The 69810-nt window shown below is 47.2% G+C and overlaps 4 protein-coding genes across 4 annotated transcripts in view; all 4 read left to right on the forward strand.

The window, feature by feature from the left end:
* Positions 1-3136: 3136 nt before the first annotated feature.
* Positions 3137-16111, forward strand: KRT77 (keratin 77). The gene is made up of 9 exons (XM_065932065.1): positions 3137-3703; positions 9452-9666; positions 10863-10923; positions 11424-11519; positions 12497-12661; positions 14139-14264; positions 14383-14603; positions 15308-15342; positions 15789-16111. Exons 1-9 carry the CDS (start codon positions 3137-3139, stop codon positions 16109-16111), a joined length of 1809 nt encoding a protein of 602 aa, XP_065788137.1.
* A 10007-nt stretch (positions 16112-26118) lies between these two features.
* Positions 26119-31386, forward strand: KRT1 (keratin 1). The gene is made up of 9 exons (XM_065932067.1): positions 26119-26697; positions 27767-27981; positions 28283-28343; positions 28720-28815; positions 28978-29142; positions 29274-29399; positions 29949-30169; positions 30897-30931; positions 31040-31386. The coding sequence occupies exons 1-9, from the start codon at positions 26119-26121 to the stop codon at positions 31384-31386; spliced, it is 1845 nt and encodes a 614-aa protein (XP_065788139.1).
* A 23211-nt stretch (positions 31387-54597) lies between these two features.
* On the forward strand, positions 54598-62170 carry KRT2 (keratin 2). Its single transcript, XM_065932068.1, has 9 exons — positions 54598-55230; positions 56517-56731; positions 57097-57157; positions 57959-58054; positions 58689-58853; positions 59135-59260; positions 60333-60553; positions 61680-61714; positions 61818-62170. Exons 1-9 carry the CDS (start codon positions 54598-54600, stop codon positions 62168-62170), a joined length of 1905 nt encoding a protein of 634 aa, XP_065788140.1.
* A 5351-nt stretch (positions 62171-67521) lies between these two features.
* The window catches only part of LOC136166045 (keratin, type II cytoskeletal 73), a 9788-nt gene continuing 7499 nt past the window's right edge, over positions 67522-69810 (forward strand). The window contains exons 1-2 of the mRNA XM_065932069.1: positions 67522-67968; positions 69217-69431. Of these exons, the coding sequence (XP_065788141.1) occupies positions 67522-67968; positions 69217-69431 (662 nt within the window). The remainder of the gene's footprint in view (positions 67969-69216; positions 69432-69810) is intronic.

Below are 69810 nucleotides of genomic sequence, written 5' to 3' on the forward strand. Positions count from 1 at the left end.
TCCCCTTGCTCCAGCCCTTCAAGGGAGTGATAGCAGCTCACCAGGGGTCAGCCAGCTGTCAGGAGTTAGACAGGGGTGTTGGCACTGGATGCTGGCAGCTAGTCACAGCTAGGGACCAAAGGGGTTTTCTAAATTCTGCTTTCTGGGGGTTCCTCTTCTATTTCATCACAATTGACTAAGTACACATGTTCAGTATGGGAGTAAATGTAAACCTGAGCTTCCTGTTTAGTTGGTGGTAGAGACACACACGAAAGGTTTAATTATGGGCATTCTTCATAGTAAGGGTTGAAAGTGAGTGATGCAAAAAGTGTCGTAGCAGGTGACAAGTTGGCTCACGTGGTCTAGAGTCTTCAGGAAAGGCTATGTGAAGGTGAGGGGACAGGGGTGCCTGAACCCACTTGTATGACTCTCTGGAGTTTCCATATTTGATCTCAGTTATTCACTAGAGTCACCCTGTGAAGATAGGGTGATTATCTTTTTTTTGCAGACTAGGAAACTGAGGCTCAAGGAGCTAAGTGTCCAAGTCATGGGACCAGGAGCGGGCAGAAGTCCAGGTTTTGAGATGCCCAACTCAAGGATTTTCCCCACACCATTGCTGCTTCCTACCTGGGTCCCATCATCTTTTCTCCACTTATCCTGCTTTCTCTGCCTCGACCTGACTCAGAATCCTTGCCTTCAGGCCACTCTCTCACTCTGACCCATCCCAATCCCTGGGTCCCCTTTTCTTCCTCTGCCTACTGGTTTTCTCCTGTGTCTTGGACCCAGGGGCTGAGGCTTGGCTTATCTTTCTTACCAGAGTTCCCTGAGGGGGTTAGGATCAGGACTAGGGCTGTGCAGACCTGAGTTGGCCAGACTAATGTGGCAAGCATCCTGACTTGACTGGGACTGTCCTCGTTTAAGCACTGAAAGTCCAGGTAAAGAGGGGCTATTGGTCAACCTGCCAGGATCCGAGAATGGCTCTATGTATGTTTGTTTAGTATGTTATAGTTCTTTGTGCTTTTTTACTTGCCTTATGGGATTGACTTTGTGAGGAATAGATTCTCTGATTTCTTTAAGTTTCTGAGGTTCTACAGGAGGTGACTTGCCTAAGATCACAGGTCCGTGAAAGCAGAGCTGGGTGCTGCAACCAGCTCTGTGACTGTAAATTTTAAGCTCACTTTCTCTTTTACATAGAGTCTACTGGAGACTGTCCACTAAACAATGGCCCAGCAGTTAGGAAGGCATGGAGGCTGCCCACAGAGCCCCTCCCAGCCCTGGGATGCCGCTCACTGTTGCTCCCCAGCACTTATCTTGCTCTAGCTGTTGGCAGCTGGGACTTCAGTCTCAGCTTTTGCAAAAGTATTTACTTATTGCACAAAAACAAAGAAAGACATAGGAAAAAAATCCACCTACAATCCTTAATAAACCAATTCACTTCCTATGCTACTTTTTAAATTTGCCTTCTTGGCATTCTTAATTTTTATGGGTTCATAGCAGAGATACCATTGTGTATTTCCTCATTTAACATTGTATCATTCTGTAATGATAATTTTAGATAATTGTATCAAAGTGGCAAGCCATCATTTAGTCATTTTTCTGAGTCTGGACGTTTAGGGCTTTTCCCCCTCAATAATATTTGTCATTGTTATAAGTTTTGGATGAAAGTCACCATCCATTTAGTTCTAAAGGGCAAACACACATTTTTTTTATAGGCTGACACTGATGCATGTTGAATGAGCTTTGCCTACACTTGCTGTCTGGGGTAGTGCTTTCCAAAATATGGTCCACAGGTACTTTATTACTGGTTTGAGAGGAGATACATACAAAATATGAGAATAATCATTTAGAAACAAATTGAAAATATTTTTCCTTTTAGCAATGGAACAGGTTTGGGGCTTTGTTACTGGTTCGAGAGGAGATACATAAAAATATGAGAATAATCATTTAGAAACAAATTGAAAATATTTTTCCTTTTAGCAATGGAACAGTTTTGGGTCTGTTTAACCTAAAAATTAAAAAAAATGAGGCTTGTATTTCATATACCTTAAAGAAAATCTCCTTTTGGTTTTCTCAGGTGGTTAAGTGGTAAAGAATCCACCTGCCAATGCAGAAGATGCAAGTCAATGTGGGTTTGATCCATGTGTCAGGAAGATCCCCTGGCTAAGGAAATGACAACCCATCCAGTATTCTTGTCTGGAAAGCTCCATGGACAGAGGACCCTGGTAAGCTACTGTCCATGGGGTCGCAAACAGTCAGACATGACTGAGCATGCATGCACACAAAAGAAATCTCCCTTTAAGGGTAATTCATTTTTATCCAAAAGCATTGGTCTACAAGAGGTTGGGATGGGAAAAGAAAAAGAAAAAAGAGAGATCTGAGGATAGTTTGTTTCTTGGTCTAGAAGACCATGTTAAGTCCTGCGAGATGCTCAATGAATCTACCACCACAGACCTTTGGTGCCATAGGACCTCATCTGTCTTGCACTTGAGGAGCCCGAGTGTATGGAGTGACACATGATGCACCCAGAAAGTGTGGGCAGCCTTGGGCAGAGTCCCCTGCTTTCACTCGCACTCAATGACCACAATACTGTGATCAAGATTTGGGTGATGATAACGGTGGGGAGAAGAACCAGGGTGTAGGAAGATTATTACTATTGCCCTACCAGGATAATGCTGGTGAAGTCTCCACCCTGGTCCTAGCTGTGGTTGCAAGGAGACTGGACACCCCCTAGATTTGCCCCAGATCTCCTGGACACACCCCAAAACCAACAACTCAGGGTGGAGTTTCTTAAGAAGATATCAAGATTTGGGGGGAAAACTGTATAGAAGTTTCCAGCTACTTGACCTGCAGAGACTGTTGCATTCTGATCTCTAAATGGCAAGAGATGAATGATAAATAATCGAGTTGGGGAAGTTTGTCTGTAGCATGGTTTCTGCAACTCATAGGTGTGAGATTTTAAACAGATGTTGCTGGCAAGGCAAACTAAACACAGATACTCCCCTCCCAGGCTTCAGAAGGTGCCCAGCCCAGCAAATGCATGTATATATAGGGACTGAGCCAGACCTCCCGCCAAAGGAGTCATAGCTCCTTCCCTCGCTGCTCTCTGCCTCCTTTTATTCCCTTTCTCTCGTCTGCATCTCTGGATGCTCCAGGAGCCATGAGCCACCAGTTTAGCTCCCAGTCAGCGTTCAGCTCCAGGAGCAGGCGGATTTACAGCTTTGGTTCCTCTGCGGGCTCTGGTGGTGGGAGCTGGGCTGTGAGGTCCATGTGTCAGGCCCGAGGGAGGTGTGGCAGTGGTGGTGGTGGGTATGGGAGCCATGCAAGGGGGTTTACCTCCAGGAGCCTATACAATCTGGGTGGCAGTAAAAGCATCTCCATCAGCCTAGTGGGGAGAAGTGCCAGTGGTTTCTGCCATGGTGGGGGAGCAGGAGGGGGGTTTGGAGGAGGCAGGAGCTTTGGAGGTGGTGGTTTTGGGGGTCGTGGCTTTGGAGGTGGTGGCTATGGAGGAGGTGGTCTTGGGGGTGCTGGGTTTAGGGGTGGCAATTTGGGGCTTGGGGGCTTTGGTCCTTCTTGTCCCCCAGGGGGTATCCAAGAAGTGACCATTAACCAGAGCCTCTTACAACCACTTCACCTGGAGGTGGACCCTGAAATTCAGAGGGTTAAGATGCAGGAGCGGGAGCAGATCATGGTTCTGAACAACAAGTTTGCCTCCTTCATTGACAAGGTGAGTGCCCCAGGGGCAGGCAGTCTCTGGGCTCTGACCAAATGACCTTGTACCCTGCCGCCTCTCACCACATTGTCTCTGGTGGTGACAGTCACTTCCAGTGTGTGTGTCCTGGGACCTTAAGAAAGCATGAACTTCATTTAGACCTCAATTTGACTTCTTGAGGGGTTCATCTTTACCTTTTCATTTTGGCAGGAAAGCAGATCCAAGGAATGAAAATACCCATCAGACAAAATACATGATGTAATCTTACTCATCATTTTCACTTTCCATCCATCCATCCATCCATCCATTCATCCACCTACCCATCTATCCATTTACTCATTCATCCATATACCTCTTCACCCATCTACCCATTCACCCACCCATCCACCTACCCACCTACATAATCATCCAACCCACACACATTTACTAAGCTTCTGTTACATGCCAGACACTCCAGGTGTTGCAGGGTGACAAGGACACAGGTCCTGCCCTCAAGGAGCCCCAGATCTAAAGGGAGGAGGATTGTGACAGTGTGTGGGAGGTGTATTGATAGAGACAATGCTCTCTGGGCCATAGCACAAAGGAGGGTGTGATGCGCTCTGGGCTGATAAAGGTCTTGAAGGTGGAGAAAGAGTCAAACAGGTTCTCAGGGCAGAGGGGGTTTCCAGGCAGAAGAACCAGGAGGTTGGAGGGTTTGACGCTTTTAGGAAATTTCAAATGGTTACAAATTCTGGAGAACATGGCACAAGAGAGGAAGGAGGAGGGGAGTGGAGACGGAGACACAGAGCAGGGGGAGAGAAGCAAAGTGGGTACACAGCAGCAGAACCAAGCTGATGACTCTGGTGGGATCGCTGGGGGTGAACGCCAGTACCCTGCTGCATAGGATTCTGTCTGAGATCCTCATTTTAGCTCATCCAGGGCCAAGAATGGGCCAGACGGAGCCAAAATGAACCCCTTCTCCCTAGTTTAAACCTTAGGTTGGATTGGGTCAGGTCCAAACCACCAAGCAGGGGCTAGTAGAAGAGATATGGAAAAGACCTTCCACCAGCATTTCCTTTTATCCAAAGGTGATGGAGGCATGGAAGCCACTGGAGGCTCCCCAGAAATTTCTTTACCTTTGGGGACGTAGTGGGAAGCACCCTGAGATCCAGAGACCCCTGCAGGCTCAGTGACATTCCCTCAGGCCTCATAGAAGTTCAGTGTTGAGGCCAAAGCTTGACCTATCTCTGACTGCAGGGTAGCCATTGCCAAAGTCCACTGTTGGTCTGTGTACTGGCCTCTGGTAGCTGGGTGAAAGCTGGGGCCAGGACACAGTGGGTGAGTTGGGGGTGAAGGGATAAGAATGTTGAGGTCCAGAGGCAGCCAAAGAGGAATTAACAGAGCAAAGTGCTTCTGACTGCTTCTGATCACCTTGGATGAGGCATTTGGCTGAATATCATCACACCTCAGGTATAGGCAGGGACTAAGAGGGCTTGATGGGAACAAGGAGATGACAGATGAAGGGGACGCCACTGAAAGCTCAAGCCAGATCAAAGGCAGGAAGAAGACAGCATTGGGGATTGTTGAAAGGGCCACGGGCAACTGATCTCCTGAGACTCTGATTTGACTGTGGTTCCTGCCATTAACCAGAGAAGGCAATGGCACCCCACTCTAGTACTCTTGCCTGGAAAATCTCATGGACAAATGAGCCTGGTTGGCTGCAGTCCATGGGATCGCTAAGAGCCGGACACGACTGAGCGACTTCCCTTTCACTTTCATGCACTGGAGAAGGAAATGGTAACCCACTCCAGTGTTCTTGCCTGGAGAATCCCAGGGATAGGGGAACCTGGTGGGCTGCTGTCTATGGGGTCGCACAGAGTTGGACAAGACTGAAGCGACTTAGCAGCAGCAGCCTGCCATTAACAGGACATCTGTTCAGGTTTGTGGCATAGGGCTGAGGGCAAGGTTGAAGTGACTGTGGCTTCCTGCCCTTCCCTAAGGGCCTGGACTGTGATGACCACGAGGAGAGTACTTATCCAGGAGGGCTCTGGCCTGGCTGGAAGAGAGAAGGCTTCTATCACAGTGGCTTCTGACCCTGCCTTCTGACCTGATCTTCTTGCTTTTGTCTTTAATCTTGAATAGCCTATTCTCAGCACCACACCAGTGCCATCCTTTAAAAACATACATCACTCCTCCATTTGAACCCTCTGTTGGCTTCTTGTCTCATCAGAAATAATAGCCATGATCTTATATATAAGGTCCTATATGATCTGGCCCTCTAACCCATAGTTGCTGCTATTTCCTGGCTTGCATTTGTGAGACTGAGGTCACATTGCTGCTACTGGGCAGAACCACTCTCAGGCTGTAAGGTTTAGTGAGCAGAGTGAAGGCAGGAACTTAGCTCACCAAGGTACAACTCAGCACAGTGACCTTGGACACCTTCTCTGACTCTACCCCTGTTTTCCTTTTGCTCACTGGCACACTATTGCATCCCTCATCCTCCTGTACCCCACCATGGTCCTGCCTCAGGGCCTTTGCACTTGCCATTCCCTCTGCTTGGAACTCCTCCCTCCGAGGAGTGGTCCAGCCAAAGCCCTCATATCCTTCAGGTCTTTGCTTACACACCACTGTCTCAGTGAGGCCTCCCTGATCTCCCTATTTAAAGGAGTACCCCGTATCAGCATCCCTACCCCCCATCAGTGTGTTACTTTTCTCCATGGTCCCTACAGCCATTCAACACACTGTATAGTTCACGTTTGTTTCCTTATAGTCATCTCTTCAAATAGATTGTCAACTCTTGGAATGCAGGGATTTTGTCTGTTTTACTTATTTATTATTTATTTACTTATTCTGGGTGTCTCCAGCACCCAAAATACTGCCTGGCATCTGATAGCTGCTCAATAAATTTGTGTTCAATGAAAAATTGGGTAAACCCTTCAGGTGTCAAACTTGGGCTCTCAGAGAGTGGGAATGGAGACAAAGGCTATTAAAAAAAATTTTTTTTAAAGTCAGTGGCAAAGGAAAGGGATCCCAGGAGAATAGGATGAGGGACCCAGTTCTTCCCACAGAGACAGTGCCCCGGCTTTGTTCAGCTGAGCTTGAATCCTCTGTTCAGGGCAATGAGCAGGGTGGATGGTCTACACTAGCAGCAATGCCAGTGTCCTAGCATTTCATTAGTCCATGGTGTTTATGAACTGTCTTCTCTGAGCTGGGAGCTATGTATCTACGGGTCTCAGCACCTGGTGTCCACTGGAGAACAAAGCCTGCCTTCTTGGGGCTCACATCCCATTGTGGGGAGAAATGTGCTAAAAACAAAAGACTGAAATCATGATAGATGGCACGGGGAAAAGAAGAGGGGTTATGAAGGGGAGACCCCAGGAGGTGCCACCCTAGTTGAGATCTAAAGGGAGACTAGGATTTCGCCAGGCAAAGGGTTGGGGAGACCTAGGCTGTTGGAGGCACCAGGAGGTGATTGGAGTGTCATTTGCAGGGGGAGAGGGCCACAGGAGGTTGAGTGGCGTGTGCTTTACCCAGGAAGAAGCTTAACTCCATGTGATGCTAAGTTTGATCTGGGTTACCTGGGCTTCTCCTGAGTACTGCTGCTGGGACACAGCCCAGCAGTGTTTGGGGGCCTCTGGGGAAAGATCATGATGGTTTTCAGTGATTTTTATAGCGGTTAAATCTCATGAAAATTGCCTGGCACCCCCTGAAGTCATCTTCTGACTCTGCAGTTTGGGTGACCAATGAAAGCCATAGTTTCTTCGCCTGGGGTGGGGGCTCAGCCTAAACCCCTAGCACTCAGAATTGTCCCACTGCCCCCTCATTGTTTGACATGGAGCTTCCCCGTGGGACCATAAGATCCTTACCTCTGGTCCTCACAACACAGAGCAAAGGGCTGTGAACGAGCGCCCAGTCTCTCCCCTCCCTGGGATCGCCACCAGAGCAACAACTGGCCAGGTGGTAGGGATTTCTCACGGGGATGTCACAGACTGGGTGGACAAGCTGTGAGGGTGGCTGCTTTATCTCTTGCTTTGGTAAAGCTAACAAAAACGAGCCATGGGAAAGAGTGTTCTCTGGGACAGTCTCAAGGCTGGGAATTCTGTCCCCCCTCAACTCCTTAAGCATTGTGGAGAACTATCTTCATGGTTCTGTTCTGACAACACAAAAGAGCATGTTAGCCTCCTCCCCCACCACTCCCCACATCTCCTGGGCAGCTCCTGGAGGGCATGTGTGTGTGTGTTTGTGGGTATGTGTGGGTGGGTATGTGTATGTGTGTATGTGTGTGTACACACACCTGAGCAAAACATGGAGAAATACACAGTCCTCACTTAAGGCATGGAAGGGGAGGCTCCCCCTGCAGGCGGCCGGTGGAGGTAGGACGAAAATTGATCATCACCATGGGAAGAACAGTCCAGGACTGGATCTGCACAGCCAGCCAGCTTTCTGGAGCCTGTACTTGACCTTCGCCTGCACAACTTTGGGGGAAGAAGCAGTGAGAACACAGGGTGAGGTCTACTCTCCATCCTCTGTGCTAATGAAGGAAACTGAAACATGGGGATTTCCCAAATACTAGTTTGATCCCTGGGTTTGGAAATAAAAAAGCGTTTATTGGACTATAATGAGATTAGTTATGGCTCAGATGGTAAAGAATTTGCCTGCAATGCAGGAGACCTGGGTTCGATCCCTGGGTTGGGAAGATCCCTTGGAGGAGAAAATGACAACCTGCTCTAGGATTCTCACCTGGAAAATTCCACGGAGAGAGGAGCCTGGCAAGCTACAGTCCATGGGGTCGCAAACAGTTGGACACAACTGAGTGTGCACATACAACTCACACACAGGCATCATCAAAGTCCTACTTTGGGGCATTAGAACTAGTCACATAACTTAAAAAACATACTTACTTTAAAAATTCTGTCCAAAATTCTTTTCGCTCTTAGGTTATTACAGAGTATTGAGCAGAGTGCCCTGTACTATGCAGTAAGTCCTTGTTGGTGCCTATTTTAAATATAGTAGCGTGTAGATGTCAACCCCAAACTCCTAATTCAAGAATTTGAAAAAGAATAGATACATGTATATGTATAACTGAATCACTTTGCTATACACTTGAAACTAACACAACATTGCTAATCAACTACACTTCAATATAAAAACATGGCTAAAATTTCACTTTTTTAAAAAAAATTCTGTCGGGGTTATGAGAACATTTAAACGAGGTGACCTTCCTGAAAAACACACTCGGCAGCAGTTGAGGTGGTGGGTTGCAGGATGGGGGCACCTGGGCTAGTGTGTTCAGGAATCGGTTTAATATTTGAAGCCAAAATTATTCCTCCCCTTCTTTTACTTTCTCTTCTCCTCAATCACATAAAGTGTCTCAGCCACAGAGAGACATGAGCCCTGGGTGTGCCAGAGTTTCAGATGCTCTGGGTCACCATTTCCTGAGGTTGGCATGGGGAACTGAGGGCAGGGATGGACAACACTACCATGCAAGCTGATAGAACCAAAGGAAACAGGGTACCACTCAGATGGAGGGGACTTGCCTTCAACAGCAGAGTTCAATTAGTGTAATTTTTCGGCAGGTTGACCTTGCAGTCATTGGTCAACCATCAGAAGTCATACTGTATTCATGCAAACTGGTCCTAGAAAAAGAGAGCCCTCTGACCCCCGGAGGGGTGTCCTGATTCTCTGAGGTCTGGATATGCTATGGGGCTGCACCTGCTTCTACCTGTGGGAGTGCTTCTTGGACCCAGGGCTTGGGGGGTGAACTTGGAGGTTTTCTGTTCTTAGGTGCGATTTCTGGAGCAGCAGAATCAGGTGCTCCAGACAAAATGGGAGCTACTGCAGCAAGTAAACACGTCGACTCAGACCAACAACCTGGAGCCCATCTTTGAAAGCTACATCAGCAAGCTGCAGAAGCAGGTGGATTTTCTCAGAGCGGAGCAGATGCGCCAGAGCTCGGAGATCAGGAGCATGCAGGATGTTGTGGATGACTACAAGAACAAGTGAGGCTCCAGGAGGAGCAAAGGGGTGGGGAGGAACAAGACGGGAATGGTTTACGGGGCAAGGCTTACTGTGAATGGGTGAGGGGTGGCAGGGCCCTGGACATCAGGCGTAGCCAGGCAGGCTCTGCACCACTGCACATCTGCATGGGCACCATTTTGCACACGGTAGCCCCGGAGTGATGGTATTGCCAGTCAGCTCTCAGTTGTATTGGATGGGGAGGGGAAGCAGAGGATGTTCATGGATGTTGGAGTCACACAAGCCTGGGTTCCAGTGTGGGCTTCATCACTTTCTGACTGCCTGCAAGGGCATCTTTCTAAGCCTTTGGTTTCACATTAGTAAAGTAGGGATAGTGAGTACCCTCCTTGCTGAACTATTGTGAGAGGGAGATCTGTGGCTCTCAAATTTGAGCGTGCACCAGCTTGTTGAAATCAGATTGGTCTGGGATGGGCCCAGAGGGCTTTTATTTCTAATATGCTTCCAAGTGATGCTGATGTTGGTGGTCTGGGAGCCACATATGGGGAATCACTGGTTTAGATAAAATATTCTTAATAGTTCTTAGGCTGTTTTTGCACATATGAAGCACTCAACACGCAGTAGCTATTATTAGTAATAATGGTAGGAGTGACATGACTTGCTTAATTCTAGGTCAGCTGCTCCTGTCCCATACAGGCAACTGAGCAGCCTCCCCCCTGCCCCCGTCCCCCTTGCTGGGGGGTGTAGGGTGCTTCTCTTAACATCACCTTGACGTGCTTACTGCATTGGGCAGTCACATGTGTGTGTCAACAAGGGGGAAATGAAATGCACACTGAAGGTGATGGGGTAGAATGGCAGGTGAAATTTTTCTCTCTTTTAAAAAATTTAGTAAAAGTGGTTGTTATTTAGGTTCTCATTTAAAAAAATGATCGGACTGGACAGATATACAAAGGTAAGATATTAAAATAAAAAGGACATTTTGGGGACGTTCTATGTGGCTCTAGATTTTCCACATTGGGGGGTTGTGCCCTCTGTTGACCTGGAGAGCCAGGAGATGACTCCAGCTGCTTGTCAGTGAGAGAGGCAGGCCCTGGCAGGGGACAGCCAGAGTCCAGGACCATAAAAGTTTGGGTGATTCCGAGCTTCCCACTGCAAGGAAAAATCTCAAGGAGCCGAGGTCAGCCCTTGCAGCCTGTCTATGTTTCTGACCTCCCTGCAACAGGTATGAGGAAGAAATCAACCGGAGGACCAGCAGCGAGAATGAATTTGTTGTCCTGAAGAAGGTGAGGGATGGGGGTGTCCAGAGGGGGACTGTGGGTTCAGGAGGCTGAGAAGAGGCAGGGACTCCTTTGGGATGCAGTAGAACGGAGGGGTGGACAGGTGAGTTTGGGGGCCAGCTTGTTGGCGGTGGTCCCCAAATGCTGGGGCCCTGACCCTGAAGCAGTAAGTCTCAAAAGTGTGTTGCTAATGTGAATCTTGAAAAGTTTTTGAGTTTTTAATCTCTCCAGAGTCCTGAAAGTGGAATTAAATTAATGGGCAGCATGTGAGTGTGTTGTGTGGGGGCCTTAGGACCTGGGGTGTTTTGCATGACTGACCAGGATGAGGAGCTGATGAAAACTTCCTTCTGGCTGGGAAAGCCCAGGTTTGCTGGCCCCTTATTTGACTGAGGGGAGGAAATTTGCAGGCTAGGAAATAAACCCAGAGAGGCTTTGCCACTTGCCCAAGGCTGCCAGATAGTTGGTGGCAGGGCAACCGAGTCAGACTGTCTTCACTTACTGTTCAGGATGTGGATTCTGCATATCTGAGCAAAGTGGACCTACAGTCCAAGGCAGACACTCTGCTTGAGGAGGTCGATTTCCTGAAGTATTTATTTCAATCGGTGAGTCAATATCTCAAATATTTCTATGAGATGATGAGCTCAGTTCTCATAAGAAGCCCTTCTCTTTTCTACATCTGTCAGGGGGTATGGGATGTAAGAGGGGGAGGTCTGACACCCAACATTACCCCCTGGGGATGCCTCTCCCCAGTCACCTCAAGTCTGCGGGCCTGGAGTCAGAATCGTTTCAACCCCCAAAGCTCAGGATTCCATATGTGGGGACTTGGAGATGGGAGGTGGGAGATGGTGAAACAGTCTCTGCTTCCGTCTGGAAATGAAGGTTAATGCCCAGGACATATGGGGTAAAACCAACCAGACAGCTTCATCAGCACTGGGGAGTAGATAGGCCCATCAGGGAATTCTGCAGAAGAGGGTAGTGTGGGTCTTAAAGGGAATGCAGATGAAGACTGGAGAGGTGGGGATAACACACTCCTCCCAACCCTGGTCCAGCTTGGAGGCACCTTCTCTGGACTGCATGCTGTGCTGGGAGCTTTACTGGGTCTTGGGTATCTCCAGTCTATAGATGAGAGAACAGGGGCACTGAGAGACTGAGTTCCTTGCTCAGTCACCCGGCTGGTTAGCGGTGGAGCTCAGATGCTAAAGCGAGTCTGAGCGTCTACACACATGGAATCCTTTCTGCTGCCTCTGGGAGCTTATGTGATCTTAAGGAACAAGTCTCTCTGGCTGGAGGTCCTGCTCAAGATAGTGGCCAAGCCCGAGTAAGGAGGGATGGAGGGTCCTGGAAAGGCATGATGGGCGGCTCTGAGTTCAGCCTCTCTTCTCCTCTGAGCCTAGATCCAGATGCCTGTACGTTTAGTGAAGGTCCCTCTGGGAACACAACAGTGATTCTAAGAGGTTTTCCCAGAGAACTTTTCTCTCTCAAGGCTTCCTCAGAGAGCCTTGGTGGGGGGGGCAGTAGAGGGAAACTGAGGTCCTGGGAGGGGACTGGAAGAAATCAGCCTGTGTTCCATGCCTTGCAGGAGCTGTCTCAGATGCAGACCAACATCACCGACACCAGCGTCATCCTGTCCATGGACAATAACCGCTCCCTGGATTTGGACAGCATTATCGATGCTGTGAGGATTCAGTACGAGGAGATTGCACAAAGGAGCAAGGATGAGGCTGAGGCCCTGTACCAGACCAAGGTGAGCATCTCTATCCCCAGCCCAGGCCTGGTACCCTGAACCGAGCATACCTCCCAGAACTTGTATTGTCTTTTTCTTATTTCTAAAGTAAAACATGTTTGCTATAGAAAATTTCAAGATTACAGCTAAAGATTACTCATATTCCACTACCAATATGAATATGTCAGCATATTTTCCACTCGTTCTTTGTAGCTAACCTTTACTGAAAACTCACACATATCAGGCACTGCACTAAGTCCTGTTATACACAGAATTTCATTTACTCCTTACAACAACGCTATGAGGTAAAGATTCTTTTATTGTTTTACCAATAACAGAGTATGAGGTTACCAATTTCCCTTGGCTTTTATGGTTTGGAAGTAGCAGAGGCAGAACTTAATTAAATTCAGGTGTACCATCTACACATCCATGCTCTCAGCCACCATGATGTTTTCTTATTTTTTCATAATGATATCTTTAAAAATATCTTTTTATATTTTTCTCTTTCGTTTATTACTTGCGAATACCTTTCTCTGACATTAACTATTTGACATCATTTTTAAGAGCAGTGTGGTATTTCATGGTAAGAATATGTCTCCAGTTTTCAGATAAACATCTTCGTAGCTAAATTTTGGGGCACATCCTCGGTGACTTGTTTAACATAAATGGACTCGGAACTTTCTGGAGGGCGAACACTGGAGTTAAGAGTCAAAGGCCAGTCACTAAATTCTGAACACCCGGCGCTGGTAATTTGTGGATTACCTGTGACCAACTCCAGTTGTGGCTGGCCTCTATCCCACTGTCCTGCAGGCAGGTGTTTTGAGTGCCAGATGGGGGAGACAGACGGTCAACAGTGAAGACTTCAGAATGCAGAGATGCACTTGAGCCCACGCTCTCCCTTGTTTTCTTCAGAGGCACCCACCCCACTCTGCTTCCTCTGTAACAGTCATTGAGCCCCAGTTTTGTCGATGGCCTGCAGGTGGAGGTCCTCATGATGGGGCCCATAGACACAGGAATGGAGATAGAGAGGAAAATGTGAATAAAGAGGGAACATGCTGAGGGCCTCTGAAGAAGTAAGGTCCTGAGTGTTAGAGAAATCATTCCGGAAAAGGGGAGGAAGGGATATGGTGGGATGGGAAAAGTGAGAGGGGCCCAGTATGGGCAAAGTTTAGATGTGGGAAAAGGGAGGTAAAAGGGTGTATCAAGAAGTAGGTTTGTCTTGTTTGGTTCTGATTCTGAAACTCTGTCTCGAGATATAGGCGCCTGTGTGTGTGTGTGTGTGTGTGTGTGTGTGTGTGTGGTGTCACAGTTCAAATGAGGGAGGTTTGGTACAAGTGTAAGTGTGTGTATGGGGGATCACAGCTCTAGGGAGGCTTACTCTGGGACCTTCCCTAGGGGAGAGCAGCCTTGGGCAGGGTCTGGGAAGGCAGACTCACTCTTTCCTGGAGAAGTGTGTGATGAGCAGAAGGCTGACCATGATGCTGCCCTTGACCCTCAGTACCAGGAGCTCCAGATCACAGCGGGAAGACATGGAGACGAGCTGCAGACCAGCAGGACGGAGATCTCCGAACTCAACCTCACCATCCAGAGGCTGCAGGCAGAGATTGGCAATGTCAAGAAGCAGGTGAGATGGATGCTCAGGGTGGCTGATCAGAGCTTCTACCTCCCATAACCCTCTGCCTCATGAAGCTCTGGAAACTCATGCCCCACATGGTTCTTCTCCTTGACTGTCTCCCGAGTAGATCGAGCAGATGCACACCATCATTTCTGATGCAGAGGAGAGGGGACACCAGGCCCTCCAGGATGCACAGCAGAAGCTGCAGGACCTGGAGGCCGCCCTGCAGCAGTCCAAGGAGGAGCTGGCCCGCCTGCTGCGTGACTACCAGGCACTGATGGGAGCTAAGCTGTCCCTGGACGTGGAGATTGCCACCTACCGCAAGCTGCTGGAGGGCGAGGAGAGCAGGTGGGCTGTGTCTCTGGGCCAGAGCGCAGGCAGGCTGCAGCCCTGGAGCAGTGGGATTTTTTAGAGAGTCCCTATTTATACAATCCCAGCTTTCCTGGGAATTGGAGAAGGCAATGGCACCCCACTCCAGTACTCTTGCCTGGAAAATCCCATGGATGGAGGAGCCTGGTAGGCTGCAGTCCATGGGGTCGCTAAGAGTCAGACATGACTGAGCAACTTCACTTTCACTTTTCACTTTCCTGCATTGGAGAAGGAAATGGCAACCCACTCCAGTGTTCTTGCCTGGAGAATCCCAGGAACGGGTGAGCCTGGTGGGCTGCCATCTATGGGGTCGCACAGAGTCGAACACGACTGAAGTGACTTAGAAGCAGCAGCAGCAGCTTTCGTGGGAAGATGGGTAGCTCAGGGTGAGCAGGAACGTTCAAGTCAGAAGCAGAGGACGTGTGAGTGGGCAGCATCATTGTCATCATTGTCCTGTTCCCAGTGCAACGTCCCTAATACCACAACTTAACCACTGCAGCCAGGTGGTGACCCCCAATGCTAAAAGGCTTCATGAAAATGCTTCAAATTCCCTCTGCCTGCACTGGTTCCCTGACCTCCCTGCTCCCAACACACCTCCCCTGCTCCTGATGTCTCCTGGCTGATGATTGCTTTCCTTCAGGCTTTGCAGATAATGCTGACTGTGTGCCCCTTGGTTTTTACAGGATGTCAGGGGAGCTGCAGAGCCAAGTGAGCATCTGTAAGTAGCAGAGCCCAAGAGTGGGGCTGGTTGGGGCTGGGGGAGGGAGGGCCCATGAGAAGACTGGTCAGCAGAAATCTGGCAGCAGGCATTTTGTGTTCAGTCCTACACAACGAAAAGCAAAGTAAGAAGGACAACTGCACAGCCCAGAGAAATAGGTTGAAATAATATACGACCTTACTTCTCCTTTATTTTGATTTTTATGATGCTTAATAATCAGCAGTGGCTTAGAATTCTTCAGGGTGTAGCAATAACGAAAATGCGCCCTGACATCCCTTTGTATTAGGAGGAATACTTCTGAAATGTGGGAGACTTTCATCCATCCTTTTGGCAAGTCAGAAGCTGCCAGTGATGAAGGATGTAGAGGGCTGCTCCGAGGGTAGGTGCAGGCAGGTCCGCCCTGCCCAATCCTCTGACCCCCGTGTGGGCGGTCCTTGCCCCCACAGCTGTGCAGAGCAGCCAGCTCACCATCGGCGGAGGTGCCCGGGGCTCTGGAGGTTACGGCGGAGGCGGAGGTTACGCCGGCGGCGGGGGTTACGCCGGCGGCAGCAGCAGTGGAGGCTACGGCGGCGGCGGCTTCCGCGGAGGCTCGGGCGGCTACGGAGGGGGCTCTCGAGGGGGCAGTGGAGGCGGTTATGAGAGCGGCGGTGGGAGCCACGGAGGGAGCAGCATAAGCAGCAGCAAGTACTGGGTCAGAAAAGGCGGCACCTCCGGAATGCAGATAATCCAAACGTCTACCAGCACCTCCCACAGGCGAATCCTGGAGTAGAGCGCCAGGCTTCCGGGACGCCAGGCTTCTGCAACGCCTCGCAGGCACCACCTCCTGCGCCCACCCGCCACGCCCTTCCTGACCCCCATCCCCTTACCTTTTCCCGATGGGTCTCAGCAGTTTTGCCAATACATTCCACTCTCGACAGGGAATCAGGTGGATAATCCCAAACGGAGATCTCTATTTGGAGAGCACTGACCGGTAGTCCAAACACAGCCGGGCACATTCTCACGTCGGATGCCTCAGCGGGCCCTGCTTCTGTCCCTGGGGACACTTGCCGATTATGGAGAGTTGACGTCGAGTATACCACGTTTCTCACTCCAGGCTCCCTTTCTCACTCCAGGCTCCCCTTCTTGCACCTGGGCTTCTCTGTGAATAATCCATTCCTTAGGGCTGGGGTTCCCAACCTCCAGGATCTAATATTAGCCTGATGACCTGAAGTAGAGCTGATATAATAATAGTAGACATAAGATACACAATAAATGTAATGCAGTTGAATCATCCAGAAACCATCTCCCCCCACCCTCTGGTTCAGGGACAAATTGTCTTCCACGAAACTAATCCCTGGTGTCAAAAAGGTTGGGGAACGCTGCCTTAGGGGACTTGAAAATGAGGTCTTTGGGTGAGTAGCTGAGGACAAGGCAGGCCAGCTTGGTAAGGAGAACTTCTGTGCCAGGGGTCAATTCCTGCCTCTTGGTCTGTAGCCCCATCCATTGCTGTTGCTGGAGAGTGTGGATTTACCCATCTGACACCTGGGAGTCCTGTCTAGTCCTGATTCTGAATCTCTGTGTCAGGAAACATTATCCCTTGGGTTAACAGCCCAAGACGGGGTATCCAGAGAGCAGAAATGCCTGTCCACGGGGAGGACTGTAACTAGCAGTGAGTGAAGGAGTCGATGGACTGCAGTCTGGTTCTATTCTGTCCTGACTTCCTTTGGAAGCTCCATTCTTTGGAAGTGTGGCCCTCCTGAACTCTGCTTCAAAATGACCCTCTGGAGAATTGCCCAGCAGGCTGGGCACATTCAGCCCAGCACTGATCTGTCCAGGTGCCCAAGCCCTGAGGAGTTTGAGAATCACACTTGGGTTTTGGGACGGTTCAACCCTGAACTAGTCTGCAAGCTGCCCGTTGTTAGCACGGTATAGCTTCATGCTCTTCCCAGATTGCAAAGTCCCTCCTGACTTCTGTTGTCTGTGATTCTCTCTTTGTGAGACTCTGACTGTAAGATACTTGAGATATGCTGGAGAGGACAGGATGGGGAAAATATGACCAACTAAGGGGGCCTTGTGGACCTTGAGAGAGGGCTGGCATTGCTGCTTAGATCTGGATTTACCTCTGCTTGTTCGCTGAGTCCTAATACGATATCCATGTCAATGACACTCTTGAGGCATCTGCTGGACTCAGTGTGGGTTCCCTAGGAAGTACTGTGACCTCATCAGTTCCTGGTTGAAGGTTTTACCTTGAAGGGCTTGACATTTCTGGTGTCTCTACAATAAATTTTCGGTGCTCTCCAAACTGTTGTTTGATCACATGAGTTTACTCTTTTTTCTTTTTTACTTTCTGCAGGCTTCTGGAATTATTCATAATTGAAAAGTAAAGTTTACAGCTTTTATTAGTTTTTTATTGCATGAGTAATAGTTGATCCTCAAAAACCTTGCACACACAATCATACTAATATAAACCTTAAAGTGGCTGATCTTTGAAAAGTCAGTTACACATTTGTTCAGGAGGAATTTGTTTTGCTCCCATTGTGTGGCAGGCAGTGGCCTATGCACTGGGAATGTGATGTTGAATGAACACATTTCGGAATCTGAAGGCACTCACAACACAAACGGGGAGGGTTCAGTGGGAGAGGAAATTGGAGTGTGGGCCCCCATGGACCCCCTGGCCTGAGGGTGGAAACAAGGCCATATTGAGGACAGGGGCAGACCCACTGCACAGGAGCAGTGGGGACCACAGGCGGTGCACACGCTGGGGAAGGGAAGTTTGGACTTGAAGGGCTAGAAAGTAGAACAAGTGGGGGAACAGAGTCAGAGCAGCTATGGACATGGAGTCAGGGAGGGGCTGACTGCTGACATGGAGTCAGACGGGGGGATGGTCTGCTCAGAGTCTTGAAGATCAGAAAGTGTGAAAGTGTGTGTGACAGGGGACAGCCAGGTAGGAGAGACTGAACTGGGGAGAGAAGAAGCTGAGGCCATTAACTCAGCAGAGTTTATGGTTGGGGTGTCTTTAACTGATGTCCCCGAGGGAGGCAGAGATGCAGAAATTCAAGGGTGGAGCAGGTTAAGCCATCACCTTCTCCTCTGTGATATTTCTGAGTCCATGTAAAGGAGTCACATAAAAGATGTGACATGCTTTCTCATTCTCTGAAGGAATACAGATGGCATTTGGATATGGGAGTCATTCAAATAGACCTGCAACTCATTCTGATGAGACATCGTGTTCTCATGTGTACCCCCACATTCTCTTGGAGAAGTTTCTCCCCATCTCACCTGTCTTGGAAGTAGGCCTGCGGGGCAAGAACTGGGAAAGGGAAATGTGGGCAGAGGGGCTGCCCAAGGGGAGGGATAAAGGGAGCAGACAAATACAATTTCTACACATCAAAGTCAAAGAGCACAGAGACCAGGATGGGAAGACATGGATAAACAGCAGTGAGTAGAAACATGATTGAAAGTATTCAGCTGACGGTGACAGCACATGAGAGAGTAGTGCCCTGGCTTCGAGGACAGGCATGGGGACCAGGAAGAGTGTAATGTGCAGAGCCTCCTTTTTCTCATCTGTAGAAACAGCCTAGAAGAGATGACCAAGATGGACAGGTGGGAATGCAGCAGATTTGGCTCAATATTAGAAGCTTCCTTTAATTGATCCTGATGTGAGAGAGGCCACATGGACTTAGCACATTGTAAGCAGAGGTTGGCTAACCATTTGGCAGGAGGTTGAGGGAGGGAGTGAAGGATGGGTGGGGTTGTGTATATGGCAGCATTTCACGTCTTTGTTGCCCTAAGAGTTTGTGCAATGAAGCCTAAGAAAAAAGGAATTCTACTCTCTATTTTATATTTGGGAAAATTGAGGTTAGATGCCAAGGAAGGATCACGTCATGGAGAGGCCAAGAGCTCTCTAACCAGGACTGTTTTCTGGCATCACCAGACCTATTTCAGGGTGTGGATTTGATTATCCCTGGGATCATGCACGTGTGTAGGATGTGTATGATGTTCTTAGGGAATCCAAATTGGCTCTGGAAAAAAATACAAGGGCAAGGCCAACCAGAGGCCATCTTTCCCATACTTCTCCTTCTGGGCAGGAGTTGGGATTGACTCAGAAAGCATGGCCCTGCCTTTTCTTTTCAGAAGCCCTGACCATCCCCATCATGGAAGACTGGGGGGCAGATGGAGGGAACTATGTGCCTGAATCCAAGGATTCTTGAAACAGAGATTCTACAAAGCAGTGAGTTGTGAAGGTCAAGGAGAAGGAAGGACCTTGTACTCTAAGGAGAAGTTTCACATGATATTCTGGGGCTGAACAATGGGGCTGGGCTCCCAGACCAGAGGAGGTTTCCTGGTACAAACATTGTTTCTGTTAGAGACAAGGAGAGATCCCATCAGGAGCAAATGCCTCTCATCTTTAGCTCATCCTGGTGAAAAACATGAATGGGTCTGCAGTCCTTTACTATGTACAAAATGCTTTCACATGCCTTCTCTCAGATGATCCTCACTGGCATTGGGAAAGTGCTGTGGAGATCACATGTGGTCCCTTCCACGGGCCATAAGGTGCGCCATCCCTGCCTCTGGTCCACGCTTTTCCTGCAAGGCAGATACTCAGAGGGAGAGCCAAGTAGACCCATCCACCCACCAGCAGAGGGGCAGACAGGCGGGAGCATGGCACCCAGGGCGGCAAGACTCCCAGGGAGAGTGTGCCAGCTGACCCTCCCTCTGAGAGGCTGGTGCAGGGCGGGGAGCTCTGGGAATCTAAATGTAATCCCACCAGCTTCTCATCTACATAGATTTCGATCTTGAGACACAGTGAAGAGGAGGAGCAACCACGGCTCAATAAAATTCTCACTCCGTCTGACAAGGCGTACGTCTCTGGGCTGGGAAAGTCTTTGGTCTAAGGAAGTCTGTAAAGAATGTCGCCTCACCCTCAGTGACCGGCCCTTTGGCCCAGGAGGTGTCTTCAAATTATAAGTCAGGGGCTCTGATGGTTCCTCTTCAAGCTCAGTGTAACTCCCATTCTTTTGTTAGAACCACTGCCCTGGTTTTTATCAGCTTTCTGATCAGTCCTGGAAATTGTATGTCTTCAGATTGATCAATGCTATGTTGCAAGGCTGAGTTGGGAACTTGGGATGCTGGGAGCTTCTCCAGCTTGGAGGATCTGTTCTGAACATCCCAGTGCTATGCCTGAAGGGCTTTTAGGGGTGTTCCGGTGATGTGGCCCGGCTTCCACACCTGTCGTAGTGTGCCTGGCCCCAGGGATCGTCCCCGCCCAACAAAGCAGGCATCCCATAGGGAGGGTTATCACCAGCCTGGTCTAACTCCCTTCAGCTCAGGCGCACTCAGCGTTCCTTTCTGTAGTGGTGGGCCCCTAGCTTCCTATTACAGATTTATGGACCCCATGATTCCCTTAGGTTTCTTCTCACAAGATGCCCTCATTTCAAGAACTTGAATTTCCTTTCCAGGTCTTTTCACTGCTTTCAGTGAACCATGGGGCTTGTTCCAAAGCTTTTCCTGATTATCATGTCTTCTTCTAGGTCCTTCCAAATGCGAAGGCGAGAGAGAGAATCCCTGCTCCCTCTCTCTATCATCTACTACACTTCAGTTTCCCTGTAAGTTAGATATAGTCTCTATTTTATAGATGAGGAAAGCAAGATCAGAGAGGGTAAGTGACCTGCCTAGGGTCACACAGCTAGAAGTTTGCAGTCAGGAGGTAGACTCTATGCCTCAAAGTAAGACAATCCCTACCTCTCTTCTTCCACATACTCATCTTGAACTTCCTCTTTTCTGGCCTCTGCTCTGCTCCAGCATTGCCAGTGGGTGACTGCTGGGGGCCTCCTTTGCTATCCGTCTTGGAACAGGCTGCCCCTAGCTCTTCACCTGTCTCCGCTCTGTAAGGAGCCCTTGCTCTGCTGACTGCCTGCTTTCAACATCTCACCCCGCCTCCCCATTGTCTGTGATTCTCCTTTAGGCCTTCCAGGCTTTCGCTTTCCCCACTGCCCTGAAATTTTCTTCTCCCACGTCCCTGGTGGAGTCCCGCAGGGCTGGGTGGCTTGTCATTGCATGTTTCTCTTTGACGCTTTTCTCAGTCCCATCCCTCGAAAAGCTCTCAAAATAACACCACACTGCCCCTCCCTCTCCCCTCAGCCTGCCTGTGACAGCCTCATCTCAGTGATCAGTTCTGGGGAGTGTGTGTGAAGATCCTGGGGATTGGAGGTGCTCCAGCACTCTGTCTGGCACTGTTAGGGACAGGAAATCCTGTGGGAAGCTGGGGAAAGAACAGGGCTAAGAAGGCACCCAAAGACACAGAGGACTTAGTCTTGCTTTCAGAAGGCTGACAAAGCAACTGAGAGACAGCAAACACATATGCACCTGAGTGAAAATGAGCCAACCTATACATCAATATGCATTTGAATCTGGCAGCAACTGAGCTTTGGAAAAGAAACCAGTGGAGCAACTGAGTGGTGTTAATCAAGGAACACTCCCTGGAGGAGTGGACCTGTCCACTGCTCAGTGGAACAGACGAGATATAGGCATCTGTCTTCAAGGCCTACTAGACCAAAACCAGATATTCAGGCCCAGAAGTTGAAGAATTGAGATCTTGACTATGGGCAGGAGTTTGAAGACAGTTGCCAAGGCAACCTGAAGGTCTTTTAGAGAAGAGTAGAAGTAGGCTTGGAAGATGGAGTGACACAGAGTAAAAAGGAAGAAGAGAATTTGGCCTGGGCGATGTGTGAGCCCTGGTAAGAGGGTGATAAAGCTGAAAGTGATGCAGGTGGTGGAGGCAGGCCAATGGCAAGAAGAGACCCATGGGATGGATGAAGGAAGGCATGTACTTGAGTCTAATGAGCTGGCCTTGTCAGTTACCACCTGGGCACATATTTATGAACATAAAATGTCTTTTTTTTAAAAAATTGGAAGATAACAATTTTACAATGTTATGTTAATTTTTACTGTACAACAAAGTGAGTCTGCTGTATGTACACACGGATCTCCTCCCTCTTGAGCCTCTGTCCTCCTACCTCATCCCACCCCTCTAGGTCATCACAGAGCACCAAGCTGAGCTCCCTGTACTATACAACAGGTTTCTATGATGTCCTTTCTTTAAAATGGAGCTAATAACTCCTGCCACAGGGACTTTTTGTGATTTTTAAATGAATTGTAGCTCCTACACACAACTGGTGCCTGTCAGTGTTAGTATTTCTTTCTGGTTGCATTTTGCCTTTACTTTTATAAGTGCAAGGAACACAAATAAGCCAGAAATGAGGGCTTCTGGTTATCGTCTTTCTCCCATCTTTGCTTTTTAATATCACCACACACTCATCACCATCCTGGGGACTCGGTAGGACACGAACTTGGTGAGCAGGCAGCATTTCAGTTTCCAGTCGTTTGAGGTGACCTCAAAAGTAAGCAGTGAAAAGATAATGGAAGTTTGATTCAGGAATTGGAGGAATCCCAGGAATTGACCATATGACTTGGGAAAATTTTTTGACATCTCTGGGTCTGCCTTCTCACTTTTTTGATAGGCAGGTTAGATGGTGGCATCTTGGAGGGATTCTCTTCCCACTCATTTACAGGAACCAATTCCCCCAGCCCATCCTTGAGGTCTTCTCCAGTTTCAGAGGAATAACACTTGAATCAGAACCAGAAAACTCAACTTCTAGTCCCAGATGTGTCTTTTCCGAGCTGGAGTATTTAAGATGCTGAATCTCTCTGAGTCTCAGTTTTATGTTTCATAAAATGGCTTGAAAACAGCATGACTGCTTAGTTCTCAGGACTCTTGTGGGAATCATGTCTGCGTCTGTTCTTGGTGAGGTGTAGGGTGCAGATATAAGCTGATGGTTATTTTATGCCTTCTTGTTGCTTCTAGTAGCAGCTAGAGTAGGTTTTGCAGTTCTGTAAATTGTCTACGGACTGTTTGACTATCCACCTCTTTGATTCTTCTCTATGTCAGTTTCTTAGTTTGAGGTTGGAAGCATGGATCACTGCAAAGATTAGTTGTGGGCTGGCAGAGGTAGGAATGAACACACACACACTCACACACACGTACACATATGCACACCCCTCCAAACTGCTAGAAGGAATCGGTTGTGTAGTGATATGTCTCATGAGGGAGTGTGCTGAACTAAAAGGATTTTGATTGCCTGTTAAAAGATGATTAGGCAACAGGCATCACCCTGCCAAGACCATCCCAAGTCCCATTGTTCCCAGTGAGGGACAAGATCCGATTACTCATTCCCTTAAGAGATGGTTGGTGTAGCAGCTCAAGAATGGTAGCTTTGGGACAGAGTCTGAGACAACAGTGCCATGGAGATGAGGGGAGGGGGAGCACTGGGGAGGTGAGGGGTACTTTCTGGAGGAGAGTGTAGGGCAAAAACTGTGGAAAAGGAGGATGGAAAAGGCACAGTGGTGGGGAGCACACTGGAGAGGGTGTCCTGCTTCGTAACCATAGGGTGATGGGACCAGATGGTCTTTAGTGACAACCTCCCTCCTGCGTAGTTTGTATTCCCCAGTGGAGCCCTCACACTTAAGTCTATGACTGATCAGTACCACTCAGGGTAGCTTAAAGCCAGCTGAAGTCAGAATCCACTGCTTACAGAGTCTTCAATTCTGTATTTACATGCCAGGGTGAGAAGCATGACTGGCTTCTAAGAAGTGTCAGAATGAAAGTCTGTGTAGGGTCCAGGTCTTCCCAGATCCCAGTGCCACTACTGCCCATTAAGACTAACCCAAGTGCTGCTCTCCAGGAAGGCCCCTGGGGTTTGTTTCCTGACCCACTGTAATGCATGCTGGGTCCTTTTGCATCTGAATGGCAGCAAAATCCAGATCACCAACTCGATGGACAGGAGTTTGAGCAAACTCCGAGAGGTGGTGATGGACAGGGAATTCTGGCCTGCTGCAGTCCATGGGGTGACAAAGAGTCAGACACAAATGAGCGGCAGAACTGAACTGGCAGCAAAATCCCTACTGAATTCTGAATCTCCCCTTCTCAGAGTAAACTGGAAAAACATTTTCCAAGCACGTGCACATGTATGGAGCCATGGACTCAAAGGGATAACACAGGCCTTCTGCCCTTGGAGCTCTCTGCAAGGGAATGGCTTCCCATGCTATCTGATTTTACACACAGTGGGCAGCATACCCCGAACTCAGCTTCTGTGCTGTCATATGACACGTGGGTTAGGGTCTTGTGCACTGCAGCTTGGCATCCCCTGTTCAAATACCAGCCATGCTGTCTGCCATCTATGTAAACTTGGCAGGCTGTCCAATCTCTGTGTCTCAGTTTCCTCATTTTAAAAATGGGTAGTATAGTAGCATCTATCTCAAAGCATTTATTGAAAGTTAATATATATAAAGCTCTTCCCTGGTGACTCAGTGGTAAAGAATCCACCTGCCAATGCAGGAGACGTGGGTTTTATCCCTGGGTCAGGAAAAGCCCCTGGAGAAGGAAATAGAAACCTACTCCAGTCTTCTTGCCTGGGAAATCTTATGGACAGAGGAGCCTGGTGGGCTACATGGAGGTGCAAAAGAGTTGTACACAATTTTGCAACTAAAGAACAACATGTAGACTAGTTCTGGTACCTGGTCAGTTATTGATACATTATTATTAATTAGCTATTCTTATTCTAGCTTGCCATTTTAATTACTATCATTATTTTTTTTGATGTTATTACTATTGATATTATTGTTGTCCAGAAGCAACTTTAACCCCTCAGGCCAACTTTCCTGACTTCCATCATTGTTCTCTCTTCTGAATCTACATCCATCTCCTCATACAGTCTAGTGTGAGTCCTGAACCACTCGTCAAGTCTCACTGCCACTCCTTTGTTTTACAGAATGTATGAAATAGCATCTATTTGTTTATCTCATTCTCCATATGCTTTTGTGTGTGTGTGTGTGTTTGGCCATACCTCGTGGCTTGTGGGATATTAGTTTCTGATCAGGGATTAAACCTGTGCTTTCAGCACTGGACCACCAGGGAATTCGAGCCATATAGTTTTTCGACTGGTATTTGCATGCCATCCATTTGCACCTGTTTTCTCTTGCTGATTCTGCCCTTGTTCTGTTCCTGCTCTGGTCAACCTCTGAGGAGAAGGAAAAACCAGAAAACTAGAAAAGAACAAGCATCTCCCTTCTGGGCCTTTCAGAGCACAAACCCACCCACCCATTCTGTTCCATGATAGTTCCTACTTCTCTGACATTAACGCAGCCCACATATAAAGTTTACATTTAATAAGAGAGCTTCTTTTAATTTTTCACTTATTAAAGACAGCACTTGCTGAACTTTGATGTTTGGGGGGCAGATCTCCAAAGGAGAAGGAGCTGAAGAGCTCCTTCTGAGACTCGAGTGTGGGGAGCTGCACCTGCCAGGCTCCAGGAGAATGTGCTAAGTAGCTTCCATGGGCAAGGCAGGAATGCGAACTTCCCTATCTCTGTGACAGGAGGTTATGAAATCCTACCAAGAAGCAGCAGGTGGCAGATGCGGGGTCCCATTTTCCTAAGTCACAAACTCTCAAAGAGAGATTTTGCCTGATAACAAGATTACCACACGAGTGATCTTGCGTGTGCAGCAACTTTGAGAGCCATCCTGGGAGCTAGGTGTGTAGTGTTTATGATACTGTTGAGGCTCGTAAATATCTTGTATGGCTGCAGGCGAGCCAATCCTTGGAAAGGCGCTGCATCTCGCTGACTCTAGGGCCAAGCCCAGCTGGCTGCCTGTATATAAGGGGAAGTCTCTGTGCTCCCTGTAGAGGAGTGTTAGCTTCTTTCCTTTCCCGACGTGGCTCCTTCTCTCTCCACGTCAACATGAGTCGACGCTTTAGCTCCAAGTCTGCGTACCGTTGCGGCGGTGGAGGAGGGGGCTTCAGCTCTGGCTCTGCGGGGGTGGTCAGCTACCAGCGCAGGTCCACCAGCAGTTCTGTGCGCCGCAGCGGGGGAGGCGGTGGGAGGTTTTCTGGTGGAGTGTGTGGCGGTGGTGCTGGTGGTGGTTTTGGAAGTCGGAGTCTCGTTAACCTTGGTGGCAGCAAAAGCATCTCCATTAGTGTGGCCGGAGGAGGTGGACGTGGCGGTTTCGGCGGTGGTTATGGCGGCGGTTACGGCGGGGGTGGCTTTGGGGGTGGCGGATTTGGTGGTGGCGGCTTTGGGGGCGGCGGTTTTGGAGGTGGTGGCATTGGGGGTGGCTTTGGGGGTGGTGGTTTTGGCGGAGGTGGTTTTGGTGGGGGCGGTTTTCCTGTTTGCCCTGGTGGCATCCAGGAAGTCACCATCAACCAGAGCCTCCTGCAACCCCTCAATGTGGAAATTGACCCTGAGATCCAAAAAATAAAGACCCGAGAAAGGGAGCAGATCAAGACCCTCAACAACCAATTTGCTTCCTTCATCGACAAGGTGAGTCTGTCCTCTCAGTGCACCGGAAGGGCTGCTCCTGTTCCACATGGGATGGCCCTGCCCAGGCGTGCTTGAGTTTGAGCCTCAGGTTTCTGTGGTTGGATGGTTAAAAGGGTAGTTTGTGGAATTGTCTTCAGGAGATACATTAGAAGTATGTTTGCAGTGATACTGATGACTAACTTCTCTCTTGGGCAAAAACGTCTGTGGTCCACTTAAAGGAAGGTCAATTTGATCTTACCATGAAGAGCTTTTTTTTTTTTTAAATTCAACTCCTGAGCTGACTTTGGCCTCAGAGATGTTGAATAAAGATGACAGAAATGAGGTTAATTCAACCTCCTAGGCTGCAAACCAGAACTCTGGAAAGGCCTTCCTAACCATAAAAAGGGACTTTACTTGAGTACATGGTGATATTGTAGCTAAAAGTATGCAGTGAGTCAGGGCCAAGCATCTCTTCCTGTCAGAAGAGGAGAACTGCACCCTGAGAATTTTCCATTGATACTGGACCAGGGTGGAGAATGTTTTGTGCTTGTGTTTCCAAGTATCTGCTCTAGAAAAGAATGTAAACTATTTTTCACTGGATCATCAATAACGTCAACACAATAGATTTGGAATTCACTTTTTGTATTTTCCCAACATACTTTTGAACTATATGTTTGCTCAGGGAAGGCAAAACAATTTTTATGGTACTCTACCTAAAACAAAAGGAAAAAGGAAGGTAAATCTCTTAAGCACCAAGTATCTGTTTCAAAGTATGATTGCAGTAATTTTATATGTGCTTTGCTATTTGGGTAGTTACCCCCTTACAAAGTTCCAATGGAAACTTTTTAAGTACCATTTCCAATCTTATGGAAGTTGAGGCTTCTCTGAGTTCACAGTGAGTTGGGTTTTATTATGAAAATGATTTTAACTTGATCATTTTCTTCCTACTTTTTCCCTCTTCCATGGCCAGGAAAATAGGCATTGAAGTTCTTTCCCAAGTGGCCGGGCCTGGCTATGTGGTAGGCCTTGGTACTCAGTGGCCATAAGACTCATTTCTGTACCAGTGGGTAACGGGGTCTTGTGTTCTTAGGTGAGATTCCTGGAGCAGCAGAACCAGGTGCTGCAAACAAAATGGGAACTGCTGCAGCAGATAAACACCTCCACTAGAAGCTACAGCTTAGAGCCCCTCTTTGAGGCATACATCAGCAACCTGAGAAGGACTGTGGACCAACTGAAGAGCGACCAATCTCGGCTGGATTCAGAATTGAAGAACATGCAAGATCTGGTGGAAGATTACAGGAGCAAGTAAGGCTTACTGGCTGGGCTACTCTTGGTTTTTGTTCTAAAATATTTCCAGAAAGTAGCAAGCTAAGACTACGAACAGCATGTAATACCTTTTCATAGGTTAGAGGAAAGTCATTTTCAGAAATCTTTGTTTTCTCAGACACTGGTAATAGTTCAGTGGTTTTATTGCTTAGAAAGTAAAATGTCTTAGGCTGGTTATGACAGGCAAGGACAATGACAGGCAATGTCACTTTTAGTCTAGAAAGCTAAACGTTGGGTCTCGCCTCCCCGAATCTCCTCCTCACTTCTGATTTCCTTGCAGGTATGAGGATGAGATCAACAAGCGGACAAATGCAGAGAATGAGTTTGTGGGTATCAAGAAGGTGAGACAATTCTGTAGGATGCCTATCACATTTGAAATAAGTAAGAGTGGAGGATGTCCAATACCTAAGCAGAAAGAGGTCATAACGTGGAGAATCAGGTAGTGGGCCTGAGGAACAGCTGAGGTAGAGATCCCCCTACCCGATATTATCACAGACCTGGACTTGTCCAGACACTCTGCTTCTCCAGATCCCTCAGGACTTCCTGGAGTGAGGAGGCAGTTCTCAGCAAGTCAGACAAGATCACTTGTGATACTAAGGGGTGGGGCAGTCTAGGGATGAAGAAGTGAAGAAGACCTCTTGGAAAATCCCCTCCTAGCAGGGGAGAGGTACTTGCCCTGAAAAGACTCTGACTTCATGATGTTCATGGTTCTTCTAGGATGTGGATGCTGCTTACATCATCAAGGTGGACCTTCAAGCCAAACTTGACAACTTGCTTCAGGAAATTGATTTCTTCAAAACACTCTACCAAGCAGTAAGTTCTCTAGTTTCAACCAGGTTTACCGAAATGGAGAACCTTTAAGCCCAAACCCACTCCTATTCAGAGGTATATCTTTCTTCTCCTGAAACCCTCTCCCTGTCCCAAGTTGTTCTTTAGTTTTAACATGGTAAGTCACTGAACTGTTATGCCTCGCAGGAGCTCTCTCAGATGCAGACTCATATCAGCGATACCAATGTTATCCTTTCCATGGACAACAACCGCAATCTGGACCTGAACAGCATCATTGATGAAGTAAAACACCAATATGAAGAGATTGCCCAGAGGAGCAAGGCTGAGGCTGAGGCCCTGTACCAGACCAAGGTGAATGGGCTGATGCCTGTCCAGTTTTCCTAAAATGTCTTTTCTTGCTATCCTGATTTTTCTCTTACATTTGTGTGCATGAGTCATGGTGCATTCTGCCACCTCTGAATGATCTGATCTACCACATTTAGTATGAAGAGCTCCAGATCACTGCTGGGCAACATGGAGACAGCTTGAAAAATACAAAGATGGAGATTTCTGAGTTGAATCGGGTGATCCAAAGACTTAGATCTGAGATCGACAGTGTCAAGAAGCAGGTACTTGCTTCCTTCTTCAACTGCTCAGTTATACGGAATGGGATGGAGTGTCCAGGTTATTGGAGGATGTGTTCCTAATTTTGAAGCTTACAATCCATATGAAGGTTGTATTGTTATCCCTAGTTCTTTGGTGACTATGGTTTCTAGAGTTTGGCCATGATGCTAGGTTCTCCTAGGGGAAATTTATGAAAATGACCTAGTAAAGAAATAGATATAGTGGTCATGAGAGGTCTAGCCCATGGCCCAAAGTGACTTAAAAGGTGGTGAGTGAGAGGAAAGGCAACCAGGAGAATAGACATCTGGAAGAATGTCAAGTCTGTAGGCAGTGAGAGTCTCACCTTAGGGCCCAGTGAGGCAGCTGCATCACCTTTATTTAAGGAAGTTGACACAGTGATGTATTATCTTAAGACAGGTGAATGCAGGTCCTGTAACTCTCTGGGAGTCAGAGTACTGGCCACACAGGGGTGGAGAGATCAATCTGAGACAGAAAGGCCAAGATGGAATTAGGTAATCAGAGAGCGTATAATGTGCTGGATTCTCCTTTTCCAGATCTCTTCGCTGCAGCAGGCCATTAGTGATGCCGAGCAACGTGGTGAGAACGCCATTAAGGATGCCCAGAGCAAGCTGAATGAGCTGGAGGATGCCCTGCAGAAGGCCAAGGAGGACATGGCCCGCCTGCTGCGCGACTACCAGGAACTGATGAACACCAAGCTGGCCCTGGATGTGGAGATCGCCACTTACAGGACCCTCCTGGAAGGAGAGGAAAGCAGGTGAGGAAGGGACCCTGGGCAACTGGCCACTTCCTATGTGGTTCCTCCCTTGGACACTGGTTGCTGTTGAAGATGCAACCACATGACTGCAACTTGTCCTGGGTATGGGGAAAGGAAAAGCTCACAGCACAGGAGGAAAGGCTTGGTTTCAGTTTGGGAGCCAGAGTCCCAAGCTTTTTTTTTTTTTTTGAAGGCTGTTGCATCTGTCTGAACTCTCTGAGATAAAGCAATTTATTCTTCACCTGAGTGTGCATTTGTTAGTCACTCAGTCGTGTCCAACTCTTTGCAACCCCATGGATTGGGGCCCGCCAGGCTCCTCGGTCCATGGGATTTTCTAGGCAAGAGTATTGAAGTGGGTTACCATTTCCTTCTCCAGGGGATCTTCCTGACCCAGGGATCAAACCTGGGTCTCCCACATTACAGGCAGACTCTTTACTGTCTGAGCCACACCTGGGCTGGCTCAAATGTCATCTGACCCAAAACCAATGCCTTTGGATATGGTGGGCATGTTTACTTTGTCTAATTTACATGGAGATTTTGCCCTGTTAGTACTGATGCTGAGAAAAATGACCAAGTTCGGGAGGCCAGAGGGAACGGGATTAGGTTTCAGATGAAGCAGACTGGGGGACTCCCAGGTGGGGAGACTCTTTAGTGATGTCTGAGAGGGCCCAGGGAGGCAGTCTTTGAAGCTGGCATCATGAGTATTATGCTTTTCTTTCTCCTTCAGGATGTCTGGAGAGTGTGTCCCGAACGTGAGTGTGTGTAAGTACAAGCTGATTTCTCAGGGCTTCTTCTCGGGTGCAGGTCTTGCTGGTCTTGCTGGGTTGGAAAGGGAGTTGGGGTTGATGATAACGAAGTGTTCTCTTGCAGCTGTGAGCACCAGTCACACCAGCATCAGCGGTGGCGGCGGCCGAGGAGGCGGTGGTTTTAGCTCCGGTGGCGGCGGCTACAGCTCTGGAGGTGGTGGCGGCTACGGCTCTGGAGGCGGCGGCGGCTACGGCTCTGGAGGTGGCGGTGGCTACAGCTCCAGAGGTGGTGGCAGCTACGGCTCTGGAGGAGGCAGCAGTGGGAGCCGTAGAGGCGGCTCTGGAGGAGGCGGTGGCGGCTCTGGAGGCAGCTTCAGCTCCTCTGGAGGTCGGGCATCCAGCACCAAGACCTCCAGTGGTAGTTCCAGTGTGAAGTTTGTTTCCACCAGCTATTCCAGAGGGCCCAGATAAAGAGGTCCTCTCTCCTCCATTGGCTTTCTCTCTCCATCACTACCAAATACACTTCTGAGTGCCCCAGCCTTACTGGAGGAAAAAAGTTATGGTTACACTGGCTCATCCTATTTCCTAGCTCTGTCCTTTCTGCTCTGATTTCCAAAGAAAAATTTTTGAATCAGTGGCAATCTTAGTCCCTCAGCTAGGACCCTGCTCTGTACTCTGCCCAAGAAACACTTCAACAATCACTGCTACACACATTACATTTCAAAGCATTTTCTTAAGTCAGTCAGAGGAGAGCTGGTCAGACCCACGGCTTCTTTGCCGTGGACAGAGCACAAGCTCTGGACAGCTCCCTAGTATCCTAACTCCCACGGCAAGCTCTGTGCTGCTTTGGTTTTGTACGTAAGGTGTAAGCCAGTTGGCTTTTGTGGAGAGGTCTTAAACTCCCTGTTTCCTGTGTTGCTGCAATAAACTGCATTTGAAATTCTCTCTGTGTCTCCATTTCCAGTGTTCACAGCACTGTCCATCCTGGATGGGTATTCTGTGGGGAGAAGACGACCCTGGAGCCCTATGGCGTGTCTGTGTGTGTGGGAGGGTGGGGTTGGGGCACATGAACATGAGTAAGGTGGGAACGCTGGTCAGACAACATTTAACTTTAAACATTCAACATTTAACTAGAATGAACTCTGGCCCAGAGGGTGGAGGTGTCATGAGAAATAGAGACTAGGGTAGCAGGTTTTACTCATCTGAGAGGGCTTTTTTGAAAAGGGCAGTGAACCAAGCAGGTTGGGAAAGAGGAATCTGGCATTGAAAAGAGGAGGAAAGTATTATTGGAAAAGCAATTGTTTATGTAGAATAGCCAATGATGGTGTTATTAAAGAAAACTTAGGTCCACTTGCCCTTGTGCAGTAAAGCCCATGTACTGACACCAGGTTATGATGAAGGAAAGTACAGTGTTTACCGTAGGTGACAAACAAGGAGTCTGGGCAACTAACGCTCAAAAGGCCCAGACTCTCTGATGGCTTTCTGGGAAAGGTCTTTTTTTTTTTTCAGGAAAAGGAAGGATTTATTACTTGCAGAAAGTAAGGAGAATATCAGAGATGTTTCCCAAAGCAGGGTCTCCCACAACAGCAACATTGGGGAAGTTTTGGAATTTCTTAAGTTAATTTATTTTTAATTGAAGGATAATTGCTTTACAATGTTGTTTTGGTTTCTGCCATACATCGACATGTATCAACCATGGGTATACATATGTCCCCTCCCTCTTAAACCTCCCTCCTATCTCTTTCCACCCCCTAGGTTGTTACAGAGCCCTGGTTTGAGTTCTCAGGGAAAGGTTCTTAAAGACAGGTTGAGGGAGAGGGTTGCAGGGCATGTGATCAGCTTGTGGACGTTCTTCTGATTGGTTGGTGGTGAGGTAATCAGGAGACAACATCATTAACCTTCTGGTTCCAACTGATGTGGGATCTCCATGCTGTGGTCAGCATACAGTCAAACTTCTTCCACTTGGTGGGGGTTTTAGTATTTGTATAACAGTTCAAAGTATATGACTTAGAGTATTATCTACAATCCTTGAGGAGGAACTAAAGGTCCTTGACTTTGTTTAATGGATAAACTAGCCTTATTTTCTCTTGCTGGACTGTTTTCTTCATTTCTGCATTTTCTCACTTCTCTAATTAAACTGACCTTTAGAACCTGGGGAAGGGCTAGGAGGCTAGTCTAGGAGGAGGCTAAAGTTTTTCTGCAAACAAGAGGCAGGCTGAGGACATAGGAGAGGGTTCTGTCATGGGAAGGCCCTCTTCTAGAGTCCTGCTTGGCTACAATGAGAGGGGTGTGAGTAACATGGGGTCCACAGTTACTATAGTCAGAATACAGACTTAGGCATGGGGAGTTCAAGAACCAAGAGTTCTAATGAAGAGCTAGACATTCATTTCCTCTCTTTTTCAGGCCACCATTCAAAGTTCTGCTTAGTGTAAGAAGTTCATTTGTGGATATATAGCCCATACTGCTAAAGTAATACAATGGGATAGCATAGTGGCCAGAAGCATGAATGTTTGGAATCAGATATTCTTGGGTTTGAACCACCACCATTAATGAACTCTGTGATAACGTGCAATTTATAGACCTCTCTACACCTCAGTTTTATTATCTCTAAAATGGAGATAATAATGCCTTCTTCATGGAAATTACTGTGAGAACTGAATGAGATGAATGAATATGGCTTAGCATATAACAAGCCCTCAGTGAGTTTTAATGATAATGGTGGTGATGGTGATGATGGTGATTATCTGGTTGTTGTAACCTTGCTTACTGGCCTCCACATAACTCAGTACATGTTTATTCTGAGGAACATCAGCTTCTCAGCAAAAGCTGAAAAAAAAGAAACCATGAAAAAGTCTGTCAATTTTCTGAGGATCAACTTTCCTAGGTTCCTATTAGGAAAAATGCTTCTAGCTCCAGTGTTATCCAGGGCTGAAGGGAATAAAGAGGGCATAGATCAATATGAGTATCATTTAAGTATCTATCAGTGAACTCTATCCCTTCTTCCCGATCACCTCTCCATCAGAGCTGCTACCTGTCTGACTGATGTGAGAGTTAGGGAGGTTTTATGATGGATAGAAAGAACAACAAACTTTGATTCAGAGAACTTGGGTTTAATCCACTGTGGTATTTATGGGGCAGACAAAGGAAGATAATCCACAGCTTACGGGACAGGTGGATCCTTGGACAAGTCATTTGACCATTCTGAGCCTCAGGAGTCTTGTAGATGAAATAGGGGTGAGGACATTTGCCTCTAGACATCAAGAGGATAAGATATGCAATGTAGAAATGCTTTGTGAACTGTGAGCTTGTCAAACAGTATTTAAATGAAATTAAAAGGGAGTCATGAATGAGTAGAAGAACATGGTTGGTTGTCAGGGCCACCAAGGGGAGAAGTATCTTGACAAGGTTACAGTTGACACAGTGATAGCTTATAGGGACAAAACATTGATTTTGTTAGTGAACCCAAGTTGAATCTACTTCTAAGACCCAGTATTTGTAGGCCAAACATATAAGAGATGGAAACATGAACCAGGATATATGTGTATTAGCTTGTGGGAAACCTGTATTTTCAGTGGCTGAAATACCAGAGCCACTCCACCCTGTTATCAAGATGCCTGGGAAAATAAATTAGTCACAAGGGGTGTCTTGGTACTCGTGAATTTAGAACAATGGGAGTTGGAAGGCTTTGAGGGAGATGGCTTCCTCTCCTCCAAGGGAAAACAGACCTCCTAAGTCATCAGATACTGGCTTATCATTACTGGTTTATTACAGTTCTGGGGACACTATTGAATGAATAGTGATGTATTCTGGCCCTCTGGCAAACACTTCCTAATCTCTTTCTAAGTTACAAGTTTCTTTAGTCATACCTCAGTATTGGGAATACGCTTGCTTGTTTCTTTTGAACCTAGGTTTTCTCGGTAAGGTCAGACATGAAACAGAAACCACTACAATTTATAGTGAAACTTATCAAAACTTGTAAGGTCACAGGACTATATGAAATCTCTGTGTTAGTATATAATAAAGAACTAGATGAGATGGTTTGATGGCATCACCGACTCAATGGACCTGAGTTTGAGCAAGCTCCGGGAGTTAGTGCTGGACAGGGAAGAAAGGCATGCTGCAGTCCATGGGGTTGCAAAGAGTCGAACATGACTGAGCAAATGAACTGAACTGAACTGAACAGAAAGAGCTAAATTGAGCATGATCAAGCACTCAAATGCAATAGTACTAGAAGGACGGCAAAGGAAAAATCTAGAGCCTGATCAGCTCAACAAATAGTTCCTGCCCACATACTGTATGTCAGGGAGAAATCAAACGTTGGAAATACTCTGAGGAGTGAGACATGGTTCTTGCCCTCAAAGGCTTGGGTGATAAGAAGTATGCCAATGTGTCATTATGATGCACACAACCCACGCCATGATAGAAACACACACAAGGTATGGAAATGGTACATACAGAAGTGAGAGTGATGACAAGTGATGCCTGGCAGGGTTTTAGAGGATAAATAGGAGTTTTTCAGGCAGACAAGGAAGGTCAAGACAGACAATGACATTTAAGGTAGAGGACACTCCAGGCAGAAGGAGTACAAGCAAAGACAAAGACAAGGAAGAGTGAATCTGCATGAAATAATTGGACATCTGAAGGATCATAAGGTTGCTGACAATAAATGAAGGTGAAGAGTTAGATTCAATCAAGAAAGACGTTGTACCCATTCAGTAGAGTCTAGACTCTAGATGGTGGGGTCAGAAGTTCTCAAATGGGGTTGTGGGATCTACTGGCTGCAAGGAGTAACGGACTGCAAGGAGATCCAACTAGTCCATCCTAAAGGAGATCAGTCCTGGGTATTCACTGGAAGGACTGATTTTGAAGCTGTAACTCCAATACTTTGGCCACCTGATGCGAAGAGCTGACTCATTTGAAAAGACCCTGATGCTGGGAAAGATTGAGGGCGGGAGGAGAAGGGGACGACAGAGGATGAGATGGCTGGATGGCATCACCGACTCAATGGACATGAGTTTGGGTAGGCTCCAGGAGTTGGTGATGGACCGGGAGGCCTGGCGTGCTGCAATTCATGGAGTCGCAAAGAGTCAGACATGACTGAGTGACTGAACTGAACTGAACTGAAGGGAGGAAAATGGGTTACATTATGCTACTTGAATACGAATTGAGCATGAACCACAGTTTGTCATGTACTTGAGTATTTTTGTTGTTAAGTTGCTAAATCATGTCCGACTCTTTGTGACCCCATGAGCTGCAGCACGCCAGGCTTCCTGAGACATTCACTATCTCCTGGAGTTTGCTCAAACAAGTCCATTGAGTCAGTGATGCCAGCCAACCAACTCGTCCTCTTGTTATCCCCTTCTCCTTCTGTCCTCAATCTTTCCGAGCATCTTTTCCAATGATTTGCTGCTTCACATCAGGTGGCCAAAGTATTGGAGCTTCAGGTTCAGCATCAGTCCTTCCAGTGAATATTCAGGGTTGATTTCATGAGTATACCCTAAGAAATTTGGTCTGCCAATGGAAGATCTACTTGTGGAAGTGTCATTTTTTAAAGATATTTTTTGACTGAGAAGCTGTGACAGATAAGGAAGAGACAATAAAGGGATTTAATGATTGGGTGACATGGTTAGATTGGTGTTTTAGAGGGATCACTCAGACCAGATTGAATGAGTGTGAGTGATAGTTGCTCAGTTGTGTCTGATTCTTTGCAAACCCATTGATTATAACCTTCAGACTCCTCTATCCATGGAATTCTCCAGGCAAGAATACTGGAGTGGGTTGCCATTTCCTTCTCCACAGACCCAATTGGAGAGGCCCATATTGAAGGTAGGAAGACTTGTTACAGGATTATTCCAAAGGTGCAGACAAAAGACAAACAAGGCTTGCATCTCAGCTCAAGTCCTTAGAGGTGGCAGAGTGGCCACAAATAAGGATGAGGATCTGCATTCCAGAGGTAGTTAGGAATTGAATCATCAGGGCTTGGTGATGGATTGGATATGGGTTGGGGAGGTAGATGAGGCAAAGGGAGGAGTAGAGGGTGGTTCCATGTTCCTGGTTTGGATAATAACAGAGAATACAGCAAGACAGCAGGTGGGGAGAAATGCTGAGTTACTTCTTTTGAGGTGTCTCCACTCTATCCATGTAATTATTGGGACTAGGGGTATAAACTGAAATCATCAAAGTTTGAAAGTTAGAGTAAACCATCAAAGAACTCAGAAGAAGGAATAGAGGGAGAACTGCAGAGAACTTCCAGTAGGAAAGCCAAAAATACATGGGAGAAATGGGTTAAAATGGAGAAAACTTGAAGACCACAAAACCAGTCATAGTTCCTCAGGAGTTATTCAGCCGAGATACTGAGGTTCCCCGCGTCTTAGTGATAACGTCTCAAAATCTTAGACTCCTTATTTCATCCCTGGATAGGTCCAGTGTGGATTTGATGCTCACAGCTTATTCAAGTAATAATATTCAGGAGGGAAACCCACTAACAAAACTGTGTGATAAAAAGTCTTTGATCTTTCATCACCAAGATCCTTTTGTATGTGGCAACCACAGTTCCTTGGGTATCCATGCACACACAAGCAAAAATGTGCATATGTATTTATCCTCCTTTCTCATATGTCCTGTGGAATCTGTTCATACCACATCCTATGACCCAGTTTTAGCATTTTACCCTTACCTAGAGATAACTGCTGGTGGGATTTCCTGGTGGCTCAGACAGTAAAGTGTCTGCCCGCAATGCGGGAGACCCAGGTTCGATCCCCAGGTCTGGAAGATCCCCTGGAGAAGGAAATGGCAACCTACTCCAGTACTCTTGCCTAGAAAATTCCATGGATGGAGGAGCCTGGTGGGCTACAGTCCATGGGGTCGCAAAGAGTCGGACATGACTGAGTGACTTTTCACTTTTCATAGAGATATCTGCACACACCTCCTCTCCCTGGGTCTGGATACATGTATCTTGGCTCCTTGTGTTTTAGCTGGGAGAACAGAGTCCTTCCCTCTGCCCATTGGCTGATGGAGCCTTGGGGCTTCCCTTGGGCTGTTATTCTTCCTTGAATGGTCATGATGTTTCTGGCTTTAGGTCAGTGGATGGAGACTTCCTTCCATAACTGGTCCAAGTTTCTTTTCATAAATGTGTGGCTATTACACAGCCACCTCTCCAATAGAGTTCTGAGAGTCATCTAACTCTGGAGAAGAAAGGACTTTCCTCCTTCTTTCCTCCTCACACAGTAACTCCCTCCTCTCCCACACACCTAGGCCTAAGACGATTGTCTAACACCCCTATTCTATTCTAACAATAGAATCCAGCAACAATTCCTACAGCCTTTGCCTCTCAGACCCTAGTTCAGCTTAGCTCAATTCTGCCACCCTTACTCCTTCCATGGGGGAGTGTCTTCACTAGCCTTCACAAGGGACTGTTCACTCATCCTTGGAAGAGAGAATTCCAAAAGGTGGCCTTGAACCAGAGCTTATGGCTTTGCATTAAATTTTAGAAACCGTAACTTTCCAGAACAGTCTTAACTGAAATGGGTATCTTCTGTTGGCCCCTTGGAGGAACTAAGGGGAAGTCTCATAGTTCTATGCCCTGTTCTATCAAAAACATGCATGGAAATCTTAACAGGAACTCTGTGACATTGCTGAAAGTTTATTTTGAAAAAGAATATTCTTTGTTTAGCTATTCTAAGGGTATCAGTCTCATTGCCTCTGTTTTTATAACAAAAATAAAATAGCATCCTTTTACTGTGCTAAGAAAAACTTAGATGGTATATCTTACAATTGTACACAATTAAATCAACACAACGTTTTAACTGCAATATAAAGGAGACACAAATTGAAAAAAAAAAACTGGTAGTAATACTCTATATATTTCACTTTGTATATTCTCAGGCAGGGCTCTATTAGGAAATGTAAGAAAGCATAAGATGTTTGCACTGACAGGTAGAATCACCATGTGTTCAACCAGCTACAAATGCAGACTAATGCAGGTGTGCTGTATGTACAATCTAAATACCATTGATGACATAATATTCCAAAAAAAGTGAAAACTCCCATAAACTTCCTAATGAGGGGAAAATACAGACTTCTCTTGATTTACACAGGAGAAGAAAATGGCAACGCACTCCAGTGTTCTTGCCTGGAGAATCCCGGGGACGGCAGAGCCTGGTGGGCTGCCGTCTATGGGGTCGCACAGAGTCGGACACGACTGAAGCGACTTGGCAGCAGCAGCAGCAGCAGCAGTATTTCTCAACAACTCAGTGTATCTGCAAACTGAGCATAGCCACTGTGTCTGTATATGCGACATGGGTTGGGTTCTGAATTGAACCATTATAAAAGGTGGAGCATTCAAAAGCTATTCAGGAGGTCCAGCATAGGATCATGCTAGGTCATACTAAATCACCAAATGCTCCCCCCACCCCCCGCCCACCAATATCAGTGACAAGCAAAAAACTGTCTCCACAGATTTCCAAAAGATCCCTATGCTAATACTGCTGCTTTAGGGCATTTTGGGAATGGGAATATTCTTAGAGCATCCAGGGGAGAATATGAGGCACATATTTTCAACTGTATTCTCTCTCTCTCTCTCCCCCTCTCTTTCTCTCTTCCTCTCTTTCTCTCTCTGTGTGTTGAGGAGGAGAGATTGTGGAAAGGCCTTATCTCCATCTCAGAATAGCTTATAGGGACCCCTGAATTGTGTAACTATTTTTTTTTTATTAATTTCTATTTCATTTGACATTAAAGAAATTTATTCTCTTGAGAGTGAGAGAAGATTCAAGTACAGAATCCCAAGACCACTCTGCTTAAGGACCAGAGTAAGAAGGAGAAATCAGAAAAGAGCCTAAAGGAGCAGTCACTGTGTATGGGAGAAGGAAGAAAGCACGGTGTCATGGAAACCAAGACAAGCACATTTTAGGAAGAAGAGTCAAGGGTGAGTGGAAGGTTCCTGAGGAAGCTACAAGTTGAGAGGACCTTAGAAATGTGGATGGGATTTGGGCAGGGCTTCCCTTGTAGCTCAGTTGGTAAAGAATCTGCCTGCAATGCAGGAGACCTGGGTTCGACTCCTGGGTCAGGAAGAACCCCTGGAGAAAGAAATGGCAACCTACTCCAGTATTCTTGCCTGGAGAAACCCATGGACAGAGGAGCCTGGCAGGCTACAGTCTATGGGGATGCAAGAGTTAGACATGACTTAGTGACTACACCACCACCTCCAAGGGATGAAGGGGACACTCCAAGCCCCTCTCCTTGTGAAGAGGGCATGGCTGACAGGCTGACTACAATTGGAGGTTAGAGAAGAGGTCTATAAAGTTGCTTCCTTGAGGGAGAGTAAAGATGCCCAAGAGACATTTGGATGGTGCTACCAATTTTTGGTTGTTCCTTGGAAGGATGGATGCAGAAGCTGCCCTGGGATGCTATGTGTCACTGTGTCTGCCCCTCCCATATCTGCTGCAGGGAACGCGGCACTCCCTGCCAGCCCATTATCAGAGAAATGGCGCCATCTCAGTTAACTTGTGACCTTCCCAGGTTCACCTAGGGGAATCCCTCCCCTCCCTGGTGCCCACGCCCTGTTTCCAATTTGTCAATAGGCCCTGTTAGTTCTGTCCTGACAGTCTGGAGTGTCCTCTGCTGGTACGAAGGCTCTTTTACACACAGTGCTGGAACCTGTGTTGGTTACCCCAAAGCAGCAGCTCCCAGGGGCAGTGGGAATGAAGAATATGTAATTTGAGTGTTTCAGAAAGCTTCTTGGGAATAATAACAAAATATAAATAATAGAAAGATGTTTTTCTTGGTTCTTTTCTGTTAGTTGTAAAGACTTAAAGAAGTAGCTAAATCCTTTTTGGTATAGAGATCTCTGGTGGGAGGAAGTTCTCTCTCTTTAGAAAAGACCCTGATGCTGGGAAAGATTGAAGGCAGGAGGAGAAGGGGATGACAGATGGTGAGATGGTTAGACGGCATCACCAACTAGATGGGCATGAGTTTGAGCAAGCTCTGGGTGTTGATGATGGACAGGGAAGCCTGGTGTGCTGCAGTTCATTGGGTCACAAAGAGTTGAAAACTTCTGAGGGACTGAACTTGGGTGTCAAGTTCAGTCATAAGCATTTGAAAAGTTCAAATGACCCACTGAAGAGCTAGTGTGAGCTCAGGGGCAAGAACAGGGGCAGAGAAGAGACTTAATCAAAAGTGACTGAAGGTGTGTGTGAAGGTCACTCTCACTGAAGATGGACCACACCACTGTTGCAGAGTAGAAGGTCAGGGCTGTTCTTGCTTAGAAGTGATAAAAATCACTCTGAAGGACATTCACTGAGGTCTAGTTGTCTGATGGTGCAGGGGCTGCCCTGTGATGATGAGTTAATCTCTACTGGACATATTTGAGTAGACTGGCCTTTCCCCAGGCAGGCGTGCTTCAGAAGAGTCAAACCCTGGTTGGAACAACTTCCAACCTTGAGACTTATTCCTTGTTTCCCCATTACCTTCCCAAAGACTCCATATTCATTTTCCTTTCTTTTCCTTCCTTAAGTTTCGGAGTCAACTTCCAAAGTATTTTCCCCAATGGTTTAAAAAGTATAAAAGTTTGGTCTTGGACTGAGCTGATCTGATAGGTGATCTGGAGAACATCTCTTTTTCAGTTAAGAAGACACTGAAGTTCAGTCCTTGACCCTGGATTGTTCATGGCAGGGTGTGCATGAGACAAGGATTGAGGTGAGGCTGTTCTTGCCCATCCTCTAAGTTATAAGTCCCTAATTAACCTCAACTATTTGGAAGGTGAGAGGGGTGTGTCAAGGGCGGGGGCAGTCTCTGGTTTAGCTTTCTGGATCCAACAACCTATACATTCCTACTCTCCTCCTCTTTGCTCTGTGTGCAATAAGGCTGTTGATTAGTCCCCTTTGGTGTCAGCTTTAATTTCTCCTACTGTCAGCAGAGTTGATTGCCTTTTGTTCTGCACCTAGTGGAGCTGGAAGAACGTTCTGGTTGAGTGGAAAGGACACATAGTGCACCAACGTCCCTTAAGGAGGCAGGAGATGGTCCTGCAGTTGAAATCACTCCGATCAACAGGTTAACATTTGAGTGTCTCCACTCACACTCTGCTAACTGCAAAGGTGTGTTTGGGATTAGAGAAACCCCTCTGGGCTCCAGGGGAGTGCCCTGTTTTTGGCTGCCTTCTCTTCAGGGATCTCTCTTGACTTTATGGTGCACAAACACGTTGCCATGGTGAGGCTTGGAGACAAGGTGGTGTGGCAGGAGCCTCTGCTACCTCATTGTCACTTGTGACTTGCCACGTGCCACCATGGAGAGGTGTGCAGGACCAGGGGAAGAAGCCAGTCCACACCATGGTAGGACAATTACCAGCCTATGGTTAGTGAGGCTCTGATGGAGCAAGGGTTGGATTATCCTGACTCTGGACACTAACCATTAGCCCCTTTCCTGGCCAGCCACAGACAAGTGAATAGAAGGAGCAGTCAGTTTGAGGCCTTAACAGCCTGGGGGAATCTTTGCAGTGGAAGATTTAGCAGCTTGGGAAGGACACTGTTCCTACTTATTTCTTATTTTTCATCACTGTGGGTAACAGAGCTTTTGTGTGTGTGTGCTAGTCGCCCAGTTGTGTCCGACTCTTTGCGATCCCATGGACTGGAGCCCACCAGGCTCCTTTGTCCATGGGATTTAAATAACAGTTAAATGGACATCTTTATACATAACTCTTTGCCTTCCAAACCTCTTTGAATGTACTTGTATGGTATACAAATATTTGAAGCTGTCAACAAACAGGCAGTATGCCCTGCTGGTGGTATAAGAATATATGAAAATATATACAATATGAATATATGAAAATATATTTTAGTTGTACTAAAATTTTCTTAAAATGTTTGCTTACATAAAAGACAGTCTGTGTCTCAAATGCATTGTATTATGAAAATAAGAAAATAATAACTAACTTTGTTCTAATGCAGTTTTTTTTTTTTTAATGCAGTTATTTTTAACCAGCTAAATAGAACTAGATTAACTTCTGAAATCCTGAGCATGTATATCACTCACAATCCATTTCAGAACTTTGCTCGCCCAGCAGGAAGCTTCTTTAGACAATGGAACCACTTGGTGTATACAGAACAAGGATAACAGGGCAAGGGCAGGTTTCAGGTCTGCTGGCCACTTAGGGTAGCATAACTGAGTTTTTAGTTATATCTGAGCAACTGAAGTGAAAGCCGCTAGGAGATGAAAGATAAAGCAGGCACCTTGTTCTGCATAAAAGGCTTCCCTTTGAGCTTTTGGGGTGGGGCTATTTATTAAGCCCCTGCTGTTGGTCTTTCTGGGCACATTTCTGGCTCTGAACTCCCATGCTGTCAGGGGTGGGGTGGCTGGGTGGCAGAGATGGCTCTGGCACTCCTTAGTCACGTGGCCTTGACAAGTCACTGAACTCAGTCTCTTCATCTTAAAAAGGAAGGAAGTTACCATCAGGTGGTCTCTAACATGCTTCTGATTGTTAGTAATATAGACAGGGCCTTTCAGAGGGGCAGTAATATAGGAGGGCCTTTCAGAGGGGCAGAGCAGCCTCATGAAAACTTTGTGTTGAGAGCAGAGATCAGGCAGAAGAGGGTGGAGTGGGCAGAAGTGGGGCTTACAGAAGGCTGTGGAACCTGAAGACTCTGGTGCAAGCCCTGGGTCTGCCATGTGACTTGTCTGGTGACCACAGGCCGATCTCAGCATTATCTCAGAGGCTCAGTTTGCTCCTGTGTGAAATGGGCGGCTGGAGATGGTCGAGATGAAGTGACATCTGCAAGGGTGCTCTGATATCCCTTCCACTGTTGTTCTTTCTGGAGAAGGGGCTGGAGTAGGGGTGGGGCATAAGCAGAGGTGCAGCTGGGGGACCTGGGAGGGGCAGCTTCCTTGGGGACAAGTGGAGTCCTGACTCTCCTTCTCTATAACCTCATTCTTTGGGTCTTGATGCGTTCAAGAGTCCTCCTCTTAAAAGAAATACTCATTCGGACTTCCCTAGTGGTCTAGTGGTTAAGACTCTACATTTCCACTGCAGGGGGCAGGGGTTTGACCCCTGGTCAGGGAAGTTCCTCATACCACATGGTGAAGCCAAAAAAAAAAAACCAAACAAAAATTCCCCAACAGGATTATATAAAAGAAACACTCATCTATTGGAGGGAAGGATTATGTCTTAGCACCATTACCACTAGCTCTACAGTGAGTGGCAGGTTAACACCCAGGCAGGACTGAGCTGACCACCCAACTGGGACCTCCAGGGAGGAGGGCTTGGGAGGTGGGCTTGTGAGATTCAGGTAAGCCTGCATGGTCAGGTGACAAGATGCAGCCTACAAAGTAACATTTCTATTTTATTACCATGGTGTTGGAATTTCTAGCCATTATTGGCCACTCCTATAGACAGTAAGAAAGTAGAAACATTTGCTTTCTGCTGGAAATTGTGCTAAGTGCTACATGTGCTATTTCATTTATTTTAATATTTCATGCCAATTAGTTTATTACTTTTATATCAACTCTCTGAAGTAAATAGTACTATTATGCCCACTGTACAGAGGAGGAACTAGAGGCCATGAACAGGTAGGTAATCCTTCTAAGGTCAAGAAACTAACAGGCGTTAGGGTTGGGATTCAACCCAGATGTGGGACACAAATCCGTTTCCTCACCCAGCACACAGAGTCACCTTCAAGGGTGTTTTAGCGTTTGAGCTTTCCTCCCCCTCAACAGAGGTGGATTCTTTTCTCTTGGGATAATGTGGTCACTTTTATGATGAGACAGAAGTCAAGGAGAAGACCTGAGAGACAGGAAGGGACCCCACAGACCCAGTGTCTGGAAGCCTGTGTTTCGACCACCTGGTAAGAACAAGGTGGCTCAGACTTGGCCCAGCCTTGGCCCAGCCTCAGGAGCTCCTTTTTCACACTTTCCCACCAGGATCCGCACAGTGCAGAAGATAATGAGAAGCCCTCCTCTCTCCTTTGAGGGCCCTGGTCTGTCCGGCACTGGGGAAGTGCTCCTCTCAATGCCAGATAGAGAGCTGAGTGCTGCTGCTAAAACACCAGTAAGGAAACCTCACCTGGCATCTCCCACCAATCTCATCATCAGGATAACCCAGACCTTCCCCCTTCTGCTGCCCAGTGTTACTCCTTCCTCTGGCTCTCAGGAGAAACTGGTGGAGACTTGCTCAGTCCCTGGGCAGATGGTTGTTTGAGCTTTAGGGAAAAGGCAGAGTTTGCTTTTCCAGGATCATTTAAGCAGCCAGCGCATTGGAATATGATGGTCTTCAATTTGTTGCTGGGGAAGCCATTGCCCCACAAAGGTTAGGACACCAGAGATGCACCAGGGTCTTGTGGAGTGGAGGGACTGGAGGAACCTCCTGCAGGAACAAGGATCAGGAAGGTACAGAATAATCCTGGGATCCAACTAAGCTCCATCTCCCAGCGGCTGATCTGGGCAGAAGGGAAGTGGAGGTGGGAAATACAGGAGGAGGATGACTAGTGAGGAAGAGATCAACCCCCAAGGGTGTGGAAACTGTTAAAATACTGTGCAGACAGCCTGGCGGTGCTTCAACAACACTGAGATCAAAGGCAGGACAGGCTACTTACCCCCCACTTCTCTACTGCCTTGTGCTGCTCCTCCCAGGGGCTTCAGGCCCACCCCAGTGTCTGCCGCTGGATGACCCTCCAGCCCCTAGGACACTCTCTAGCTCCCAGCTTTCCCACCACTGCTAAGACCAACCCTAGAGAGTTTGGTGACTCCAGTACGGTGCTGGCGACAACTTCCCAAATGGCATTTTTGATTCACTCCTCACTTTCCATGGCCCCTGGAGCAGGGCTCCCAGGGACTGGGCAAGAGTGAACGCCCCTCTCACTAAATCTTTTTGTCAAGGCACACCTGGGCTCAATGCTGAGCCCTCCTGAGCCTCTGCGCTCAAAGAGAGAAACAGGAGGGCCCCTGAAACTTGTTCTTACAGAGATCTTGGCAGTTCCCTGCTGTCTCCTGCAATGATGTGTGAAGGGGGCTGTGAGCCAAATCCACACTTTGTATAGAGGGGAAGGATGTCAAGCTATTCTTTCCTTTTTAGCTGGTAACATACAGACTTCCTGGAACCTGAGAGGGGGCAGGGGACCACCCCTCTTTCTCACACTCTGTCTGATAATCTATCACACTCCCTCTCCCCCTAACTGCCTACACCCATAGCAGCCCTCCGCTTCTCTGTGCTACCTGCTCAGCATCTCCACCCTCTTGGGTGTGAGCAGAAACCCTGAGCATCCCGACGCAGCAAAGTCCTCTTGCTGTGGCCTCCATGCACAGCTGGGAAGCAGTGGCCTGAGAGAGATGAGTCAGCTGGCACATTTGAGGCAACAGTGTGCCGAAGCCGGTTCTAGGAGTCGGGCCTGGGGCTGGTTCATGATACAAGGAGGCGAGATCAGTTCAGGATAGTGATGTGTGAGATATTTGGGTCATGGGCCCTGAGGAGGATCTGGGAGAGCTGTCTCTGTCTGTGATCTGTCTCCTCAGTGAAACTGCACAGTCCCAGGCAAGCAGCCAGTTTTGCCAGAACTGCCCAGAGCCCACCCATGGACAGCTCCATGGGCTCCAGTTTAATATCCCAGCTTGGGAGTTTGTGGGCTGAAGACCCACAAACATGGCTTGAGCACTTGAGAAATCAGCGCTAAGAAATCAGATGGACATAGGGCACAGGTGTGACAAAGTGAAGGAGCACAGCGTTAGGGGGAGTAGCACCCCTGGGATGGATCAGCAAAAGCTTTTCAGCAAAAGGGAAATCTGACATGAGCAGGAGGAGGTGGACTGACCCAGATCCTCTGGTATCTGGAGAGATGCTGGGATCCCAGTGAAGAACAAAACAAAACGTGTCCTGAGCACCAGCCCTGTGTCATTACAGCAGACCCCCCCCATGCCTCTGTTTCTGCATCTATAATAACTCTCTTCACATAGAACTGTTAGTAGATTGGAGACCAGGAACGTAAACAACATCCCATGAAGGACAAAGTGCTGTGGGATGGGAGATATTTAAGATCCTGCTAAGGAGGCCAAACGAAGTGACAAACTACTCCTGTCCCCTCCAAAGGCCAGTAACTCCGGATGCTTCGTCTACTGCCCAAGAGGGAGGGAGTCTCCAGGGAGACTCGCTTGGCCACACTTGACACTCCTCTCTGTTGCCCACGGACAAGGGGACTTGTGATTGCTCAGAATCACAGAATAGGACAAGGGAAAATGTTGGCAATGATGTGCCTCCAGGGACTTGCCAAGACACACTTCCTCAATATCCCAGCACAAAAGTCTGACACTGTCATCTTTTTCTTACCAGAGAAATGTTATTTCTGTTTCAGAGCCAATGGCGTGGGTTCTATCTCTGAGTCGGGAAGATCCCTCGGAGGAGGGCATGGCAACTCACTCCAGTACTTTTGCCTGGAGAATCCCATGGACAGAGGAGCCTGGTGGACTACAGTCCATGGGGTCGCACCAAGTTGGACACGACTAAAGCAACTTAGTATCCACACATCATCTCTTTTTCTTACCAGAGAAGCGTATTTCTGTTTCAGAGTGAATGGCATCGAGTTAAACCTGCAGAGCGAAGTGCAGACACTGTCCTGGCCCTCTGGGGGCACCCAATGTACGGGCAGCGAACCCATGCCATGGCTATAGTAACAGGTCTCAGAGGATGGGCCCTGAACTTTGGGTGTGGCGGTGTGGGGCCCACCCTGGAAAATGGAGCCCAGGAAACCCTCAGCATCTTACACTTTAGTATTTAAGAATCAGTTGAGGTCCTGTTGTGGAGGGCTGGTGGGGAAGGTGGGCTCTGTACAGACTCTCCCCCATCCACCTTCACTCCAAAGTAGAAAACCTAAACAATCAGGGCATCAGGGAAGTGTCAGAAAGGGCAAAGATATTCCTATCCCCCGCAAAAGAGAAAGATTCTGGAGATTTTACATCCGGGGGACTTCAAATCTCAGACAGACTCTTTTCTGAATCTAAAACATTTTAAAATTAATTAATTAGATTTTCCTCAAAATCGTTAAGAAGAAGTTTTATGGCTAATGTGGAGTCCTAGAAGAAGAGGTCAAGTCCTCCACCTGCTCCCGGGTCTGCTGGTAAGCTCTGACACCAAGGAGAGTGAAAGAGTAAAAGCAGAAGCAGTAAACTTGAATTTTAGCTGCTAGAGTCAGAATTTGGAGGTGATGAAATGCTATTTGTTTCCTTCTTTAAAATGAACTGTCAGTAGTGTTTTTATTTCTTATTGAAGTATAGTTGCTGTGCAATATTATATGTTATAGGTGTATAATACAGTGATGCACAACTTTTAAAGGTTATATTGAATTTATAGTTATGATAAAATTTTGGCTATATTCCCCACATCCCTGTAGCTTATTTTGTACCTAATAGATTATGTCTTAGTGAAAGCTTATTTCAAAGAGATACGCTTGTTCTGTCGCTTTAGTTGTGTCCGACTCTTGGTGACCTCATGCACTATAGCCCCCTAGGCTCCTCCGTCCATGGGATTTTTCCCAACAAGAATACTGAAGTGTTGCTATGCCCTCCTCCAGGGGATCTTCCCAACCCAGGAATCAAACTCAGGTCCCCTGTGGCTCCTGCATTGCAGGTGGATTCTTTACTGCTGAGCTGCCGGGGAAGCCCAAACAGATAATTACTTTATCAATCAACTTTGTTTCTAGGTACCTTTGAAAAACAGAATATAAACTCTGAAGGAACTCACAGTGGAGGATCAAGACATAAGAAAATTGTGCCATTCAGATCCTAGTTGCTCAACCTGGCAGGTGTTCCTGATGCTAAAACTCCCTTTGTTAGCTGAAGTCATAGATACTTGCCCTTCTTCCTCCTCTCTGGCTGCCTTTCATTTGCTTTGCTGCTGCTATTGCCTCCCTGCTCCTCTGTGAGAAAAATTATTGAAAGCAGAGTGTGGATTTTGATTTCCAAGTTCTCCCAGAGTTGGCTTCAGCAGTCAGGGCTTTACCCCCTGCTAAAGGAGATCAGTCCTGGAAGGACTGATGCTGAAGCTGAAACTCCAATACCTTGGCCACCTCATGCGAAGAGTTGACTCATTGGAAAAGACCCTGATGCTGGGAGGGATTGGGGGCAGGAGGACGAGGGGATGACAGAGGATGAGATGCCTGGATGGCATCACCGACTTGATGGGCATGAGTTTGAGTAAACTCCGGGAGTTGGTGAAGGACAGGGAGGCCTGGAGTGCTGCCATTCATGGGGTCGCAGAGAGTTGGACACGACTGAGAGACTGAACTGAACTGAATGTTGGTTTGAAGCACAAACTGACTTCTGAATGGGGGGGCACGTAGGGGTCTGAATCCAGTGACTCCATTTTACACAGGGATCCCCAGCCTTTGGGATCTAATGCCTGATGATCTGAGGTGGAGCTGATGTAATAATAATATAAATAAATAACAATAGGAATAAATGCACAATAAATGTAATGAGCTTGAATCAAATCCACGGAACAACTATCTTCCACAAAACTGCTCCAAGATGCCAAAAATGTTGGGGACCGCTGATTTTACAGACAAGAAAACCAAGACTTAGAAAGGTGAAGGGCTGCCCCGAAGTTCTGGAATCAGTTGGCTGCAGCTTCTCTGACCCCACATGTGATGTTATTCCCATTCCTGTTGGTTTCTAGACCCCTCAGTCCACAGGTGAGAAGAGGGAAGTCTGGTAAGAGAGGAGACATGCCAAAGTCACATGGCTAGTTTCTGGCAGACAGACCTGACCTTTACAACTAAACACGGTCTTCCCAGTTCATTAAACTGCTTACCTTATAAAAGTACTGCTAAATAGGGACAAATAGGCTGCTTTGAATGCCTGATGGGTTCAGTATGTGAGCTATGGCTCATAAAAACATAATTTGCTTCATGAATTTAAGTGTGTCTAAGGCTCATAAAAATATAATTCGTGTCATGAATTTAATACATCTTGCATGAGTGACTGTACTAGCTCCAGTAAACAGTCACTGCTTCTCTAAAGAAGAATGACTTGAATTTTCAGAATTACTGAACTGAACTGAACTGAAAATGCTTTTAAAGGAGTTTGTCTCTAGACAAATTGATAGAATCTGAGATCTTGGACTGGATCCTGATTTAAAAAGGAAAAAAGCTATAAAGGACTGAATTGGAATAAGGGGAGAATTTTTAAATATGGACCATATATCAGAAAATGACATACCACTCTTAAATTTCCTGAGTTCAATCATTGTGTCATGCTTATATAGCAAAATTGTGTTATTCTTCAGGTTGCATGAGGAAATATTTGAAGGTAAAATTTCATAATCTGAGAGTAAGTTACCCTCAAAAGTGTCAAGAGTTAAAAAAATTAATACTTATATAAATAAAGAGCTATGGAAAATGTTACAATGGAATATGGATGTTAATTTGCTCTTCTAATGGATGTTAGGTAGGCTTGATAGGTTTTCCAAATAAAGTGTTGGGAAAAGAAAAAAGAAGAGTTTGGAAGACCCATGGTTTTTGATGGGGAAAGTGAAAAACTGTCCAGAGAGTTTTGAACAATTATCCTCTTTTTCGCCCCCTCTTGATAAAAATTCCTGTAGCAAAGGTACCAACTAGAATCAAGACCTTTGGCCATTTCTTCCAAAACAAGGAATCCCAGTGCTTACAGTTCTGAAGGCATCTCAAAGAACTTTGTTGCTAGACTGAAGAGCAAGAGTCTCTTGAATTTGGTCTTCTACAGTTCCACTTTTTTCCCCACCATACTTTTCTCTTTCTCTCTCTCACTTTTTAAAAGGGGGACAGTATTTCTTCACTTGCTTCCTCCCAGTATTATTCTGAGCCAACCCAACACAGGAGCCTTGAAAGAGACAAAAGACAGGGGCAGCTTAAAATGATGGGGAAGGACTGAGATGGAAGCTGGGGTTAGGAGGAAAAGTGTGGGCTGAAAGCATCCGAATGGAAGCATCTTCCAGTGGGCACTTGGCATAGGGAACTGCTGAAGAAATGGCAGGTTCCCAGGTAAAGGCACAGCAGGTGAATTGTAGCTGTGAATGGCAGCGGTGCAATCTAGGATTAGTAGGAAGGCTCCCCAAAAGTGAGGGGTTGAGTAAGATGGCGGGGGGCAGATTTAATCTGGGAAAATCCGGGGAAGTCTCTGAACTGTGGGGAAGCAGTGAGTAGTATAATGATGATGACTCTCTTTTTCTGAAATCTTAACCAGGATGGGAGGGGGAGTTTGATGGCTGTCTTATCCTTCCATATCAGGGTGGTTATATGGATAATGGGTAAGCAAGAATATTGATGCCAGAGAAGGGGGAGAACTTAGTTTAGAAAATAGCTTAGCTGGAACAAGGGGTGGGGACAACATGAATTTTTCATGAAGACCTTTTTTTGGCTCTTTCTGTGTGAATGAAGACATATGGGTGAGAACACACAGGCACACACGTTGGAGTGATAGTATTAACTAGATAGCATTTTAGCCCACAAGGCACATGTCCAGTGACTTGTAGGTAGCATGAATGAACAGGAGCTGAGTTCATTCAACTATTGGTCGAGTCTATGGAAAACAAAGCTGGGATGTGTAACCTTGCATTGTCTGGACAGATCTGCTGGAAATCAGAAAATTCCCAATTAGAATACTAGAACTGCAAGGGACATCTGAGGCCGCAGTAGCAGGAAAGCAAGTGATATTCTTCCCTGTGGCAGCCCAAGGATGCAGCTCAATGTAACCCAAGGAGGATGGTGATGTGACTGTAACAGAGATACACAGGCAGGTACGGGAGTTTAGGGAGGGGGAAATTAAGTTTCAGTGGGAGAATCTGAGGTTAGCATCCATACCAATTTCTCACTGGCTAAACAGTGCACCCCGTTTTTGCTTAACACTGAGGTTTGCTTTTCTGCTCCACTGGCCAAAGAATGTGCTTTTGGAAAACTAAACACTTAGAGGCTTGGGCTTGCCGGCAACTCTTTGAAAGAAGAATTGAGGAGCCAGAAGAAGGACTTTATCCTACAGGATCCCTGTTCTGTTTTCAGAGATAGCAAAGCTTGAAACCCTTTATACCAAGAGGTTAGTGTTGTTCTGGCCCATTAGGCGTCTAGGATAAACGTTCTCATTTTATAGATGAAGAAATTGAGAGCTGTATGGAAGTCAGTCACAAAATCATAACGAGAATCAAGAGTCTTAACTTGGATTTCACTGCCTTAAAGAATGCAAACCAGGTTATCTAGAAAAGCATATTCAGATTATATAAAATGTAAAATTTAAAATGGAAACAAAATATGTTCTAAAGCATACAATCTGCATTAATTCTACCCTTCATGTTTCAAGAGAAGAGGAGGGTGCTTCCTTCTTAAACCTGAGTTTCAAAACCTGGCAAATAGATCTAGAAAGGGAAGGTGCCTGCAGTGAGCATGGGAGGGAGAGTCAGTCGGGGTGAATTACAGAGCAGTAGAGCATGGAGGCGAGGCGGTGTGCTTGGCACAAGCCTGGAGCATGGTAGAGGCTCCGCAGATGTTTGTTCCTTTTTTCTACAGAGGATTAAGAACCCCCCTCCCCCAGCCCCACCAAGGCTGGCATGGCTTTGGCACTGCCTCAGTGGTGTAATGGACCTTTAGGGCATTGTTCAGATACCTGCAGGTAACATTTGACATTGGATTGAGGTTCACTCTAAAGCTTTTAGCCTATGGTTTATATGCATGATTATATAAGCCAGACTGGGGAAAAAAAGTCAAGCACATTCATTTACTCAATTCAGTGTTGTCTTAATGCAAACCAAATATCCTGAAGAGCTCAGTGTCAGTCATCTCTTCCCTACTTTGGCCACTTAGTTGAGACTTAGGATTGGACACTTGGGAGAGGGGATGTAAGAAGGTAAATAACACTTACTGAGTTTCTGCTATTAACTAAGAACTATGCATAGCACATGAGCTTATCTTGTTCTGCTTTTACAATAGCTATGTTCTTCTTCTTACTCACTTTTATAGATGAGGAGACCAAGACTTCAAGAGTATTATGAATTATCCAAGGTCATTTAACTCAAATACAATGAAACTGGGACTTAGTCTCAAAGCATATGTTTTTACATTCTTTTATGCTAGCTCTGCCCTAGGATCTGAGAAATCCTAGGGAAATCTGTAACTTGTGGCATGGTTGTGGAGGTGCACAGTCATAGCCATCAGATGGGAGAATAAGATGCTAAGGGTGAAAGGAAGAGAAGATATCTATGTTTCACCCCAAACAGTAATGAGACCTAACACTTGTATTGTGTGTCATGGTTTTCAAAACAGTTCAAATGAACTCCCCACTTTATAGGTAAGAATACAGAACCTTAGCATTTAATTCAAAGTCACAGAGCCAGTAAATGGGAAAACTTGGGACTCAAATCCAGAATGCTTGACATTAAGTTCAATTCTAGTACTGCATACTGCATCCCCTATGTATATGGCCACATAGACCAAGGAAGGACCTTGGTTGAGTTTAACATGGAGACTCTGTATACTTGGTGACTTGATGGGTCTTCTGATGTTCATCCATCTCTGGGTGTCATTGAAGAGCCCAGCTTCCAAACTGCTTAGCATGATCACCGAGTAATACATGGTCACTAAATAAATGGCTGAAGCAATGTACACTTGAATCTTGGAGTGGCATAAAGCCTATGATTGCAATCTTTCGTTGGGTACCCAGAGTTAGACAAACCCAGGGACAGAGGGGCTTCCCTGAAGCCCCTCATTCTCTGGGTTTTCATGTAGAAAAATCATGGAGTTGATAGTTATAAAGACCTGCTTACAGGAAGGAAAATTCTCCTCTTCTCAGTGACTGGCTACTGTGGAGTCCTGGTGTGGGAATAGTTAAGATATTTTGCAAAATGGCAACTTTTTTTCTTTATTTTCTTCTTCTTTTTTTTAAATTTCAAAATCTTTAGTGAATTTGTTAAGGTATTGCTTCTGTTGTTTATGTTCTGGCTCTTTGGCCATGAGGCATGTGGTATCTTAGCTCCTTGAGAGGGGATCGAACCCTCACTCCCTGCATTAGAAGGGAAAAATCTCAACCACTGGACCACCAGGGAAGCCCGAAAGCTGACAACTCTTTTGAAGCATCCGTGGTCAACTTCTTTCTGTGAGAAGTTGTGTGTTTCCCCATATTGCATTCATGCTCTGAAAAATCCCCTGTTGAGACTCTTCCTGGCACAGAAGAAAAAGCAAGGGGGAACACTGAGGCTAGTATTGAGGAGGCTCCGAAGTCTTTAAGCCTGTCATCTCTTCCATCAGCAGAACTGGGTGGCGAGCCTCCAGAGGCCCTAGAGGCAGCTGGCCTCCCTTGGATTGGTCCAGAGCATGGAGCAGCATTCTGCAGAATGCCCTTTTTTTTTTTTTTTCTTTTCCAGATTGAGAAACTCTCATCCTGACCTCCTCTTTTGATGATTTTACAAAAATCAAATGGCGTGACAGATGCTCAGATAAACAGAAGTTTGCAATCAAAGCAACTTCTGGGATGGAGCTGATTAATAGATTTTTTAATGGCTATTGCTTGATAATCACTCACCAGGAGTAGCTTGCAGGCAGACCAAACCCTTGCATACGTGGGCCCACACCCATGCTCACCAACACCTAGTTGGCCGGTATAAAAGGGGACCATGACAGTCTTCCAACAGCAGCACCGAGTCTCCATCGGATCTCCTCTCGGGAACTGCAACTTCTCTCTCTGGGCAAAGGCATCATGAGCTGTCAGATCTCCTACAAGTCTCGAGGAAGAGGAGGAGGAGGTGGAGGAGGATTCCGGGGCTTCAGCAGCGGCTCGGCCGTGGTCTCCGGTGGAAGCCGGCGATCAGGAACCAGCTTCTCCTGCTTGAGCCGCCATGGCGGTGGCGGCGGGGGCTTCGGCGGAGGCGGATTCGGCGGAGGTGGCTTTAGCAGTCGGAGTCTCGTTAACCTTGGAGGGTCCAGGAGCACCTCCATTAGCGTGGCTGGAGGAGGTGGAAGCTTTGGCTCCTATGGAGGATTTGGTGGCAGAGGAGGTGGCTTTGGAGGCGGCCTCGGCGTTGGAGGAGGCAGTGGCTTTGGAGGCGGCAGTGGCTTTGGAGGAGGCAGTTTTGGTGGCGGCGGCTTTGGTGGAGGCCGCTTTGGAGGTGGTGGTGGCTTTGGAGGTTTTGGGGGTCCTGGTGGCTTCGGGGGTCCTGGTGGCTTCGGACCTGGAGGATTCCCTGGTGGAGGTATCCACGAAGTGTCTATCAACCAGAGCCTCCTGCAGCCTCTCAATGTGAAAATTGACCCGGAGATACAGAACGTGAAGTCTCAGGAGCGGGAGCAGATCAAAGCTCTCAACAACAAATTTGCCACCTTCATCGACAAGGTGAGTCATGAGAAGCTGGCTTCCTCTGAGGCTCAGGATGCCCTGCTTTTAGTGCTAATTGAAAAGCAAATGATAGAGATTCATTTTTTAAGGAGTCATAGGTGCAGTATGGAGAAGGCAATGGCACCCCACTCCAGTACTCTTGCCCGGAAAATCCCATGGATGGAGGAGCCTGGTGGGCTGTAGTCCATGGGTCGCTAAGAGTCCGAAACGACTGAGCGACTTCACTTTCACTTTTCATTTTCATGCATTGGAGAAGGAAATGGCAACCCACTCCAGTGTTCTTGCCTGGAGAATGCCAGGGACGGGGGAACCTGGTGGACTGCAGTCTGTGGGGTCGCACAGAGTCGGACACGACTGAGGCAACTTAGCAGCAGCAGGTGCGGTCACACTGTTCTGGGTAATCGGCAGTATCCACAGGGGAAAGATGCAGGCTTCATGGCCTCCATCTTCCATAATAGTCTGTGGTTGGGAATTAATTGTGACTTTGGCTTTATTGTCTCAGCCTAAACAAACAATATTAATGTTTGTTTAGTAATGGAAAATTCTGAAAATCATAAAAAAGAAAAAAAAAAACAACCTGACACAGACAAGAAATGGACTATTTCAAGTCAAACGTTTTAGAGGGGATGGGTAAAATGTCTTCTGAGACTGTTCTTCCTTCCCTAGGAGTTATTGCTCTTATTAAATTCTGGGAAGCTAAGCCTGAAATATCTATTTAGGAATGAGTGAAATTTCTGCCTTCAAGAGAAGCTTTCTTAGTTTTATAAACCACAAAGTTTTTAATTGATGTCACTTTGGAGTGTGATAGTGTTCTCTCCCATTTCAAGGCAGAGAAACCTGTCTAAGAAATTTACAAGGCTCTTAAAAACCAGATGGAGGAACCCTGCCCGTTTACTCATAACCCTTAGGAGCAGTGCCAGTGAAAGCTTGCTTTTGATTTTCCCCAGGATTTATGGGACATTTGCTGAGAATTCAAGTAGGATCGGGATGGGGGAGATGGCATGGAGTTTTGAAAGCAGCTGCAAACGAAATAGTGGGTGGGAAAGTAGGAAAAAGTGTTCTCTGCGTGGAGAGTGCCAGATGTAACATTTAGGAGCCTACAGAACTTTCCAAGTATGGAGACAGAGAGCTCAGAAGCTCGGCCCGGCATGATCCAGCATGCAGCTGGTGAGGATGAAGCCACGTGGTTTTCCCTAGCTTCCGAAGGAGAATCAGAGCTGACCCTGGCCTGCTGGTGGGAAGGACAACCCAGAGCTCATGTGCTTCCCTTCTGGTCCCCACAGGTACGATTCCTGGAGCAGCAGAACCAGGTGCTGCAGACCAAATGGGAACTGCTACAACAAATTGATGTGGGCACCCGTACCACCAACCTGGAACCCCTCTTCCAGGGGTACATCAGCCAACTGCAGAGTTATTTGGACAAGCTTTCTTCAGAAAGAATGTCACAAGAGTCAGAGCTGACAAACATGCAAGATCTTGTTGAGGATTTTAAGAAGAAGTAAGTGGCAGAGTAAAAACTAAGTGGAGATAAACATTGATTTGAGCCCATCCAATCATTGCCCCAGAAAACCACTCATCTCCCAGTTGCATTTGTGGGGATAAAGGGAAGAACCTTCTGTATCTTTGCTGATTGTTTGGGAGGGAGACATTTAGGGCTTTAGAGATCATGTTTTTGACAAGTTTGATGGTTAATATATAGGAAAGCATCCTCATCTGGGTTATCATCATTTCAATTTAGACAAAAGTGTTTTTTTTAATAGTCCCAGGAAATGGAGTATTTTGGGTGAATCCAGTAGGAAAAGAAGAAGAAAAAGGGAAACAAACTAGTACTAATCTAACTGCAGTGTCCTTGGGTACCAACAGGTATGAGGATGAAGTCAACAAGCGCACAGCTGCTGAGAACGAGTTTGTGACACTTAAAAAGGTGAATGAGAGGATGTCATAGTTGGGGTGGGAGTGAGGATGCATCAAAGCCCATCGTGCCCAGATGGACAGGTTGGAGCACACCTCTGAGTGAAAAAGCACTAGCCAGAGAAAGGGTGAAGTATATCCATGGCTGGTTCTCTTGGAAATAAAGGTGTCTCTGTAGTTCAAGCTTCAGGCAATTTCTGCACTTTAGCTAGGACATTTCCCATCAATTACCTACTCAAAGACTGTATTGGATCTTGAAAGCTATGACCATAGAAAGCACTTGATTTTTTTTCTAAAGGGCCAAGAAAGGCATGGGGCTTCCTTAGATTGCCTGGTTAAAGATGTAGTCTGTTGGGCTGACAAAGGTTTGAGCCTGAAGGCAGAAGTGTGGGTTCTCAGCCTGGTTTCTGCAGAAGCTTTGGTGTGAAATCCAGGAGAGGTGGGACGGATAGATAGGATGGGAGAGTTGGGGACTGTTAAAAGTCACAGAGGCTGTTATGCTCTTTGGTGGAAACACAGAGCATCTCAAGCAGGAAGGAGAAAATGGTTGACAAAGCTCAGTCCCATCAGAGCTCTGATGGTCTTGGGGGAGTGTGAACAGTGACATAGGCATGTAGCCCCCTGCAGAGATGCACTGTGGACGTCATGGTGAATGAGGTCCTGTGGGGATGTGGATTATCTGAGGTACCTGGGATTTTGGAGAGCAGTTGACAGGGACTGGGAGGAGGAGTGGTAGAGAGGCCCATACACAAAGCACTGCAAGGTGGGGGTGGGGGGCTGTTAGCCTCACCAGAGACCCTGACCTTCCCTGTAGGATGTGGACCATGCCTACATGAATAAGGTGGAGCTGCAGGCCAAGGTGGACTTGCTGAGGCAGGATGTGGAGTTCACAAAAATGCTCTTTGATGCAGTAAGTAGGCTGCTCTTAAATGGACCCTTGCTACCTACCCTTCACCCCAAAGGAAATCCTCTCCCACTGGGGAAAAGGGGCTGTGGGTGGGGTTTATGGGTGGCTGACTTCAACTGACCAATATCTAGGCCACCGGGAACTTCTTTGGTGTAGGTCTTGGAGGAGAGGAGCTTTCTTCTCTGATGTCACAGGAAGTAAAGCTCCATTAGGACAAATTTCCTCAACCCAGCTCCCCTTAGGAAGAGACTCACCCTGTTTCTCTTCTTAAATCCAATATATTTCAGAGGTCAAAATATAATGTACTCCCCCCTTCCCTGCCCAAGTGCACACACATGACTTCTGCAATAGGAAGTACAACTTAAGGCATTTGCCATCAAATGGCTTCTTTCTGGGGGCACTTATTACGGTGCATAAATGGTGAAGGCTGTTAACTAGGAGGCTCAGAAATGCAGACCCCTCCCCATAATTCTCAGTACTACCTGACTGGGAATGGTGGCTATTTCACTTTATATCCCACCCAGTACATAGTTAGTCTGAGATTCTGCATTTCCCTGGGACCGGGGGAGGGGAATTCTTCCTCACTGCCTGTGGCTGTGGGCAGGGACGTCGTGGCCAGACCTTCCCTGTGTTGCAGGAGCTGTCCCAGATGCAACAGAGTGTCTCTGACACCACCGTCATCCTGTCCATGGACAACAACCGCAGCCTGGATCTGGACAGCATTATCACTGAGGTCCGGGCCCAGTACGAGGAGATTGCCCAGAGGAGCAAGGCCGAGGCCGAGGCGGTGTACCACAGCAAGGCACGTTCTGGGTGGGCAGGGAGAGCCGCAGCTCTTTCTAATGAGCTGCATTCCAGCCCAGCCAATAAGTGTACAATAAGGTTATTGGTAGATTTGTCTAGTGGAAATTGGGCATCATTCCCAAGAAAGGGTGTCTGTAGTACCCCAAATGCCCTCAGTCAAGTATGGCACTGGTCCCCCATCTCCCACTCAACTTGGTTGACCCTCCCTGGTCAGATCAGACTTTCTTGGCTCAAGCTGAGCTTTCTCCAAACTGCAACTCTCCTCCTCTTCCTATGCAGTATGAGGAGCTCAGGATAACTGCTGGAAAGCATGGAGACAGCCTGAAGGAGGTCAAGATGGAGATCAGCGAGCTGAACCGCATGATCCAGAGGCTGCAAGGGGAGATCGCTCAAGTGAAGAAGCAGGTGGGGTCTGTGCCCTAGGATGGCTGCAGTTCTCCTGGCTAAGGGCAGCTCAGGGTGGGGTGGGAGGTTGTGTGCAGGTGTGTGTGTGTGTGTGTGAATGAGAGAGAGAGAAATTCTAATATAGTGTATGTTGATCACAAAAACCTTGGACTTGACATAATTAAGACTTAGAACAATTTTAGAGTGATCAAGAGACATTCTTGGGACTTCCCTGATAGCTCAGTAGGTAAAGAATCCACCTGTAATGCAGGAGACCCTGGTTTGGTTCCTGGGTTGGGAAGATCTGCTGGAGAAGGGATAGGCTAACCACTCCAGTATTCTTGGTCTTCCCTTATGGCTCAGCAGGTAAAGAATCTGCCTGTAGTGTGGGAGACCTGAGTTCAATCCCTGGGTTTGGAAGATCCGCTGGAGATTTCTATGAACTGTGTAGTCCATGGGGTCACAAAGAATCAGACAGGACTGAGCGGCTTTCACTTTCAAGACTCATTCTCAAGTAGGGATTAAGTGCCGGGAAAGAATTGTGCTAACTTTTTGTTCGCTTTCACGGGTGAAATGGAACAGTGTCTTACGAAGCTAGAGGTCATGGCTCATCAAAGATCACAGGTGTCACCTCCCATTTGTACCTCTTTGCACAGCTGGCTGCGTGATGCAGGGGCGGGGAGTGCTGCAGGGGGTTGGCTAGGTTTGGACATTAGCTCTGGAAGAGGTAATGTGGGGCAGAGAACTGACTCCACAAGCAACAGAAGTTCTATGAAGCCATTCACATCAGTGTTTGCACCTGCAACTGTAAAATGGGGTAACAACTCTGGTCCTAGGTTGTGAGCATCAAAGGTCACGATGGGGAAATGGTTAAGGGTCCTGTCAAAGGGGACTTAGGAAGACAGAGGCTCGGAGATAGCAGCAAGTCTTAGCAAGTTGTTTGTAACTTGCATTAATTCTCTGGTGACACACTTCCAGGGCCACTGATCCTGGCTTCTCACACCCTGCACATCCTTGCTCCCTCCCTCTCCTCCTCTGCCAAGACAGATTGCACTTCCTGCCCCAACAGAAACCTTTTCTTCTTCTCTCCTAGTGTAAGAGTGTACAAGACTCCATTGCAGATGCTGAGCAGCGGGGAGAGAATGCCCTCAAAGATGCCCAGAGCAAGTTGAGTGAGCTGGAAGAGGCTCTGCAAAAAGCCCGCGAGGACCTGGCCCGGCTGCTGCGTGACTACCAGGATCTGATGAACACCAAGCTGTCCCTGGATGTGGAGATCGCCACCTACCGCAAGCTGCTGGAGGGCGAGGAGTGCAGGTGAGGGGCCCCAGGAAGCCAGAGGGTACCCTGGTCCACCTTCTCCTCTCCTGGAGCCAGGGCTGGAGGTGGAGGCAGAGAAAGCAGAGGGAGGGGCAGGGCCTTCTGACAGCTGAGAGCTGACATCACTGGAGAGATTCAGGACTCAGAGCAGCGCTGCAGAGCTATAGGCTTCTCAGTGAGGAACGACTAACAAGGCAGATTAAATTTTAAATTAAATGAAGCAGTAAATTAATCTTTCTCTTTTCTGAAAGCGAAAACTGATGGTGTGAACACAGATTAGTTCTTGACAAACTGAAACATCGTCTCTGGGTCTGCAGGGTGTGTGGCGTCTTCTCCTTCCACCTTGTGACCCAGGGTGGGATGTTGTGGGTTGGAAGGTGCTGCCTGGCTGGGGCATGCCCACAGAGCAGGCACCAGATCTAGCTCTTTGCAGGTTTCTTGAGTGACATACAGAATCACGTGTTAACCTCCCGAAGGGAGCCTTTCCTTCCTCTGTGGTCTAAGACCTTTGTTAGTGTCCTCAGTACCCCTGGTGATTCAGTCTGGCTGAAGCAATTAGATGGTAAAAGCTCCTCGGTCCACCAGAGAGCCAGTATTACAGAAAGGGAGCGGCTTTGGCTTTGCTCGGGCTGCTGCTGGTTACCTGTCTGGAGGCCGGGCCTCCTCTCCCCGGCTTGCAAGATGAAGTGGGAAAGAATTCAGATGAAGTAGGGGAGGGCGGGGTGGGAGTGCAGGACAGGGAGGCTGTACAGAGTCGCAGTTCTCTCTGAACTGAATGTTCACAGAAGAGTCTTCATTTGAGAATTTCTGGTGAGGCTTGGATTCTGCATATCAGACTCCCTAAGATGGATTTAAATAAAACAATGGGTTGCTAGTTCAGAAGTGAATTTGCTTTCGATCAGTTTTATCAGAGCAAGAAACTGAGATGACTTGGGGTACCAGACTGTGTGGAAACATGGGGCCCGCGCCCATCTCTGTCATCTGGCAGCACCAAAGAAAGTAGGCTGTGTGAGGCCGTGGTGGCTGAGTTTTGAGGTTGACATGGGTGGTCGTAGGTGGAAGTTGTAAAACCGCAGAGTCCCTAAATGCTCTGCCCAAGTTATTTTCTCTCTCTCTCTGGCAGGATGTCTGGAGACCTCAGCAGCAACGTGACTGTGTGTAAGTGCAAGGGGCGGGGGAGTGGTCCTGTCCTGGGGGTGGAGTGGGGCAGAGGCGCTAAGGCAGTTGGAACTGAGGTGTACTGCTGTCTGTCTCTCTGCAGCTGTGACGAGCAGCAGCATTTCTTCAAGCGTGGGCTCCAAGGCTGGCTTTGGAGGCTATGGCTCTGGAGGTAGAGGGTCCAGTTCTGGAGGAGGATTCAGCTCTGGAAGCAGCAGTTACAGCTCTGGAGGCAGAGGATCTGGTTCCAGAAGCGGTGGTGGGAGCTATGGCTCTGGAGGTGGCTCTCGAGGAGGCTATAGCTCTGGAGGAGGATACAGTTCTGGAGGAAAACGCAGCTCTGGAGGAGGCTCCAGAGGAGGGTCCAGCTCTGGAGGAGGCGGTTATGGGTCTGAGAGGGGTGGTTCTGGCTCATGTGAAGGTGGCAGTTCCAGCGTGACCTTCTCATTCAGATAAGGATGGAATCCGCCCTTGACCCTCCCCCTCCAGAATGCCTGTCTCTGTACATCTAACTGACAGCAAGTCAGATCTTGTTATCCACCTCTCATGGCATTGTGGGGCAAAGGGATGCCCATCTATGGTTTTTGAAATATTTTCAAAAACCAGCTAACCAATCAGCTGGAGCCAGTAACACCCTCTGTCCCAAGGGGAAGAGTCTGCATTGTTTAGGTTTGTGCTTCCAGCCCTGCCCCCATTCCCTGCCCCTTCTTGCAATTGCCCTTTCGGTGGTCCTTCTCCCGGAGGGTATTCTGTTGAGCACCCCACCTCAAAGCCTGTGCCTTTCCCCTGGTGATGCCCCCAGGGAAACATGCTTCTGTGTATATAACCCTCTTGTTGGCTCTGCATCTAAAGTGCTGTGGTCTTGGTGTCTGCACAATAAACTTCATTTGCAACTCATAGCATGTGATGTGTGTTTAATGTCAAGCCTTGGCAGGAGTAGCCAGGAGCTATTACTCATTGCTATCTGGTTGGGAAGATCCCCTGGAGAAGGAAATGGCAACCCACTCCAGTATTCTTGCTTGAAGAATCCCATGGACAGAGGAGCCTAGTGGGCTATAGTTCATGGGGTTGCAAAGGGTCAGACAAAACTTAGCAACTGAACACACACACACAAACACACACAGAGTAGGATGAGCCTCGACTGAAAAAGAATGAGAATTAGGGCACGGATTAGATGTTCTTTTCCTTAACTAGGAAAAGTCAGTGGTGGAAGGAGTTTGTACTTAGGAGAGTTATTTTCTGATAGTAAAATAATGAACCAGGACATAGGCAAGTTTTAGGAATTTTCAGTTCTGGAAGTATTGTGAGGTTTATTGAGTACAGTTGAATCGTGGCTGTGAAGTCACTCAGTCGTGTCTGACTCTTTGTGACCCCATGGACTGTAGCCCACTAGGCTCCTCTGTCCATGGCTACAATCCATGGGGTTGCAAAGAGTCCAACACGACTTAGCAACTAAACCACCACCAACCATCTTTCGCCGTATTTTTCTTCCAAAAATGAATAATAAATTTCTCAAAGTAGGAAAAGAATACTTGCTCAGACACAACGTCTTTCTAAAGTTCCTAATTTATAATGCTCAAATGTCCTCCAAAAAGTAGTGACATTCTGCAAGAAAGTCCTTGTCACTTTATCCTGGCCAGTACCAAGTTATCAATATTTTCTAATATGATGGTGAAGCAATATCCCTTTGTTTTAATTAGCATTTATTTCTTAATATTGAAGAAACCTTTTCATATGCATATTTTGCCTTTTGCATTGCTTATTCTCTTCTTAAAAGTCTTTAAAAATTTTTTTTAAATTGGAATATTGTTGATTTACAATTTTGGGTTAACTTCAGGTGTACAACAAAGTGAATCAGTTATACATATATATATATCCACTCTTTTCAAGATTCTTTTCTCATATAGGTCATCACAGAGTATTGAGTAGAGTTTCCTGTGCTATACAATAGGTCCTTGTTAGTTATCTATTTTATACATAGTGTCTGTATATGTCAATCCCAGTCTCCCAACCTATCCCTCCCCACTTCTCCCCTGGGTAACTCTTTCTACATCTGTGACTATTTCTGTTTTGTAGATAAGCTCAAAGATTCTTTTAAAGATTCCACATATAGTGATATCATATATATATATGTCTTTCTTTGTCTGACTTACTTCACTCTGTACGACAATCTTTAGGTCCATCCATGTTGCTGCAAATGGTGTTATTTCATTCCTTTTTGTGGCTGAGTAATATTCCATTGCATTTATGTACTACATCTTCTTTAATCATTCCTCTGTTGATGGACATTTAGGTTGCTTTCATGTCTTGGCTATTGTAAATAGTGCTACAAGGAACACTGGGGTGCATATATCTTTTAAAATTATAGTTTTCTCCAGATATACATAGTCCTGCATACTGAAAATTTTCTCCAAAGGTTTTTAGGTTTACCTTTTAAGTCTATTGTCTATTATGGTTCAATTTTTGTCTTAAGTGTGAAACTTAAGTTGAGGGTTCTGTTTGATTGATTGTACTTTTGATTTCTGTTATGGGTTGAATTGTGGCCTCAAAAAAGATATATTGAAGTCTTAACACTCAGTACTTCTGAATGTGATCTCATTTGGAAGTAAGTTTTTAAAAAATTTCCCTTGAGACTTCTTTTTTGACCCATGAGTTATTTAGACGTAAATTGTTTAGTTTCCAAGTGTTTGGAAAAAATTTTGTTTTTTTACTTTTTTTTTTTTTTTGGCCACAGTGTGCAGCTTGTAAGATCCTAGTTCCCCAACCAGGTATCGAATCTGGGCTTTCAGTTGTGAGAGCACACAGTTTTAACCACTGGACTGCCAGGGAATTCCTGAAATTTTGTTTTTTAAAAATTAAAAAAATGTTTTATTTCCAGTTTTATTCCTTGTGGTCAGAGAATACACTCCATATGATTTGGATTTCTTCTTTTAGTTCTCTCAGTTTGTTTTCTTTTTAAAACTAAAGTATAGCTGATTTGCATGTTGTGTTAGTTTCAGGTGTATAGCCCAGAGATGCAGTTATACATACATATATATATTCTCTTCAAATTCTTTGACCCTATAGGTTAGTACAAAATATTGGGTATAGTTCCCTGTGCTATACAATAGGTCCTTGTTGGTTATCTATTTTATATATAGTAGTGTTTATACATTAATCCCGCCATCCTTGGCTCCTGAAGCCCCTAGTTGCTGTACCTCTTCTCTGCATCTTTAAGATCTTCCTATATTTATTATATATGTGATATCCAAGTTTCTAGTTGCGGTAAGTGGAGTGAGTTCACACCATTTCTTCTGCTAGAGCAGTGTCAGAAAAGTCTGTCTGCTCCATTTTTTCTGGATGAGAAATACTAAATATTCTTTTACAACATGATTTTAGTGCTCATGAGGGTGATGGGGATTGGCTTTCTGCTTCCTTTGGGCTGATTCCTCAGAGATGCCTGTCCCAGAGGCTTGGGCAAAGGCTCATGGTAGCACTGCCTGCCCCTCTGTGGGAAATGGGCCTGACTTCATAACTGTGTGAAAATTAGATAAGGGTTCAGTAGACATTGATTCCCCAGTAGACATTCCCCAATGTCTCAGTAGACATTGAGGGCAGGGCCAGGATATGAATTGCAAGGGACCCACTATTTGAAAAGCCACTTAGGAGAGATCTAAGCTGAGGATACTGTCCTTAGGAGAAATGCTTTCAGGGGTCACTGAAGCATCTCTTTGTCTCCTCCATGACTTCCTGGGACCCCTTCCTCCACCCCAGTTCTGCGCAGTAACTAGAGAGGAGTAGAGGGAAGATGGGATTTGGATCTTGTCCTCAGGAAACTTTCTGACTGCTTGGTAGGATTGGCACACACCTGGAACACAGGTAGAGACAGGGAGTTAGCATAGACAATCGGTGCAGTTTGGGGAAGATGGCCAGAGAGGAGTGGCTAGACTGGGATGTGATCAGAGAAGGTTTTCCAGGGTATCTCTGTGGCAGGTTCCCAAGGTGAGAAGGCCAGTGTGGGAGGGGGGAAGTCAAGCCCCTGTAGGAGGAGGGCACTCACACACGGCACTGCCTTCTGAGCGTGAACACTTGCTTTCAGCCCTTAGGGAATGAGCTCGAGGCCCATGACAGCAGTCTGTATTGAACAGATTTGCTGAGACACCACAGGTCTGAATCGTGACACTCACATATGGAAAGGAATCAATTAGGGTGTGCTCCTGGCTCTGTGTCTTCATCACAGCACAGCCTTGCTTCATGGCAGTGAAGAAACCGCAGAGGGGAAAACCTTTGTGTCTACTGAAAGAAGACTGAAAAGATTGCTAAGGACTATTGCTGATAGTGAAATTGAGACTGCCCAAGAAAATGGTTATTCTTAACTAGAAAAGAGCTTTTTTTGTATCAAAAAGAGGAGGTTGAATTTGGCAATTGCTTGGTACAATAGTTGTAGAAGCATCATACCGTTATAATACAGAGTAAGGCCAAAATCTCTACACAGAAATGGAAAAGAGGGATTGGCAAACTATTCATCTGAGCACTTGCCTAGTGAAACAATTGCATTTTTATGGAGAAAGTATGTACTGTGAATGTATTTGGAATTGGGAATTATGAAACTCTTGGGTCATATACTTTGGTAATATCAAGGATCTATTAAAATTCAAATGTCTACCCTCTCCCTTAGAATTGCAAACTGGGCTTCTGTCTTATTAATTTATGACCCAAGAACCTAGTTTAAGACCTGGGACAGAGTCAACTCTCAACAGAAGTGTGTTAAATGAACAGACAGATGGATGAACAAACACCTGAATGGCTGGCTGGCTGGCTGGACACACAAGGCCTGTAGAGTTTCAAATGTGGGGTCAGAAGACCAGCCAAAGGAGTTCTTAAGACCAGGGCCTGCTGTTTCCTCTGGGACTCACACAAAGAAAGGCTCGTGAAATGTGATCCTCAGCTATAACAGCAAACATATAAGTTCCTATTTTTCCATTTGTGAAAGGTGGACCCTCACAGCTCCTCTCCAGGTCTAGTGAATTAAATGAGCCCCTGTGTATGAGAAGCTATTTTAATGTTGGAAAGTGCTGCACCAGTGTTAGCCACTGTGAATGGTGACAATACCATAACTTCAAGGTTGATGGCGGCAGTGATGGGAGGGTCCAGGAACAAAGTCCAGTGTGTAGCGAAAGGTGTACAGGGCAGCCTGGTTGGCACAGAGGAGCAGGAGACTAGCCTGGGAGGGCACAGAGGCCCTGCAACCAGAGGTCCGGGCCTGGATTCCTGGTGGGCTCATCTGCCACGGCCCAGGCCAGCCATGAGGACTGCCTCCGGGAACCCTGGGAAGCCAGGCCACGGAGTCTCTTTCTAACCACATAAAAGCAGCTTAGCCAGGGTTCTGGATGCAGCCCATCTGATTCTGGTACAGTTGTGAAATCTCTCACAGATGATGCTGTCAATTAAAGGTTTCCCCTCTGCAGCCCCGCAATCTGGTCCCCTCACTCCCATGCCCTGGGGAAGGGCAATCTTGAGGCTGTGACAAACTTCCCAAGATCTTTCTGGGGATAATTCAGTCAGCCTAATTATCCCACGTTAATTAGATAAGGCTCAAATTATAGGAGCAAGGCTTGCAAGCCTAGCACTCTGGGAGGTTTAAGTTATTTTCCCGGTGTCTCTGATTTTGCTGGGAAAAAATGATTTGCTCCAGGCAAAATAAGCCCACAAATTAGGGCAGTGGCTCCCTTCTGAGCCCTATAAAGGAGGCGTCTAAGACCACAGGCTGATAAGCTGCATCTCAGCTAAGGGTTGGCATCTCATTCCAGCTCGCTGGCCTCCCCAGCATGAGCCACCAATTCACCTACAAGTCGGGAGCCGCTGCCAAGGCGGGTTTCAGCGGATGCTCAGTTATCCTTTCCGGGAGCAGCTCACCTTCCTACAGGGCAGGGAGCAAAGGGCTCAGTGGGGGCTTTGGAAGCCGGAGCTTGTATAGCCTGGGGTGTGCCCGGAGCATCTCTTTCAACATGGCCAGTGGCAGTGGACGGGCAGGGGGCTATGGGTTTAGCCGAGGCCGAGCCAGTGGCTTTGCCGGCAGCATGTTTGGCAGTGTGGTCCTGGGGCCCATGTGCCCATCCCTGTGCCCACCTGGGGGCATCCACCAGGTCATCGTCAACAAGAGCCTCCTGACTCCCCTCAATGTGGAGCTGGACCCCGAGATCCAGAAAGTGCGTGCCCAGGAGCGGGAGCAGATCAAGGCACTGAACAACAAGTTCGCCTCCTTCATCGACAAGGTGGGAATTCCTGGAGAAACACAAGGTCCATGGCAACTTAGGATATCTAGAAATTCCAAAGCCCAGCTCCTCCTCTCATGGGACCCAGACCAGCTCAGACTTTGGTTGAAAGACAGACTCATAACCTATAATACACCCTAAACTATAAGGCAAGGCAGACGGGGATCAGTGGTATGCTAGAACAGCGGCTCTTAAAAGGGGTCCATGAACTGATAGGGCCGGTATCACCTTGGCACTTGTTGGAAATGCACATTCTCAGGCTCCATATCATACCTACTGAACCACAAATTCTGGGAGTGGGGCCCATAAATCTGTGTTTTAACAAGCCCCCTGGTGATGTTGAGGGACTCTCATGTTTGAGGATCACTAAAGAGCAAAGGGGTAGGAGGGCTTGGGGAAGTAAACATTTCCCAAGCTTATGGGAGCAGGGGAAGCTCACCACAGGTGATAGTGAGGTAGGGCAGTGATGCATGAGTAGGAGTTTGCCAGACAGAGGTGGAGAAAGGCAACCTAAGGAGATGGAAGAGTCACATGCAGCCTGATGAGACCTGTCTGAAGACTGGGGAGAAATGCAGTTTGTGTGTGTTGGGCGAATGGTGGGAGTGGCATTGGCACATTGGAAAAGCACAAGAAGGGAATTTGGGCTTGACCCTGTAGGTGGTGTGGAGCCACTGGAGAGTTTTGTGCAAGGGAATGGTGGAATGTTCGTAGATTGCAAATTGAGAAGGCTGGTTCTCCCCCTGGGGAAATGCTCTGAGATCATAGGCAGCCAGAAATGAAGGCAACATGGGAGGGCCCGAGACCCCAGATCAATTGGATACTGGCCTCTGGCTGGGCTGGGAGAGACGGTGATGAAGGAGACAGAGTAGGCAGAGCACAGGCCAGATCACCAGAAACCCAGAGAAGGGGTCCCCAAGAGCGTGAAGGCCAGTATGGCGAGATTACATGTCTAAGGACTTACCCAAGAAAGGTGGATGAGGCTAACCATCGACACTGGTCCAGGCAGGTAAGGACAGGTGCATAGAAGACAGAACTTGATGAGGGGCGAGGGAGGATGGTGAGGCTCCTCCTGACATCAGTGGCTGCTCCCCAAAAGAGAACTGCAGTTAGACAAAGGACCTGAGTGGGAAGGGGTAGGAGAATCATTTTCTGAGGGATGAGGCTACGTAACATAAGGGAACACAGCTACTGTCCAGGAAAGAAATTCCCTGGCCTCTTGCCACTGACTATTGGCTGGCTGGATTCCAGGTGAGGTTCCTGGAGCAGCAGAACCAGGTTCTGGGGACCAAGTGGGAGCTGCTGCAGCAGCAGGACCTGAACAACTGTAAGAACAACCTGGAGCCGATCCTCGAGGGCTACATCAACAACCTGAGGAAGCAGCTGGAGACGCTGTCGGGCGACCGAGTGAGGCTGGACTCGGAGCTGAGGAGCATGCGTGATGTGGTGGAGGACTATAAGAAGAGGTGAGTGGAACCCACGCTGACTGCCTCCTGGGCTCGGGCTTTCCCCAGAGGCACTGGGATGTATGCCTCTGGCCTCAGGGGCACTGGCCTCAGGTGAGAGTGACCCATCCTGAGATCCTCTGCCCAGACAGGATCAGGGCCTTCTCTGGGTGGCCAGGTGGGTTAAAGAGTGGCCAGCCAGCATTTCGGGCAGTGGTGAGGCTGTCCTAGTTGGTGGCTCTCTTGCTCCCCATTCACGAGAGCCCAGGTGTGCATACCATAGCCTCTCGGGTCCTAAGCTCGTTCAAGTTGGCCCCAAGGTCCAAGGAACTGCCCAGCTGGACAGGGAGCTGGACTTTCCATTGGGCTTCCTCTCACTTCCCTCAGATCCTAGACATTT

This window comes from Muntiacus reevesi, chromosome 4 (assembly GCF_963930625.1).
Source record: "Muntiacus reevesi chromosome 4, mMunRee1.1, whole genome shotgun sequence".
NCBI lineage: Eukaryota > Metazoa > Chordata > Mammalia > Artiodactyla > Cervidae > Muntiacus > Muntiacus reevesi.

What these genes read in the sequence shown, in the direction of transcription:
- KRT2 (XM_065932068.1), top strand. Translation starts at nt 54,598, where the DNA reads ATGAGCTGTCAGATCTCCTACAAGTCTCGAGGAAGAGGAGGAGGAGGT. An exon ending in CAAAAATGCTCTTTGATGCA is followed by an intron (nt 58,055 to 58,688) that starts GTAAGTAGGCTG and finishes CCTGTGTTGCAG; the next exon opens with GAGCTGTCCCAGATGCAACA. An exon ending in CAGCAGCAACGTGACTGTGT is followed by an intron (nt 61,715 to 61,817) that starts GTAAGTGCAAGG and finishes GTCTCTCTGCAG; the next exon opens with CTGTGACGAGCAGCAGCATT.
- KRT1 (XM_065932067.1), top strand. Translation starts at nt 26,119, where the DNA reads ATGAGTCGACGCTTTAGCTCCAAGTCTGCGTACCGTTGCGGCGGTGGA. An exon ending in TTGCTTCCTTCATCGACAAG is followed by an intron (nt 26,698 to 27,766) that starts GTGAGTCTGTCC and finishes TTGTGTTCTTAG; the next exon opens with GTGAGATTCCTGGAGCAGCA. An exon ending in TCGACAGTGTCAAGAAGCAG is followed by an intron (nt 29,400 to 29,948) that starts GTACTTGCTTCC and finishes CTCCTTTTCCAG; the next exon opens with ATCTCTTCGCTGCAGCAGGC.
- KRT77 (XM_065932065.1), top strand. Translation starts at nt 3,137, where the DNA reads ATGAGCCACCAGTTTAGCTCCCAGTCAGCGTTCAGCTCCAGGAGCAGG. An exon ending in AATTTGTTGTCCTGAAGAAG is followed by an intron (nt 10,924 to 11,423) that starts GTGAGGGATGGG and finishes CTTACTGTTCAG; the next exon opens with GATGTGGATTCTGCATATCT. An exon ending in CTGGAGGGCGAGGAGAGCAG is followed by an intron (nt 14,604 to 15,307) that starts GTGGGCTGTGTC and finishes TGGTTTTTACAG; the next exon opens with GATGTCAGGGGAGCTGCAGA.